The sequence below is a fragment of the Mirounga leonina genome, unplaced genomic scaffold (genome assembly GCF_011800145.1).
Source record: "Mirounga leonina isolate KUSES-001 unplaced genomic scaffold, KU_Mleo_1.0 Mir_201, whole genome shotgun sequence".
NCBI classification, from domain to species: Eukaryota; Metazoa; Chordata; class Mammalia; order Carnivora; family Phocidae; genus Mirounga; species Mirounga leonina.
Window position 1 is genome coordinate 24,309,050 of NW_023270504.1, and position 72,089 is coordinate 24,381,138.

Consider the following 72,089-nt stretch of genomic DNA (forward strand, 5'->3'; position numbering starts at 1 on the left):
TCACAGGAACAAGAAAAGGAGGTGAGGAAAGAGAAGGAAGGAAGAGAGTGAGCCTCTGCCTTTGAAAAAGCTATCACCACGCTCTCCCTTGGCTGTGGACTTCAGACAACTCCCAGGATATACCTGAGCTGGCAGGGAAGGAGGAGGGGGAAACAAGGAACTGGAAAAGAATGTTGAGGGAGGGGAAAACACTGTAAAATGCAAAAAAAGTAAGGAAGGGAGGGAGGGAGGGAGGCAGAAAGGAAGGAAGGAGAAAGAAACCAGGAGCAAAGCAACTGTTATCCTTATTTCAGAGTTCAAATATTTTAGCATGAGACATAGGTTTTCTAAGCTTATTGATTTGGGAGCTTCTATATCATTTGGCTTTAGTTTAATACTCCAGTTTTTTATAAACTCAACCATTTTCTCTAGAAATGAAGAAGACAATTGAAAAGAGTCCCCAGAAGTAATTTGACAATATCTATTAAAATTTATGTGTGTGTGTATTCTTTGATCTAATAATATCAACATTGAGAGTAATCCTACAGTAAAAAAACTCACCTGTATGTAGAAATACATGTACAAAAGGATTATTATGGAAGAGGGAGGAGAATCACCATGAGCTGCTCCAAGGGTAGGACTCTCACTGATGGATGAAGGGTTTAAGGAGGCAGGTTTATATTGTTTATAAAAAGGGAAAATCAAAACCAATCAGACTACCAATAAACAAGTAAATGGTTACATGAACTGGACTAGCAATCTCTGATGACTGGAATATTATACCACTGATTTACAAATGAGTTAGATCTACCTGGAGGAATAGCCATGATTTATTAAGCAATAGAAGCTAATATAACAATAATGTGTGTGATATAATCCCAATTTTGTACAATCAAATAACAAGATACCATCAACATAAACCCTTTAAGGATATATGAGTTTGGATATGTTTCAATGAAAATGGATGATTTTGGAAAACAGTACTTACCAGTCCATTAATCCTGTTTACAACAGAAGGGTACAAATAGACAAGGGGTCATGGGCTGTGATTCATTTCTCTTTCTACATTTTTTGTATATATTTGTTTTTGTAATTTAAGCGAACAAGAAAGGACCTGGTCTCTCTCTCTAAGCATAAAAGAAACTAGTGGAAAGAACACAATTTCCCTAGTGCCAAGCATGGTACAACCCCAGCAGGAGCAGATGTTACTGATTCAGGAAAGACACACAAAGATAGGCAAAAATGGATATAAGGGAAGGTGCTGTCCATCCCATTGTGACTCCAGTGTTCTATTACCTGACAGTATTGTTCATTCCCCGAGGGGCCATCACAAGGTGAGATACCTTTATGGACCCAAATCTGCCTCCTTGCAACCCCCATCCATCAGCTGGTGTCCTGTCCCCTGGATCAGCTACTTCATGGTGATTCTTCTCCCTCTTCCATGGTAAAGTCCTTCAAAGTTCAACAATCAAGTTACATTTATTCTGGCATTTCTGCTAACTAGCCTAATTACAGACTTCTTATGACATGGTTTCTGGTTGTTTCTGCACTGGAGACACATGCCCTCAGACAATGAAGTGTGCCTGTGTCACTTCTCAAAGTAGATCACCCTATTACACAACAACAAATTAATCCACTTGGCAATTAAAATAAATCTATTTCCAGCATTGGGCGCCTGGGTGGCTCAGTTGGTTAAGCGACTGCCTTCAGCTCAGGTCATGATCCTGGAGTCCCGGGATCGAGCCCCGCATCAGACTCCCTGCTCAGTGGGGAGTCTGCTTCTCCCTCTGATCCTACCCCCTCTTGTGCACTCTCACTCTGTCTCTCAAATAAATAAATAAAATCTTTTAAAAAATAAATAAATAAAAAATAGATCTATTTCCAGCATCGAATACTACACTTCAGCACCTTACTTCTCACTCTTTGCCCTTTACTGTTTCTCAAAAGTATTGTATACAATTCTAACCATCACCTTATTGATATTTTTATTTCTGGTTTCTACCCCACCTCAAAAATGTTCTCATTAAACAGTCAATAACATACAATGCCCAAAATCTATTGGGTACTTTTCAGCTCAAATGTTCTTGAAGCCTTAGTAGAATTTAATATATATCACCATCCCCCTTTCCTTGAAACTATTTTTTTAACCTGAGTTCCAGACACAGTATTTTCTGGGTTCTTCTCTCTCTGTCTGCTCTGCATCCGATTCCATGTCAGTTTATAGAGCGTACTAGCTTTTAAAAGTTAGTGTTCCTTGGAGCCTGTCTTAGGAGCGTTTATATTCCCAGTGATCCCAACCACTCCTATCTAACAATGAGGTGGAGTGACTGCCAAGAGAAAGCAAAATGAGAAGGAATGAGAAGTGAACCTGCTGAACACTGCTAAAAGTTCATGAATACTGAAGAGAGAAAAGTCTCTTACCTTACCAATTCAGAGGAATGGTGGACCCTAACACTTAACTGGATGAGTTCAGAATAGTGGAAGAGGGAAAATTGTGAAGACTGTGAGTGGTTACTGACCATAGTTTCAGAAACATGGCTAAGGAGGAGAGAGAAGGGGGATGGGCAGTAGCAAGGAAGTCAAGCAAAACTGTTTGTTCAGGTATTTTTCAAGATGTGAGACACACAAACCCATATATATATTTATGAGAATAAACCAAGAGACAGGGGGCAGTCAATGGTGCAAATCAGAGGGAATAGAAGTGAAGACTTGGACAAGTGCAGTTAGGATCCACAGCCTCAGCAGAAGAGCTGGCCTAATACTAGGACTGAGGTCACTGATCCAGGAGGCCAAGTGAGTACAGAGTATGTGCAGAGACCACAGATAAGTAGACTTGGTAAAAGGGAGATGAGGAGTTGGCAGCTGACTTTTCTAGTTTTTCAATGAGATAAGAGGCAGATCATGATTTGAGAATAGATGGTGGGGATCAGGTGTTGACAATGTGAGGAGAGCAGAAAATATGTAAAATATAATTTTAAAGACAGGGCAAGCACACACACACACACAAAGATAGGGCAAGCAAGCATATTGAAGGAGTACAGTAGTACTCAGAGACACTGTGGAACTCCCATTAGAGATTGTGTCAGTGAACTCAAAAGTAGGCTAGCAACTTGACTCTGTGTTGTTTTCCTGCCTTTGCCTTAGTCCAGGGCAGACAAGGAGTACTCAGGCAGTTGACGTTAACCAGGTGAAGTCTGCCAGGTGCAGTTGACAAAGAGGAGGCAAGGAAGTTGAATAAATTTAAGGAGAATGATCAGAATGTTGGATCATATTATCTAATCTGGCTACGAAAAAGATGTGCAGACATGAGGAAAGTAGAAAAGTAAGAAAAACTGATAGGGGAAAAGATTGGGTATCTCCATGGGGACAAGAAATTATTTGAAACAGAGCATTCTGGGTTAGGAGCCATAAGGATAGGAAGCATTGGTCAGATAATGGAATAAAGGAATCAAGATTTCAAGTTGTACAGTTATTGGTGGTCAGTGGTATATGCATAGGCAGAGATAGGATGGAAAGAAAGGTGCTTAGAAATGAGGAAGTCAATGAACTAAGAGGCCAGAATGCTGTCTCAGTTGTGTTTAAGGAGGTTGTAGTAAGTACCAATGGTTCCAGGAGTAAGACAGAGATGAGGAACCTGATGCGTCTGGTGCTGCAATCTTCAGTGGACAAGGGGAGTGACCAGAAGATTAGGATGATGACAGCAACAAGTACAAGTACTAGGCAGTATTGTTTCATGGCATGAATTTCAAGTAGCTGGATGTTGAGAAGAGAGACAGAAGGGGAATTGTTGAAAGTGACAACTGAGAGCGAGAAGTATACCTATTCCAAGTCTCGGCCCAGAGAAAAGTGTGTGGAGAGAAAAAAAGGAGCCTCCAGTTGACGGGGAAATCAGTGTTTTCAGGGAAAAGTCAGGTTTTGATCAGAATGTGAAAGTGAAGGGAACTTGGAGGGCATAAGAGTTTGAAGAGGATGGGCTCCAAATTCCAGCAGGTTCTGCAAAACATTTTGAGAGGGTGAGATGAGGGGGACAGATTAAGTACATGGTAGTTAATGAAAGGCCCAGAGGATACAGGATCAGCCCCCGAAAACTGTGAACCTGAGGGTCTCTTAGAAGAGACAAATTCAAGCAGAAAGTCATGGGGACATGAGGCCACTGACTTCTCAGCAGTTCTCCACGATGAGGCAGCCAAGAAGATAAATTCCTCTTTAACAGGAATGTCTTCCTGGGCCCTGACTCAAGAGAGGTCTCTGGCTCTGCTCATCATTCCAGGGGAACCCTGCAGCCCTTTCCCTCATCCTTTTCAGCTCTGGCCATGATGGGATTTTCTCAGTGCCTCAAAGACACCATGTTTCCTCCCACCTCAGTATGTACGCTGACCCAAGTGATCTCTCCACTTTCTTCCTCTGAGAAACTCTTACCCTTCAGCTTTCCATCTAAGTATTTCTTCTTTTACCCCAACTCCACACTTCCACAGCACTTTCTAACTCTTCATGAAATTTCTGCCTAATGAGAGTTTTCAACACTGGACTGTAAGCTCCGTGATAGTGGAGACTATATTTTCTTCTCTTCTCCATCCTCCTACCTGCAGCATAAATTTGTGCCTAGAAGGCACTCAGTTACTATGTACCAACAAACTGACTGAAGAACCAACCTGGTGCCAATTGGTGTCTGGCATTCCAGAGTAAAATACCATTAGTTTAAGAGACAAAATGATCAGGGTTGATTCCTCATTGACCCTTATTTACTTTAATGTGTTGGGATATCACTTAACTATTCCTAATTAATAGCAATTGCTTAGAAAGTTTATCCTTCTGGTATTTTTCATGAAACACAAGTTTCCTTATTTTTTACTGTGAAACAAGATTGGAAAATGTAAGTTAAATAATCATCTAAACTTCATTTGTAGTCTTATCTTAAACTCATCCCTTAGATTTGAAGATATAAATCTCACTAACAACATCCTACAGGACTGGGACAGACACATAGAAACAGTAAGTTACCTGCACACGAGATATAAGCTTCCTCTTTTGAAGAGCATGAGTTTCGTCTCCAGGAGTCAGAAGGACATTGCCAGAGAGAGGAATCAGTTTTCCGACACTGGATTTGATCCACCCACCGAAGTCTAGAACCTTCCCTGGGAACTATGGAAGAGTTGAGGGTCCCACTGTTTCCACAGCCAAGCTGTCTACAGATGATGGACAAGGTGATGTCTGCCATGTGGTTGTGGCAGACACTGCCCCACGTCCCATTGTAGAAAACTTCCAGCCACCCAGCACACTGCTGATCCTCACTCACCAGCCTGAGGTTCAGGAAGTCTAAATATGAAAGGGGAGAGAGGGGGAAACAGTCCACAGTAAACATTCCACTCAACGTTCTTGATTTTTTTCCTCCATGCCTGTGATTGTGAACACTCATCACTGACTCTTCTGAGGAAGCACCCACTAGGTGGCAAGACTGAAACTGATCTCCCTTTTAACTGATTTTGTGCGTTTGTGTCTGTGTTTCTATTTCCACCACAATGATGTAGTAGAATATGAACAGAGAGGCATACCCACCTGGGTACTCTACACAGAGGGAAAGCTGAATCCTGCTTCCTGACAAAACTTCTGACAGAGTATGTGAAAGGGAGTGTGGAAAGTGGGGTGGTAGGCAGAATAATGCCCCCCCACAAGGTGTTGTGCAAATATGTTACCTTACATGTCAAAGGAGACTTTACAGATGTGATTAAGGTAAGGACCTTGGGATGGTGAGATTAACCTGGAGTAGTGCAGGTTAAGCAGGTGAGCCCAAATCCAATCACATCCTTAGACCTAATATCCTTAAAAATGGGAAGTCTTTCCCAGCTTCAGTCGGGGAAACATGACTGTGGAAGAATGGTCAGAGGGAGGCAACGCTGTCAGCTTGAAAAGAAAGAAAGGGAGCTACCTACCAGCCAGTGAATGCACATGGCTTTAAGAAACTAGACAAGACAGGGAAAAGGAATCTCTCCCAGAGCCTCCAGAAAGAATGCAGCCCTGTTGACACCTTGATTTTAGCCCAGTGAGACCCTTGTTGGACTTCTAACATGCAAAACTATAAATTAATAAGTTTGTGTTGTTTCTACCACTAATTCGGTGGTAATGCGTTTCAACAGCAATAGGATCTCAAGACTGTACCACCATAGAGAACTGAAGATCGAGCCCTGCTTTCCAATGGGAACTGTAGGAAATGGCTCTGTCAGGAGCTCTTACTGAGAAAGAAGGACCTGAACATCAGCTGCCGCAGAAGGAAAAGAAAGCACCTAATCTTCATTTCTAGGAAGACAGGCAGTGTGGAAGGAAGTGTTCCTCTCCTCTGGCCCTTCAGCAACACCCCTCAGGGCTCAGACTCCCGTCCTCCATAGCCCCCACCTCCGGGCCCAGCCTGTGGGCAGCGTGCGGGCAGACCTGAGCAGATGACCCCTGCGTCCTCCTTGTGTCTGCAGTTGTGCTGCCCCCAGCCCTGGGAAGGGCACTTCCAAATGTGGGACTCCTTTCCTGTGCACTTCAGGTCGTCCAGCCAGATAGGGTCTGATCCCTCCCCGAAGTGAGCAGAGACCGTGGCATTGAGGGCTGCCCCGCAGCCCAGCTGTCTGCACACCACGTGGGCATCCCTCAGGTCCCAGCTGTCATCACAGATGGTGCCCCAGGAGCCCTGGTGAAGGATCTCCACTCTGCCGGCGCAGCGGCTGCCGCCATCCACCAGGCGGAGCTGTCTGCTATCTGAGGAGAGAATCAGGCCACTGGAGCATTTCACAGGAAAGGAGAAGGGCTTTCTGGTCCCCTGGGACCCCTCACCTGAGCAGGTGGCAGCACTCTCCCGTGAGGCTGCAGAGCCTGCGGGTTCAGACACAGAGTCGTTGCACTGGGGCAGCACCTGGGTCTGGTTTCCTGCAGAAACAGCATGGTCAGAGAGTTGGTAGGGTTGAGGAACAGGAAACTGAATTAAACTAAAGAGTAACCTAGGGCTGGGGTTTGAGATGAAAGCTGTAACATAACAGTAATGTTACCATAATTTTAGACTTCACCTCTTTATGGAAAGTTCTGCTTCTGACAATGCCAGATTAGTTTCAAGCCAAGTGCTTCACTAAGAATGAATTTTTGAAAGTAGGGCTATATCAGTATTGCTTGAAAGTGGTGAAGAGCTACCAAGACAGTGAGAATTTTTGGAGCCAAGCTCCGAGAGAAAAGTAAAGGGCAGACATGAGCCACTTGCCCCTTGAGTCCTTTGTCAATTCAAAGATTATAGCTAAGAGGCTGAAAAGTTCAGCAGAGGTTTTGCCAGACTCATGGGGCTCAGAGGGTACAATGTATAATTCAGGGTCAGCCAAGGAGGACGCACCCTGAAACCAGAGCCTTTGTACCATAGAAGGAAAAGTGAACTAAAAGTAGACTATTCTTCAGAGGGATAGATGCCCAGTGTCTAAGTGCTTCAATTCCCTTAAACAAAGTGATCTGTCCATAATCATTTGCCGGGAGGAAGGAAAATAAAATCCTTTCTGAAAGATTTCTATAATTTTTCATCTAAGATGTCTGTCAATCAAAAATACCCAGGCAAGGGGTGCCTGGCTGGCTCAGTCTGTAGAACATGCAACTCTTGATCTCAGGGTTGTGAATTCGATCCCCACAGGAGGGGTAGAGATTACATTTAAAATAAATTAAAATTTAAAAAAAAAATACTCAGCCATAAAAGAGAAGAGATTTGACAAAAATCCAGAAGGATAAAAGAGGCACTGGAAAGAAATTTACAGGGTATCCAGTTATTAGAGTAACCTGACAAGGAGTTTAAATTACCATGATTGAAATGTTCAGGGAATTAAAGATAGAATTTTGAAAGAGAAATATTAACAAAAAATCAAATAAAAATTCTAGAACTGAAAAAGTCAATATTTGAAATAACTCAAAGGGTGAGCATAATAGCCCATTAGATCAGGACAAGATAGAAATAGTAAAATGGAAAATCAGAAGGAAATACAACAAAAATGAGGCCCAGAAAGGCCAAAAAGTGGGAAATATAAGCAAGGACACAAAGTCATGCTGAAAAAGTCTAACATTCATATTTACTAAGTCCTAGATATATAAAGGCACAATGTACAGAACTAAAAGTAGAAATCTACGAATCCACAGTCACTTATTTCATATACCTTGGTGGTTTTTAAACATACCCCAAAATCTTTGATACTGCATCCTTGGAGAGGTGGGCATCTATGCTTCCTTCCCTTGAATTTTGGCTGGCCTTCACGAGTTGTTTGTAAGCAATGGAATGCAGTGAAAGTAATACTACTTGACTTTCAAAACTAGGTGAGAAAAGTCAGGCAGCCTCCCCTGAACTCACTTAGGACATTTGCTTCTGGGGAAATCTACCCTGAGGAGACTATCGTGCTGGAGAGACTATCATATGCAGGTGTTCAGGTCAACAACCCAACTGAACATTCCAGCTGCCAGACATGTCAATGCGCCATCCTGGATTCCCAGTTTGTATCCAGCAATGTTATAATTAGACTGTAACTTCTAATAATCTAACTATAGATTCTTTGGGGTTTTCTGCACTTAAGCAATTTTTGGAATCATGTTGTAAGTTTTATTTCTTCCTTTCTAGTTCTTATACTTTTAATTTTTTTTTTTGCTCTCTAAAATTGGTAGTAGATATTAATATCATCTCCATCATCCCAGGGAAAAAATATTTCAATATTTCACCATTAGTGTGAAATTTGCTCTGGATTTTTGTTATATGGCCTTTAACAGACTGAAGGAAATTCCTTCTATTTTCAATATGCTAAGAGATGTTATCATGCTTCTTGAATCTTTTCAAATGTCTTTCCACCTCTGATGAAAAGAGTATGTGGTTCCTTTTTTGTTTAGTTTTGTTAATTGGTATATCTTATACTAACTGCATTTCTGGGACAAACTCTATTTGGTTGTGGTGTATTAATTTTTGTACATCTTTAGATTCAATTTGCTAACATTTTCTTCATGAATACTGCATGCATATAGGAAAATTGCTCTGTAATTCACCTTTGTTCTAATGTCCCAGTCAGATTTTTATATTTATGGTCCTTTCTGATATTTACATGATTCTTGCAACTTTTCTGTAAGTTTGTGTTTATTTAAAAATAAAAAGTTTAGTACATAGGGGAAAAAAAAAGAATTAACACCCAATCTTCCAAAGAACTAAAAAGAGAGAATAATTCCTACCTCACTTATAAGAGTTGGAAAAGTGTGTCTGTAGGAGGTAGTAAACTCAGAAGCCTCTTATGTCACCATCTTGGATTAGATCATCAAGGTTTTTTTGGTGAAAAATGACAAGCTAATTCTAAAATTTATATGGAAAAGACCGAGAATGATCAACACAATTGAGAAGAGAGACAACAAAGTTTAGAGGTGTAACTTTACCACATATCAAGACATACTACAAAGTTATAATAATTTCTGAACTGGGGCATTCATGCCAGAATAGACAAGGAAACAATAGAACAGATTAGAGTCCAGAAGAAGACTCAGACATACTATAGACTCGTTATGACAAAGGTGGCACTGAAAGTGTCTTTTTACGGAAGCATTCTGAGTCTATTGGATATTCATAGAAAAATATGAAATTTGATGCCTATCACATATGAAAATCAATTCCAGGACTATACAATTATATGTGAAATAAAGATAACTAAACCATAGAGGAATATCTTCAGGATCTTAGGGTAGACAAAGTTCTCTTCAAAGGACATAAGAAGCTCTTTATGCAAAAAAAAAAAAATTGATAAACTGAACCTTGTTAAAGTGAGGAGCTTGGCTTATCAACAAACACCATTAAGAGAGTAAAAAGAAAGGCAAGAGTTAAAAACCCAAAATAAATACATACATATTTGTACCACAAGTCATTGTCACAACTATCTATAACATTACTACTTGTAATAATTAAGAACTGGAAATAAATCAAAACTCCACCATCAGTTGATGGATCAATACCTGGTCACATGGTCATTCAATGGGATACTTTACAATAATAAAAATGAGTGAGGCACTGCTATAAACAACTACATGCATGAATTGCACACATAGTATGGAACCAAAGAAGTTAGACGCAAAATGAAACATACTATATGATTTTATATGAAGTTCAAAATAGAAAAAACTATTCTATAGCATAGAAGTGAGGAGACTGGTTTTCTTCAGACAGGAGGGTGGGCATAGTGACTCATAGGGTATGAATGTGGCTTCTGGGGTCCTGCTAATGATCTCTTTGTTGATTTGGGTTGGGGTTACACAGTTACTTACTTACATACTTACATACTTACATACACTTACTACTTACATACTTTCTCTGTAAATAATACTCAGCTATATTTAAATAATAGTGTTAATTTTAAAAGATATCCCTCTTAATATGAAGAGAAATGAAATCAATGAAGAGATGTATCAATATGTATCAATCAATATGAAGAGAAATATCAGTGAAAAGAACCATATTTTATCATGGATTATCTCATTTTTAAAATAATTTTTCCACACTCTCTGCTCTTAGGGACATTTCACTCAAGGAGCAGCCTGAGTACCAGTTAGTCCTTTCCTCTCTCTTACCTGAACAGATCACCGAGGCTGTGTTTCCACGGGTACAAGCAGGAATGCCCAGGGCAGTCACAGGGCAAGTCCACAAAAAAGACTCAGCCCCTGAGCAGTGAAACCGAGCTTCCCAAATCTTATCACCTCCTTCCACAGAGTATGCTCCTTCTGGAGTAGAGACAGCGACTCCACAGCCAAGCTGTTGACAAACAACATTGGCATTGGCCATATTCCAGTGTGAGGCGCAAAGCATTTTCCAGTGTCCAGAAATATGCATCTCCACTTGTCCCTCACACTGAGAGATGCCATTTTTCATGAGCCGGACTTCTGTGTACACTAGTAGGAGAAGACAAGATTTCAGCCAAATCTCATGTCTTTTTTACCCTGGGAGAGTATTGTGGCAAGGTTGAAGTCCCACTCTGCATCTCACCTGAACAGAAAACTTGAACAGCCCCACGGTGGCAAGCACCTCCTGGACAGGACTCACTGTGGCAAAGCCAGAGCTCAGGTTCATGTCCCTTGCACTGGAATTCTTTAGGCCAGACTCTATCTGACTCTCTGAAGGACACATCCCCCAGGAAAGAAACAGCTTTGCCACACCCTAGCTCTGCACATATGACCTGGGCGGTGAGTAATGTAAAGTTCCCATCGGACAATGGAACCCAGTCTTTTCCAGAATGCACTTCTACCTGCCCTAAGCAGGGTCCATCCCCTCCAGCTAGACGCACAAATCCTAAAAGAAAAAAGAAAACCAAACCAATTAAGTGTTCATGATTCTTGCTTGGCAGTTAGAAGTGACATGTCAGGGACAATGATATATGACCATGACATGTCATAATAAAAGTTTTCTTTTCCCAGCCATTGGGAATGAGGAGAGGACTTAATAGTTGGTGTCAGAATGGGACCTCCATGAGTCAGTTTCTGAAGACAGATTATTTGGAGTAGCTGAATACTAGGAAAATATATTTTGGGGTTGGTTAGAGAAGTGAATTCCTCATCTGAGCCCAAGGAAACTGCATAATATGTAGGCATTCAAACTTGAGTACAGAAGTATGAAGAACAAAACCAAACCAGAGAGATATGGGCTATAAGATGGTAGAGATCTATCAGCCAGACAAGGTTAGAAAGTCACCCTGAGACTTGTGGGGCTCAAATTCTGGTCAGCTTTCTTTCCCAGGAGACAACCCTCAAGTGACTGAAGATAGGGAAAACCATGAGGTCTGTATCCATGAATGCATGACAGCCTATAGACAGACTCAATATTTGAAATATAGACATTATAACCAATCCATAATTGTGAGTACAAATTTTATCTGTCTGATAATTTTTTATGGCAAAATATTCCATGAACTTCTTATGTTACCTAAGTGGGAAAGAAGATGAATCTGGATGTTAAGAAAGCTCAGAGAGTCGGGAGAGGAAGGGCGTGGTTCGAGCTGTTTCTCTTGAAACCCTAGGATATGAAAATAGCCTCCTTCCAATCCATGAACACAAGATAACTTTTCCATTTATTTGTATATTCTTTCGTTTTCTTCATCAATGTTTTACTTTTTTTTAATTTTTAAAGAGTAAGCATTAAAAACATGCAGAAATTAGACAGATGATTGAATTAGCTGACAAAATCTTTAAACCGTTTATATAAATATACTCAATGAAACATAAAGCAGATTTTTAAAAACTAGAAAAAAGCTAAATGGAACTTCTAAAACTGAAAAATACAATATCTGGAATGAGAAATTATCTAGATTAACTTACAAGAGATTAGACATTGCAGAATAAAAGAATTATAAAGTTAAACAGAGAACAACAGAAGCTTTCTCTCTGAAGCACAAAGAGAGAAGATAGAAAAATCACCTGTGAAAATGCATTTCAAAACTGAATGAAGATAAAAATGTCTAAAAATAGTAACAGATGAAAACGTGGATTTACCCAAAGCTATAAAGACTACTGTAAATGATAAATCTGTGGGTAAATACAAAAAACTTTGTCTCATTTTTAAAATAATAGAATATTTCAGACAAATATAACAGCAATGTGTTATAAGATTTATAATATATTTATAAGTAAAATCTATGACAATAGCACAAATGACAAGAAGAGGGAAATGGAAGTATACCGTGCTAAGGTCTCCCATTATATATTGTGATATAATATTATTTGAAGTTAAAATACGATTAAAGAGTAATAATTTTAACATTATGGTAAATCTAAAAAACATTAGAATTACCACAAAGAATACATTAGATATGATATATCTAATAAACCAACAGAGTAAATAAAATAGAATACTAAAAATACTCAAAGATTAAAATAGGAACAAAGAATACATAAGACAAATAGCAAGTTAGTAGACTTAAACCCAAGCATATCAATAATGACATTAAATTGAAATAATTTAAATACTCCAAATAAAAGCAAGATAATCATACTGAATAGAAGTAGGACACCACTTCAATTATATCTCAATAAAACTAGGGAAAAGGAGTAAGACTCACCATATACTGTCCACAAAAACATATATACATTAAATATAAACACAGAAACAGGGGTGCCTGGGTGGCTCAGTCAGTTAAGCATTTGAGTCTTGATTTTAGCTCACGTCATGATCTCAGGGTCGTGAGATCAAGCCCTGCATCTGGCTCCACACTGAGCATGGGGCCTGCTTGAGATTTTCTCTCCCTCTCCCTCTACCCTTCCCCCCTCTCTTTAAAATAAAATTAATATTAAAAAAATAAATACAGAAACATATTAAAAGTGTCAGAAAAGATAGACCATGCAAGTACTAATCAAAGAAAGCTGTTGTTTTCTATGTTAATATCAGACAAACTAAGACTATAGGGCAAGGAATATATTTAAAAATAAAGAAGAAATATTTCATAATGATAAAATACAAAAGAAATCATGTAATATCAAACTTAGTGGGATACTGCTAAAGCAGTGCTTAGAAGAAAATCTAGAGCCTTGACACTTCCTTAATGCATATATTAGAATACAAAACCCTCTTACACTGTTGGTGGGAATGCAAACTGGTACAGCCATGCTGGAAAACAGTATGGAGGTTCCTCAAAAAGTTAAATATAGAGCTACCTTACGACCCAGCAATTGCACTACTAGGTATTTATCCCAAAGATACAGATGTAGTGAAAAGAAGGGGCACATGCACCCAAATGTTCATAACAGCAATGTCCACAATAGCCAAACTGTGGAAGGAGCTGAGATGCCCTTCAACAGATGAATGGATAAAAAAGATGTGGTTCACATGAGAGACGATGGACTCTGAAAAACAAACTGAGGGTTCTAGAGGGGAGGGGGGTGGGAGGATGGGTTAGCCTGGTGATGGGTATTAAAGAGGGCACACTCTGCATGGAGCACCAGCTGTTATACACAAACAATGAATCATGGAACACTACACCAAAAACTAATGATGTAATGTATGGTGATTAACATAACAATAAAAAATCAACTGCCAAAAAAAAGAAAAAAGAAGATGTGGTTCATATATACAATGGAATATTATTCAGTCATCAGAAAGGATGAATAACTACCATTTGCATCAACATGGATGGAACTGGAGGGGATTATGCTAAGTGAAGTAAGTCAAGCAGAGAAAGACAATTATCATATGGTTTCACTCATATGTGGAACATAAGCAATAGCACGGAGGAGGGGAAGGGAAGGAAAATCAGAAGGTGGAGAAATCAGAGAGGGAGATGAACCATGAGAGACTATGGACCCCAGGAAACAAACTGAGGGTTTCAGAGGGGAGGGGGTTGGGGGGGTGACAGGGTGATGGGTATTAAAGAGGGCATGTGTTGTGATGAGCAGTGGATGTTATACATAACTAATGAATCATTGAACACTACATCAAAAACTATGATGTACTATACAGTGGCTAACAACATAATAAAAAAAGAGGATAGTTTAGCTAAGAAAGTTTAAATAGGGCCACACATAAAAAAATAGAATACAAAAGAAAAATTAAATATAAATATCTAAGATTCCAACTCAAGAATCTACAAAAATAACAGCAAATCATAACCTAAAGAGAAGAATATAAACTAAGAATTCAAATTAATGAAATAGAAAACAATTACAATAAAGAAAATCAACAGGGTTCACTGGTAATTCTTATTTATTTATTTATTTATTTATTTATTTATTTATTTATTTTTAATTTATTTTTTTAAATTTTTTATTCTTATGTTAATCCCCATACATTACATCATTAGTTTTAGATGAAGTGTTCCATGATTCATTGTTTGTGCATAACACCCAGTGCTCCATGCAGAATGTGCCCTCCTCAATACCCACCACCAGGCTAACCCATCCTCCCACTCCCCTCCCCTCTAGAACCCTGTTTGTTTTTCAGAGTCCATCGTCTCTCATGGTTCGTCTACCCCTCCGATTTCCCCCGCTTCATTCTTCCCCTCCCGCTACCTTCTTCTTCTTCTTTTTTTTTTCTTAACATATATTGCATTATTTGTTTCAGAGGTACAGATCTGAGATTCAACAGTCTTGCACAATTCACAGCGCTTCACTGGTGATTCTTTTTAAAAGAATAATAAAACTGATAATGTTCTAGTAGATCTGATCAAGAAAAAATGAGAAAATACACAAATTAACAATATCAGGGATGAAAAGGGGGTTATCATTATGGATCCTATCAATATGTAAAAGATAATAAGATATGAAGAAGTTTTGTTCTAATTTGAAAATTTTATTTATAATAGGATGAGTCCTTGAAAACTAATTACTTAAAAAACACAATTTACCAAAAACTGGTACAAAAAGAAATGGAAAATCTAAGTATTCCTTTATTTGTTAAAGAAATAGAACTCATATTATATTGGGGCACTGGGTGGCTCTGTCAGTTAAGCATCTGCCTTCAGCTCAGGGCTCAGATTGTGGTCCAGGGTCCAGGGATCAAGACCCTTGTGGGGCTCCCTGCTCAGCAGGGAGCCTGCTTCTCCCTCTCCCTCTGCCCTTTCCCCCCTGGCTTCTGCTCGCTCTCTCTCTCATACTCTCTCTCTCTCTCTCTCTCAAATAAATAAATAAAATCTTAAAAAAAAAGAAATAGAACTCATACTATAAAAATTTCCCACAAAGAAAATTGCAAGCTTCAAATACCTGCACTTCCTCGGAGCTCAAAAACAACTCCTGCATCAACACAGAGGAAGAGAGGGAGAGAGGAAATGAGAACAAGAAGTCTAAAACAGAAGCTGTAGTGAATATATGAATTAACATGGATCTTCAGTCCCCAACCTCCCCTCCTGAAGTTAATTGCGTCTTCATCCCCTTCTCATTCTGTACCTCAGTGATGTAGCCCTTCTCAATTTGTGAAGCCCCTCCCCAATCTTCCCCCTCCCCCGAACCCTCTGAAATCCCCTTTTTATTTCAAACAAGCTCCTCTATACTCTTCACAGATCATTTTTTCTACCTCTGGATTTCTGCTAAACACAACACTTTATTTCTAACAATTCTACTAGGAGGCTGAAATTTCTCTTTCATACCCCTTTCCTAAAATCGACAAAAGGAATTCCAAGAATTCAATTTAAATTTAAAATTTTGCAAAAATATGGTTTCCTATTCTTATCAATGTTACATCACCACCACTTTGACTTCCCTTTACATCATTAAAACATGTTCTGGAAAATATAGAACCAGATGGAGAGTAGAAACTGATGACAAAGAGATTAGTCAAAGAAAACTGAAACAGTTCATTAAAATATGAGAATTTAAATTAAAGCAATGGCAATCAGGGAGTAAAAGCCAAAATTAAAGTTTAGATGCCATTCCACTCTCAAACTCTTTCTATCTTTATGTGTACCTTAACTGGAATTAATATCAAAAGCATCAATTTTCTTAAGATAGTAATAGAAGTTCCAACATCACACACTCTATTTTTACTCAGATGCTGATTTATCAAAATAAGGCAGGTCCCCTGTAGTGTTTCCACAAGTTTATCTGCAGTTGATACCATGATTAGGACATTGTGACATTAAGGAATGTTACCTGAAATGCCAGAAAACAAGTTTTCTTAAAAAAAATCCTAACTGAAGGTAGTAAACTCAAATGCCCCTTGAAAATATTTTTTTAAATAATAATAAAGAGGATGGGAGGAAACTTTTGAGATTATAGATAGCTTTATGGCACAGATTGTGCTAATACTTTCACAGATGTATACTTGCCTCCAAACTCATCAAGTTGTATACATTCAATAAATACAGGTATTTTTTTTTGCATCAATCATACCTCAAAAAAATAAATAATTATACTTTTAAGGACCTGAATTAGTATCATCAAAGATCCACTTAAGTTACAATTTGAAAAAATCACTTTTCCAGTGATCTTCATGCAGATCACAAAAATGCTGACTGGCTATACGATCATGCTGTTAGGTTGCTATAGACCTAGTCAAATGTACTCATATCTCCACATTTCTCACCACTCCATCAGATGGGATGGCCCTTTTTTAAGACCCAACAACCTATCTTAGGGAATTCACTGTGATATCTGATAATATCTTCCTCAAGTCAAGCTGTTCTGATGGCATTGGTGACGGACCTTTTCATCAATCATTGTGATAACTACTGAAAACATCTCTGGCAAATACCAACTCCACCCATTCACACTCTAGTTTCATTGTTGTCTCTACTGCCTCCACTTTGGCATATGCCAAATACACTTAGGCAGAATGGAGCACTTCTTATGTGCCCCCTCAGGTTCTCTTGGCCTCACTGCCCTTAGTATTTCCTTTGCTCCTGCTACTATATTGTAAATTTTAAAACTGAATATTTTCCTACTGCCTCAATGTCCTCACGAACAGGCTGTGAGCACACCACCCAGGTGACCAGGTGCACCAATGAGATAAGGCTGACACCTTGCCACCAATGCCCCTTCTTTCCCTGCCCTGACTGTGACCTAGTGACATTCAAATGTTTTTGAATTGTTCAAATGTTTTGTTTGTGTACTCCACCTTGACCCCCAAAATGGTCATTTACCCAAAGGTCTTTCCTCTCTTTCTTGGCTCTCCACCTGCTTGGTTGAGCCTGCTCCCTTGGCACTTCTTCCATGTGACCCCCTTGCAATGTTAATGACTCCATCTCTCTAGGACTTGCAAGTAAAATAAGCTTTGTTTCCCTGAATCTCTCCCATGTCCCCTCTAGTGGTTCTACCTGACTGACCATCTCATGAAAGAAAACAAAATAGTTACCATGATGAAACTTATTTCAGACAGGGACAACCCAGCAGTTGTCCCTGTATGAAACATTTGACCCCACCTTCCTACCTTTTATGACACACCACAGAGATCTGAAGGACCCAGTGATCCATAGGTCTCGAGCCTTCACTGTCCAGGGCCAAGCAAGTCCTTATGCTTCCTTGAGCACCTAATACTCTAGGAGTCACTGTGTGACTGGGGTCTTCACCCAAGTATGTGATCCTGTTAGTTATTCTAGGAATGAAACCAAGGCTATTCCTACAGGGCATCCCCTTGACAGATCAGACAGGCCTTACCTGAGCAGACTACTCCAGCATCATAATTATGGGAAAAGTATCGCTTACGGTAGTCTTGAATAGGAGAATGATGACAGTCATTGAGAGTTAATTCTGTCCCTTCACAAACAGTATTAAAAAGCCAAATAGGCCCATTCCCTGATCCAAAATGAGCCCCTCTGGGAGCATTAACAGCATGTCCACATTCCAGCTGTCTGCACACCACATCTGCAGCCTTCATATACCACCTGTAATCATCCACCGTGCCCCAATGTCCTTGGTATTTCACTTCCACTCTCCCCTCACAGCGGTGGCCCCCATTCATCAGCCTTAGCTCCGTAACTGTAAGAGAAACAAAAATACAGAACACAGGACACAGGAAAGATTTTAGGATATTAGTGGTATGCTGGTAAGTATTAAAAAATGAGCTCTCCAGGGGAGGGAAAAAAAAACCTCTCATGTATAGCATTTGTTGATTTCTGTGGTATAAATATTCCCACTGTGGTCAATTTTAAGCTACCAATGTGGCATCACTGAACATGGAGTTAGGAAGAAATGCACACAATTATTTCTCACAAGCAAGTAAGATTCAGCTCCATGAATACCAATGAGGACAAGCCTTCAGATGACTCTAACTGCTGCCTTCCCAGTACACATAAGGCTGGTAGGGGCCCAAATTCTCCCATCTCATTTACAGTTCATGGCCCATGAAGTCAGTGGAGGACTATTCCCATTCCTTCTCTGTCCCATAGGGAACATTCTCATCTAGCTTTGGAAGAAAGGACTGTGGTAAGCAGCCTCTAAAATGTCCTGATTATTCCTACCTCCTGATATTCACACTTTTACATAACCCTCCTAGCACTTGAATGTGGCCTAAACCTAGCAACATTCATCTAACAATGGAATTTGGTAAAAGTGATGCGATGTCACTTAAAAAAATCAAGTTTCAAGATAATTCTGGTTTCTCCTGTTGACCTGTCTTGCTCTCTCACTTGCTTGCTCTGATGAAGCAAGCTGCCATATGGTGAGCTGCATGTGGAGAGACCAACATGACAAGAGCCTGAGGGAGGCCTCTAGTCAAGAGCCAGCAAGGGACTGAGGCTCTCAGTTTAGATAGTCCTCCAGGGGATCAATGCTGCCAATAACCAGGTAAATAAGCTTGGATGGTATTCAGTCCCATTTGAACCTTAAGATAATTGCAATCTTGTGAGAGATCATGAATCAGGGGACCCAGATAAGCCATGCCCAGATTCCTGGTCCCCAGAAACTATGAGATACTAGATAGTTGTTTTAAGCTGCTGAGTTTGGCAGTAATTTGTTGTACAGAGATCTATTACTAATTTAGGGGTTCTCTGTGTAGTCAGAAAACAGCAAGTTGGACAAGCTAGAGATTTATATAAGGGGCTTAAGTGCTTCATCCAAATAAGACTTCTTCCTAAGTGGCCAATTCTGTGACCTTGGTCCTACTTGGAACTGGGACCTAAATTACCTCTTTCTTGTCATATCAGTTTTTATCCAATGAAATAGGTTCCTGCTCTCCCATCAGGAACAGAGAAGTGGATTTCCTAAGGTCCTAGAACCATCTCCATTAGCTTTGCATTGGGGTTAGCAAAATGAGATTTTTTTTTTCTTATACTATAATCAAAACGTGGTCCCTGGGGTACCTTTCACACCACTCAGGTCTGTACCTGGTTCCATATGCTTCCACTCTGGAAATCAGATGTGGTGCATCAAAAAGATGGGAATGAGGCGCCTGGGTGGCTCAGTTGGTTAAGCGACTGCCTTCAGCTCAGGTCATGATCCCGGGGTCCCAGGATCGAGTCCCGCATCGGGCTCCCTGCTCTGCAGAGAGCCTGCTTCTCCCTCTCCCACTCCCCCTGCTTGTGTTCCCTCTCTCGCTGTGTCTCTCTCTGTCAAATAAATAAATAAAATCTTTAAAAAAAAAAAAAAGATGGGAATGTATCGAACTTGGAAACAATCCTAGTGTGCTAGTCTGCTCAGGCAGGCTGCCATAACAAAATACCATAGACTAGGTGACTTAAACAGAAATTTATTTTCTCACAGTTCTGGAAACTGGAAAGTCCAAGATCAAGGTGCTGGTATGTCAGTTTTCATTCTGAGACCTCTTCTCCTGGCTTGTAAGCCACTGCTGTCTCACTGTGTGTGCTCACGTGGCTTTTACACAGTACGTGTACACAGGGAAAGATGGAGAGAGATCACTCTCTTTCTTTCTCCTCTTATAAGGCCACCAATCCTATTGGATTAGGGCCCCACCATTATGACCTCATTTAGCCTTAATTACCTCCTAAAGACCCTATCTCCAAAGATAGTAAAAATGGGAGCTAGGGCTTCAACATATGAATTTTGAAGGGACACAATTCAATCCATAGCACCTGAAGAGCTACATTCTAGGAAGGAAATAAAGATAAATGGGAAGAAGGTAAAGGAGATAGTAGAAGAAGGGAGACATCCTGTGAAGCTTACTCAGTTTTTTTTTAAAGTCTAAAATTGAGATGAGAGTAAAAGATTGAAATGGGATCCTAAAAGTGCATAAGAAACTATTATTAATAGTCAAATCATCAAAATAATAATAGTAATAATAAAATCATCAAGGGACACCTAGGTGGCTCAGTCAATTGAGCATTCGACTTGAGAGATCAAGCTCCACATCGGGCTCTGTGCTGGGCGTGGAGCCTGCCTAAGAGTCTCTCTCTCCCTCTATCTCTGCCCCTCCCCCCTCAAATAAATAAATCTTTTTAAAATAATAATAATAAAATAATGGATTAAGAGGCAGATCCTGTGCTAAATGCTGTAAACACAGAAATAATTAGACAATATTCTTGTCTTCAGGTAGCTTGTATCTAGTTGGTGACACAAGCAAGCAGATGATTTCATTACTGTGAAAAGTTCCAGGAGACTTTCTTAGGAATAGTAAGCTTGGTTATTTGAATTTATCTTTTCTGCTGAAAATAAATAAAATAAAAAGTGGAATAAAACATACTAAAAATGATCTTAAAAGATTAAATACCTGATAAGATAGGAAGAAAAAATCAGGTCAAATCTGAAGGGAAAATGGGAATTCGTTGGGACACAGGAGCATGGAATGTGCTTTTACCTGACAGCATTAGCTTATTCAAGAAAATGTGTTTAATTTATGGCCTTTGATGGTGAGGAGGCACAAATCAAATCCCAAACCCATACCCACATGAGAACTCTAACAGCAGACAGACTCCACAATAGCTGGGATAATAGTTGAAATAGACGTGCCCTTGTATAAAATTACATTTAAAGTTTGAACCTCTAGATTATCTAGATAATATCAATGTTGCACTTGTATTAAGGTAGCCTACTATTAAAAGTGCCATAAAATCATGGAAAAATTAAAATAAGATCCTCACAGAAGAAACTGCCTTCATGCCAGGCCTCAAATTACTTCTATAAAGAATTTTCATAAATAAAATACTCAGTACATTGTCCAGAATAGACAAATACACAAAGAAACAAAGGTCCATTAACAATAACCAAGAGGGGACGCCTGGGTGGCTCAGTCATTAAGCATCTGCCTTCAGCTCAGGTCATGATCCCAGGGTCCTGGGATCGAGCCCCACATCAGGCTCCCTGCTCAGCGAAGAGTCTGCTTCTCCCTCTGCCTGCAGCTCCCACTGCTTGTGTGCTCTCTCTATCAAATAAATAAATAAAATACTTAAAAAAAAAAAACAATAACCAGGAGAAACTACTGAAACAGGTAGACACTTCTGATATTAGATATATTAGATGTTGGTTATATAAAAAACACATATACTATATTCAAAGAAATAAAAATACACTCTTAAGGATTCTTCAAGGAACTAAAAAAAAAAAAATGCATAGAAAAAACTGTAAAACTCAAAAGAACTTCCATGAATGAAAAATATATTTGTTGAAATTAAAATTTTTTCATCAGATTAAATTCAGGTAAAGAGAATTATTGAAGTGAACAATAAGTTAGAAGAAATTATCTAGAGTGGTGCACAGAGAAACAAAAGAATAAAAAATACAGAAAAGAGGATCAGAGACATAAAGTGGAGCAACTTAAATTAAAATATGAGAAGAAAGAGAGGAGACAGCAACACACACATAGAAAGAAATAAAATTGAGCAGAAGCAATATTTGAAAAATATTGGTTAAGAAATTTCCAGAACTCATGAAAGACACTAATCCTTAAAGTGAATAAACCCAACAAAACTCAAGCAAGCCATATAAAAAGGAATTTATTTATAGACACATCATGGATGTGATAGATATGACTAGTGTTCAGCAATATTTCAAGTTTTCTCTGGGGCACATGGAAATATCAATACTTCCTTGCTTGTTTGAAATTAAGCATGAGTTTGTGATCTGTTTTACTGAACAAAGTATGAGAACAAACGAGTGTAGCACTTTCAGAAAGAAATACATAAAAGCCACTATATGCATCTACCACAGTAAATCTTACAGCCTCATGTTAAAGTAGTGGCATAAGAGAGGGAGGCAGTCAACAACTTAAGAAGTTGAATAATCATAAGCAGAGGCCCTGCCAAACTGAAGAGAATGTGTAGTGTAAGAATAATAAATGTTGTTTATTTAATCTTCTGAAATGTGGATTATTTGTTACTACAATATAACCTAATTATTCTTGTTAAAATGATGAGAAACAGCAGAAAACTGACAAAGAAAAAAATTTTAAGACAGAATTGGTACACATTACCTCCAACTGAGCAACATCTATACTAACATTTAAGTCCCCAAAACAACAAGAGATGCCAGTACAGAGTAGAGAAGCCTTAGATGATCCAAAGGAGAAACAAATTGTCAATCTAAATTTCTATACTCAAGAACACTCTATTTAAGTGACATCACCAAAATGGCAAAGTAGGAGACACCAGACTCCATCCCCCCACCCCACAAAATGATCAATAATTAGATAGCTTTCCATGAACAAAGGCACTCTGGGAAAGCTTGGGAGTCCATCTGAGAAATTTTGGCAACACAAAGACTGCACAATTTGCCAGCATCATCCTATCCCTCAAGCCAATATTGCTCAGTACAAAGAAGAAACTTCTTAGCTAGAAAGAATTTCCTTCCAGGCTTACCTCTGCCTACCCTGGTCCCCAGCCCCCAGCCCCAGAGTCACTCCTGAGGCCCCCAACAGCTCTTGCAGCCACCACAGATGCCCTACAGTTCTTGCCAAGGTCCACATAGTTGTCAAAGCTGTGGACCTCAGCAACCTGACCTGAAGAGACATCATGCTCCCCAGACCCAGTGCTGCCACACACCCCTGCACTTGGCACCCTCCATCACCACACCCAAGTCACAGCATGCTACAGTGTGCCCTCACTCACAGGTGAAGATCTGCTACTTAAAAATCAGTCTATAAAATCTAGAAGAAGTCACTGCTCCTACAAATGCACAGACACCTATGCAGGGCTACAGGGATCAAGAAGAATCAAGGTGAAATGACTCCACCAAAGGAATGCAGTAAACCTCCAGTACATGGTCCAAAAGAAATGGAGATATAGGAATTACCCTACAAAAAATTCAAAATAAGTGTTCTAAAGATGCTCAGAGAACTACAAGAAAACATATATAAACAATATAATAATATTAGGAAAACAATACACAAACAAAATGAGAATTTCAACAAAGAGGTAGAAAACATAAAAAGGAACCAAATGGAGCTGAAGAATACAATTACTGATATGAAGAATTCAATAAAGAGCTTCAATAGCAGAATCAGTGAGTGAAAAGACAAATCAATGGAAATTATCCAATCAGATGAGCAACAGAAAAAGAATAAAAGGAATGAAGAAAGCCTATCAGATTTATAGGACAGCAACAAAAGAAACTATGTACTAATCACCAGAGCCACAGAAGAAGAGAGAAGAGAATGGGTAGAAAGCTTATTTAAAGAAATAATGCCTGAGAAGTTTCCAAAGTAAGGAAGAGATTTAGACATCCAAGTTCATAAAGCTAATAGGTCACCGCAAAATTTCAACCCCAAATCATCTCATCCAAGACAAACTATAATAAAACTTCCTAAAATCAAATATAAGGAGAGAATTTTAAAAGCATCAACATAAAAAAAATTCAATACAAGGAAATCCACATAAGACAATCAGTAGATTTCTTAGCAGAGACCTTGCAAGCCAGGAGAGAATGATATGATATATTCAAAGTGCTAAAAATCAAAAACTTCCAATCAAGAATACTTTACCCAGCATGTTGTCCTTCAGAAATGATGGAAAAATAAAGACTTTTGCTAACAAATAGAAGCTAAGAAAATTCATCACCACTAGACCTGCATTACAAAAAATACACAAAATTAGTTCTTCAAACTGAAATATTTAATTAGTAACATGAGAACATATGAAAATACATAACACACTGGTAAGTATATAGTCAGATTCAGAATACTCTAACACTATAATATGGCAATGTATTAACTACTTAACTCTAGCATAAAGGTTAAAGGATACAACTATTAAAAATAACTATAGCTAAGGGATGCCTGGGTGGCTCAGTCAGTTAAGTGTCTGACTCCTGATTTCAGCTCAAGTCATGATCTGAGGGTTGTGAGATCGAGCCCTACATCAGGCTCTGTGCTGGGTGTGCAGCCTGCTTAAGATTCTCTCTCTTTCTCTCTCTCCCTCACCCCCTTCCCAACTCATGATTGCATGCACTCTGTGTGTGTGTATGTGTGTGTGTCTCTAAAAAAAAAAAGGCAACAAAAAAAATTTTAGCTAAAACAATTTGCTAATGGGTACACGATATAAAATGATGTAAGTTGTAACATCAAAAACATAAAAGGAGAAACTTAAAAGGGTAGAGTTTTTATATGAGATAGAAGTTAAATTGCTATCAGTGTAAAGTAGACTGCTTTACATGAAGGTGTTTTATGTAAGCCTCATGGTAACCACAAAGAGAAAACCTATAGTAGATTCACAAAAGATAAAGAGTCAAGGCATACCACCATGAAAAATCATCAAATTACAAAGGAGGGCAGCAAGAGGAAGAAAGGAACAAGAGAACTATACAACAGCCAGAAAGCAACTAATAAGATGGCATTAATTAAGCCCTACAGATCAATAATTTCTCTAAATGTAAATGGACTGCACTCTCCAATCAAAAGACACAGAGTAGCTGAAAAGATAAAAACAAAAAGACCAGATATATGCTGCCTGCAAGATACTCATCTCAGCTTTAAGTACACACACAGAATGAAAGGGAAAGGATTTAAAAAGATAGTCCATGGAAATGGAAACCAAAAGAAAGCAGGGGTAGCCATACTTGTACAGACAAAATAGACTTTAGTCAAGAGCTGTAAAAGAGACAAATAAGGCCATTATATAATGACAAAGTGGTCAATTCATCAACAATTGTAAATATATGCTTCCAACATTGGAGTACTAAATATATGAAGCAAATACTAACAGATCCAGAGGGAGAAATAGACAACAATAAAATAATAAGTAGAGTTCTGCAATATACCATTCCAAAAACGGGTGGACTATCCATGCAGAAAATCTACAAGGAAACATGGGACTTGAATCATACTTTAAACCAAATGAACCAAAGAGACCGATACAGAAAATTCCATCCAACAGAAGTAGAACATATTCTTCCCAAGCACACATGGAAAATTCTCCAGAATAAATCACATGTTAGGCAACAAAACAACTCAACAAATTTAAGAAGACTAAAATCATAGCAACTATCTCTTTCAATCACAATTGTATATAACTAAAAATCAACAAAAGAAAGCAAGCTGGAAAATTTACAATAATGTGGACATTAAGCAACACAGTTTTAAATAACTAATGAGTCAAAGAAGAACTCAAAAGGAATTCAAAAAAATATCTTGAAACAAATAAAAATGGAAACACAACATATTAAAACCTATGGAATACTAAAGCAGTTCTAGGAAAGACGTTTATAGCAATAAATGCTTATGTTACAAAAAATAAAGATCTCAAATTGAAAACCTAACCTTATACCTCAAGTAACTAAGCCAAAGTTAGCAGCAGAAGGAAGGAAATAACAAAGATCAGAGCAAAAATAAATGAAATACAGATCAGATAAATGAGAAAAAATTAAGTAAAATAAGTAAAATAAGACCTTTATCTTTACCTGAAAAGATAAAACTGACAAAACTTTAACTAAGAAAACAGAAGACATGAATAAATAAAATTATAAATGAAAGAGGAGACATTACAACTGAAACCATATTTAGACTTATGTTCTGGGAACATAAAAAGAATGCTTGCTTTGGTGAAATGTTCTTGCAACCTAAGTTACTACTGAAGAAATTCCCTATAGTTTTCCTAGTAAGCAGAGGGGGCCTTATATGAGAACACTCATTGTCTCTCACCTTCATGGGACCAAAACCTCTATCTGCACCTCAGTCATCAAGACTCTTCACTAGCATCTGGCCAACACTCATGGAGCAGAAACTTGGAGGGATGGGTCTTCCTGAGGAGAATCATGGAAGGACAGAGACTGAGCTCTAGGAGGAAGACAATGAGCACTGACAGCACTCCAAGCTGTAAGCAATCTCAGCCTGGACTGGCACCCAAATCTGAAAGAGCTGCCTCCTCTAGGCTTAAGGCAAGGGTTTTTGCAGCCTATCCCTGATGCCTGCAGTCCTCTGAATCCAAGCCTCAGTGGAAACCAACTTTCAGAGAGGGATAGAAGAATGCAGGAGAGAGAAAATGTACCCTCCAGAATTCAGAACGGACCAGTCCAGGACCCCGGTAAGTCAGGAAATGATTCACAAGGACTTAATATAACTATGCTGGGCATCAGTTAATCTCTATTAGCAAAGGGCCTCCTGTCATGGCTGCAGGTGCCTCTGCTCTACAACAGACACTTGGTAGGAATAGGCGAGGCCTGGAGGCAAAGCCTCTCCCACAACCCAGTGCGGGGCAAACACCACAGTCAAGCAGAGAGAAGGCCGTGGGACTGAAGGAGAGGAGCCAGAGAGGAGAGGCAGGTGTGAGATTATCTACGATCTGGTAACATACGGGACATGGCACTCCCAACACTGTGGGCACCGTGTGCTTCACAGAGCAACCGACTCAGTCACTTCTCAGCAGCCCTGTTCCTCCCGCACAGACAGCTCTCACACGCTCCTCATACTCCCCTCATACTCACTCTACACGCACACACACAAGCACATAGCCTACGGTCACATAAACATATAAAACATAGAAACCCTGAGGGGTGGTCCTCTGCAAAGTGGACAGTCGCAGTGTGCAAGGAGCAGCCCAGGGACACAGCTGAGGTCTATCACTGGTCCTTCCCACACACAGGGAGCCACCGGGACTAACCAAACACTCCCTGAAAACAAGGAAGACTTTGAATCGGACTGTCACTGACCCATCTCAGTCTGGGTTCAATATCATCGCTCTGCAAAATCTGCCACTATGACCAGTTGACACCCCAGAGGAGAAGACCCAGTATTCACAGTCAGTGTGGTTCCTTTTTGGTCAAAAACACATGGTTTACACTGAGGCTTTGGTTCCCTGTCTCCAGAAAACTTTCCCTTCACCCCTTACTGTTGATCCCAGGAAACTCACTTTGAGCAGCCACCATGGTGCTGAGGAGGAAACAGAGTCCCTGAAGAGAAAGATTCAAAGTCATCCTGACTCCCATGTCTTCAAGGTCCCAGTCCCAGCTGCAAAATAACCCTGCAAGGAGGTATCAGGACATCAGCAAAGGTCTACAGTAATGGGAGGGGAGAATATAAACACATCCTCTGACATCTCCCTACTGAGAGCCAATAGAGACACACTTTACCATCTAAGATGCGATCGGAGACTTCATCCGCCACTTTCTGAAGCTCAAACACCAATTAGATTCTGAATCTCAAAAATCTCCTTATATGAACAACATGGCCTTTTGACATCATGTTTCCTTAGGTCTCTGAGAACCAGGACCGCATCATGGGGGCTGAAGTAGAAACGTTACATCAAAAAGCATGAGTGGCTTTCTCTCCCCTAAGGGTCCTGGCAGCTGGTGGCAGACTGAGATCTTTGAGGGTCAGGTTGCTGCGATCAGTCACCATTTGGCCCGGGAGAGGAAATTTTTGGTGCAATCGAGCATTGTTCTTCCCTGTGACTTAGCTCATGGCTGCAACAGAGAACCACAAGGAGGTTTGACGCACAAGAATAATTATCAGATAAGCCATCAGAAAATGAGGACCAGCAGCATAGAAATTCACAGGTGAATGTGGAGGGGTGAGGTAGGAATCAAGTGGAGCAGGTGTGATTATTGGCCTTTCTTCCCTTCTCAGAACGATCTGGAGACGGGGGACCTGGAGTACGAGGGCTTCAAAATAACAAGGAGCTTTGATAGAATCTAACTTTTCGCCTTCAGGGATCTTTGTTAGCCTTTAAAACCACTCATGCCTACACATGTCAGCTGGGGCTAAATTCTCCTTTACCGGGATGAGAAGGGGCTATAATCTACAGTTTATTTACATACCCAAATTTCTAGAGAGCCGGGCTAGTGCCCAGGGCTCAGAGCCCATGGCCTCTCTGTCCCCTGCAACCCCTTCCTCATTCCAAACCAGTCCTTGGGCATCCCTCACTTCCCATCCGCTCTAGCCAAATGACTGATTCACTTGCACCAGTTTTCTTCCTGCATTCCCAGCCCCAACCCCCACCCCCACCCCGCCACCACCATCGCAACTCTTTTGGAATCTCTCTAAATTCCTAGTTTGCTGTAGCGTGAAGTTGAACCCTGAATCCATCTTATCCTTGCTATCCCTAATACACAGATTCACTCTTTTCATTTTTAATGGTTTTACTGTTAGTCACACCAGAAAAAGAAACAAGGGGAGACAGAACCAACAAGCACTCAGAAGGTATGAGTGCTCCCTGAGGTAAAATTTGTGAGTTACTGGGCATCATGCATAACACACCATTAGCATTTATTAACATCCTCTCTACATCATCACATATAAACACTGTGCCACAGGCTCGAAATAAAACAATGAGCAGGTCAGACACTATCCCTGCGCTCATGGGGTTCACGGTCTAGCTGGTGGCCGAAGATGTTAAACAGACTAAGCACGTATGAAACTGTTTCACAATAGATATGAAAAGTCTATAATGAAAAAATCCTGTGAGTAAGGAGAGGTTACAACATGGAGGCTGTGGGGGAAGCCGACTCTCGCCAGGGGAAGTTTCTCTTTGGAAGCGATATTTCAGCTGATACAAATGAAGGAGCTGGAGTTTGCCGGGAAAGTAAAGTCCCCCAACTCAAGCCTCATGACCCCTCCCTAGACCCTGCCATTGCTGGTAACCACTCCCTTCCAGATTCAAATTGTTTGCATACCGAAATTCTGTTCTTCTAGTTCTTGGTCTTAGTTCAACCACACGTCCTTCACCTCAACCCCTCTCCTCCCTTCAATCTCTTGCTCTACCTGAGATAAAATGAACTAAGAGTTTGAGAAAGAATTAAAAATTAGATCACCAAGAGGTGTATTTGAATTGACTGGGGCATAAAGATGTAGAGCCAGGCCCCAGGGGGCTCAGAGTTTGAAAGAACTAACCTGATATTATTGAATTTGTGGGGAACGGTGAACCAGAGCAAGAGGGACAATGACACTACCATTTTCTTCAAATGTGTAAAATGCCACAAGCAGCGAGGCTACTTAACTGGCCCTGCTATGTTCATGTTCTTATTGTGAAACATGACTTCCCATAGAGCAATGCTTCGGTGCAGTCACAGGAGTGAAGAATCAGGAAGCTCCAGCCAGTAGGAGCCTAAAGTTTGGGAGAAAAACATGAAACTCTCAGGTTGAGGCAGAAACTACTAGAGAGGACAAAGACAGCTGTAAAATCTGTACAGTCTCTCTAGAATAAAAAAATAGATAACCGATGGGAATCTGTCTGATGGAAGAAGAATTGCAAACTAGTCTCTACAACGTGCAGATTCACAGCAGAATGAACTCAGTCAAGCTGACCTACAGATATTACTTATTGTCAATAGGTACCACTATTTTTTTTAAAGATTTTATTTATTTATTTGAGAGAGAAAGAGAGAAACAGCATGAGAGGGGAGAGGGTCAGAGGGAGAAGCAGGCTCCCCGCTGAGCCGGGAGCCCGATGTGGGACTCGATCCCAGGACCCTGGGATCATGACCCGAGCCGAAGGCAGATGCTTAACCATCTGAGCCACCCAGGCGCCCAATAGGTACCACTATTAAGAGAATCCATGCCTTCATCCACCTGGCAGGCATCAAAGCAAAAGAAAAGGAAGCTTCCGATCAAGCAGGGTTTCAAATTCACTGCTTCTCTTCCCTTCGGCATTATTTGATGTGAGTTCAAAATCACACAGGATCCTTGCACCCCAGCCAACATGTTGACAACTCCACCCTCTTGCTCCAGCTCACACTCCATTGATAATTTTGTCCTCCCTGTCACCCACAGAGCATGAGTGGCACCCTAATACTGTACCGACTCTGTTCAAAGAGTCCTCTTAACATCAGACCCAAGGTTCATCAGCTCAGTACCCCCGACACAAGCAGCTGCGAACCTCGGGCCCATTGCTGGTTCTCTCATGTGTCAGTATCTGGCGGTGAACGCAGGGGTCAGCCTACATCCTCTGGGATTAAACAGTTACTTCCTGTGCCACCGGTTCTAGCTGGATCCCTCCTCAACACTCCGCTGCTCCCCACAGGGGCCTCCCAATCCTTACTAATTGGTGTTAACCGCTATTAATCCAGAAGCCACTGAGCCAGGCCTGCAGGGGCTCATGGTCAAGCCTGGATCAAAGGCAGAAAGACCCATGGGCAGTCAGGCAGCAGTCCTAGCCTTTCCTCTCCTGCTGGCCCACTGAGTTAGGGTGGGCCCTAACACCTTCACTGCCACTGAGCATAGAAACTCCCAATTACTCACTTCCATGTTCAACCATTTTTCCTTGGCAGCCATTTTCTCTACAGTCAATCAGGAGAGGAATACAGTAAGGCTACGACATCAGGTTTAGTGGTAAATGTGAAACTTCTCAGGACTTTGTAAATATTCCTGTTCAGGGTCAGTTCACATCCTGACCACATCCAGATGGGATATGGATGGTCCACACGGCCCTCAGAACATTCTGCTCCTCACCTACTTCTGTCGAGTAGATGGCACCGGGTTAGGCGCATTTCCCATTTGGTTCTTGAAGGGATTGAGTTCTAGAACAGGAGCAGAGAGGCCTTGAGCTGAGAGGAAATGATTCTGGTCTTGGGGACAAGAGGGATGAATAAGCACTGCTGCTGCTAACACTTGTAGCGAAGGGAGAAGATAATGTATTAAATCATTGTCTGATTACTCCTCTCAGTGAAATAGAAGACAAAACTACTAGAAGGAAGGAAGTGGTTTGTAAAAGGTTTAGAGAGAGAAGCAAGTTTTCAATTGCACCTGATGAGCATTGCATTATTATTATTATTCAAATTGCATTATTTCATTTATCTGTTAGAACACTGAGCTTCCAGAGTTCGAAACCCAGAAACCCACCTGTTGACAAAACAAATACAAAATTTATTGAAAAAGGCCTGAAGCAGTTCACTGAGCTATTGAACCAAACGAAGAACCTCTGGGTATGGAAGCTGGGACCAGCCACTGCCCGGAGTCTCAGCATTGACCTCTCAGCTGTCCTGTTCTTGCCTCGTTCCATTCTTTTCTACTGCAGACCAACTCTATCCCGTTCTTACCCCAAGAGGCAAAGGGGTCTCTCCTTCTAGCTGCAGTTTGACAAACCCAAAAGAGGACACTGGATGGCCTGGCTTAGTCTTATGCCCATCCTGGACCAGGAGCTATGTTCAGAAGGATGAGCTACTGTCTCTGGCTCAGCCTGCATCAGGTGCTCAGGGTTTGGTGTGTTTCCAAAAGTTAAGAGGAGTAAGAAAAGACAAAGGGATGGATGGGGGCATGCTGTGCACAATAAAATGCCAAAGTTCCTCTTTTGGGTTCTTGGACTCAATTCTAACAGGGGGTTGTGGAGGGGAGGGCTTCCCACATAACACCAAGCAATTCTCCAACACAAGCAGGGTGTCTAAGAATTCAACTCAATTCTGACACTATCTACAGGTTAAGTAAGGGTTCTGTCCTACAAGACTGTCCCCGACACACACACACACACACACACACACACACCACTCAGGTGCTGGTCCCAAGCCTAGGATGTTACCTGTGCTCCTGACAGACCAGCTACAGATGGGAGGTTTGCAGGACCTCCTCCCCAGGTTTGTTTAATTAGCTAGAGCAGCTCACAGAACTCAGAGAAACATTTTACTTACTAGACCAGTTTATTACAAAAGCATACAACTCAGGAACAGCCAGGTGGAAGAGAGGCATGGGGCAAGCTATGGGGGAGGGAGGCAGAGCTTCCAGGCCTTCTCCAGATAGGCCACTCTCCATGTGTTCACCAGCCCAGAAGCTCTCTGAACCCCCAGTCCTTTTGAGTTTGTAAAACTGGGTTCTCAAAATATGGTCCATCCATGGTCCATCCATGGAGTTTGAGTAAGGGAAAACTTACTAAAATGCACTTGGGAGATTCAGCAGGCGGAGCGTTCATGCCCTACCACTAGTCGTCAACTGTAGACCCAACAGGAAGAACAGCCCTTACACTTGGATATTACTTTACTATCCCAACAGGAAGAAGGAAAGTTTCCTCCTCCCCCAGCAACAGCCCAGCCAATGAGAGACGGTCACAGTTCAGCCAATGAAAAGCCACTATACTTAGAACGCCCAGTTTACTTCAGTGGACCTTTTGTTAATAACACCCTCCCAACGTCCCACTTCCCTCTGTAAAAGAGCATTCCTCTTCTTTGTTTGGCAAACTTGCCTATGGTTTTGCCTTAGATTCCTTGTCCCAGATTACAAGTCACTGTTATTCCTGAATAAACCATCTTTTGCTAGTAAGATAACTGGAAGTTTTGTTTCTTTAAGGTTAACAGGTTCTATGGAGACTTCATTACATAGTCATGATTGATTATATCATTGGCCATTGGTGATTGATTCAACCTCCAGCTCCTCTCCTCCCCAGATGTCAGGGGATGGAACTGAAAGTTCCAACCTTCTAAACATAATGGTTGTCTCCACTGGAAACCAGCTCCCATCCTTAGGTGCTCTTCCAAACTCACCTCCTTAACATAACAAAAGATGCCTTTATCACTTTATATCACTTATCCCAAGGGTTGTGGGAGCTGTGAGCCTGAAACTGTAGATGAAAAACAAATATATATGAAAACTATATATTTGGTCATCTGAATGATGAAATATGTATTTCTTATAAATCAAATCTAATGGAATAAATCAGTTACCTAATGGAAATGTTGAATGAATCCTGGTAAAGACCATGTTGTTAAGAAAGATTAGTCAGCCATGAACATAAATGGAACATCGAGCAAACACAACTGATGAAGAAATGAAAATTTTTTTACTTGACTCATTTCTTTTTTTTTATTATTCTTATGTTAATCCCCATACATTACATCATTAGTTTTAGATGTAGTGTCCCATGATTCATTGCTTGTGCATAACACCCAGTGCTCCATGCAGAAGGTGCCCTCCTCAATACCCACCACCAGGCTAACCCATCCTCCCACCCCCCTCCCCTCTAGAACCCTCAGTTTGTTTTTCAGAGTCCATCGTCTCTCATGGTTCGTCTACCCCTCCGATTTCCCCGGCTTCATTCTTCCCCTCCTGCTACCTTCTTCTTCTTCTTCCTTTTTTTTTTCTTAACATATTTTGCATTATTTGTTTCAGAGGTACAGATCTGAGAGTCAACAGTCTTGCACAATTCACAGTGCTTACCAGAGCACATACCCTCCCCAGTGTCTATCACCCAGTCACCCCATCCCTCCCACCCCAACCCCCACTCCAGCAACCCTACTTGACTCATTTCTTAAAATTAATTCAGAAGGAAAGTTTTCCCAGCTCCCATGGCCGATCCCAGGAATTCTCACTACTAAATAATGGACAGTCCAAGGTCACTTTAAGTCACAAAACACAGGCTCAGAGCAGTAATTAGACCGTATCCAGGCATAACTCCCCTTAGACTCAATCCAGAGGATCTTGCACTTTATAGAACACTGCTCTGGCTGTACCCTAGCCAGCCCCTTTCTGCAGGGAGGAGTGTCCAGGGGCTAAGTGAATATCCCCACCAAGACAGAGTCCATGCCATCCCCTACTAGACCACCTCTGGGTTCTCAGAACCAGGAATTCCCTGCATCAACCTCTTCCCAACACATCCGCCCAAGAGTGGACAAAGAGTAAGCAACCCTGGCCCTGAGAAGGCCTGGTGTTTGCAGTGGAAGTAGGGGAGCAATTTAGACCAGGGCTCCTCAAAATATGGTCCATCCATGGGCTTTATCAGTATCACCTGGGAGTTGGTTAGAAATGAAAATTCACAGGCCACACCCAGACCTACTAAATCAGAATCTGGTTGTCACAAACTTTCCAGGTTATTCTTATGCACATCAAGATTTGAGAAGCCCCAGGTTATATGGAGCAAGACATACAGGCTGGACTGAACATACTTGCTCACAAGCCAGGCCCCTTGCTGTGTGGACATGTGGGAATTAGAAGAGCAGGAGGACAGGCCTCAGGCTGGCTCTCCGCACAAGGCCATGTTCTAAACCTAGCTTTCCAGCCTCAGACTTCTCTGAGGGTTTAGGAAACCCCAGTACATTTTGGGCAAAAGATGCCTGCCCTGGACTGAGGAAAAATATCTAGCTTCAGCACTGAGGCACAAATGGTGTCCAAATCCTCCTTCAAAAAATCCTCCTCTCTTGACACTGTGATCTCTTTCATATCCATAATCTGCTTAATGGGGCCAAATGCCATGGAACCAAATCTAATATATTACCTTTGCAAAGTCTGTATTACCTGTCTGACTTCAGAATTTCAGATCTATTATATTTTGATGTCTTGGTGGCAATTTCAGTTTTAACATTCTACTCCAGAAGCATAAGAAAGCTGTCAAAAACAGAGAGTGGCTATGCCTATGCAGGGTTTATTGAAGCCAGAGGATGCCCTTAATGGCCAATATGATGGTCTGGTCTCCTGAAAGGCATCTGACACTGTCTTGTTGGAATGGAAGTGCCACCCATCTTTGTTGAAAAGATGGGTTTGTCAGCTTGCAGAGCTTGAGGCCATTAAAGCTTCCAACTAAATATCTACCTTCCCCTGTTCATTAACCAGGTTTTTCAATTTTCTCGTACCAACCCCTCTCCCACCCCGGGGTTACAGTCAGAAGATGCTTTGGTCATATTCAGGTAACATCAGGCCAATCTGACAGTTGCATTTCCCAGTGTAAATTAATAAAAATTGTATTCTGACTTAAATTTAAATTTTTTTCTGAAAACTCACAGTCAGTAGACATATAACAGTTAGCTCTCTTAATGGTAATAATTTATCAATAATTACCAGCAAGGAAAAGGAAGAAAAGAACAAGGATAAGGAGGAAGGTGGAAAAGAAAATTCCACATATTCATTTTCGTCTAATTAATGTTATCATAAAAATCTTCTCACATAAATTTGTCCATATCCCAGGTTATTTACCTGTAATAATACCCAGAAAGGGAATTATTATTATTATTATTATTATTATTATTATATTTGTAGAAAAGCAATTTATTATTAGTTAAATGATAAAAATATTGTTTCTTACCATATTGCCATTGAAGTACTGGAAATCCTTCCATTCTCCTCTAAATCACCCAACCTTCTTGAAGGAGGAGAAAGAAAAAGATAAATTCATCTCCTTCATCCCACTCCACGTCTAAGTCACTATCTCTTCTAAGAGTGGCTGGAATGGGGAGTATTTCAGGCACAGGAAATGTATTGATGACTCCACCAGCCCCCACCCAAGCCCCAAGGCTCACTGCCTGCCCTCCCTACACCTAGACATGAAATCTTTACATAGCCTTCGTTGGGTTCTAGGCTTCTGAGTTGCAAATACTTAAATGATTAATTTTTACAAAGAAATGTTCAAGTCAAACTGTAATCCACCCCCTGTATCAGTGTACTTGTCCAACATGTGAGACCAGCTTCTGCGCAGGTGCCCAGGTTCCTGGTTGCAAGTGTTCTGGTTACAGGATCGCCACAAGATGGCAGAGCTGGAAATGACAAGTTCCTGGAAGCAGATGGAGCCAAGTCAAATGTCATCACTTGCTTTTCAAAAAGATCACAATATCTATTTCATATTCAAATGTCCTAGAATGATCTACCGACTGAGATTTCAAAGTTCCATTGTTTGAACTCTGAAAGGAATTAACGAAGATAGAAACATAGACACTAAAGAAATGCATTGGTTATTTGGTATGATTGATGATGGTGGTAATGGTGATAGATGATGATAGATAGATAGATGATTGATAGATAAATAGATACATACCTACATACATACATACATACATAGACAGTTGATAGCCAGATGGATACAATATCTAGACATAAGGGACTTTTTAATTATGCTACCCTTTTCTTTTATTGCATCTCATTTTATGTCTTTCAGCTAGTCACCAAATGATCTTCAGGTGAGAAAGAGACAGTTATTACAGCAAATAGAGAAAGAAGGAGTGAATGTTCAACTCTAGCCCTCCAAAATAAGATTTTTAGGTCCCAAAAAGAAAATAAATAGTTTTGAAAGACTATGGTTTTCTAAACTTCAAATGTTTCCCCTTTGTATATTAAGATTTTGTTTGGTAGGACTCAGAACACAGTTATTATAAACCACAGCTAAAGAAGACATAAAATATAATTTAAGAGAACTGCCCCAGACAGAAAGGGAAAAGAGAAAGTCCTTTGCCAGGGGGTGGCTGCCAAGGGGAAGGGTCGAAGGAGAGGCATGTGAAACAGAAAAGAGAAGGGGGCAGATGTTGTCTGAAAGCACCAGTGACCCCCTCACCTCCTTAGACCTAAGATCAAGAGGAAAGGTGGGGGCAAGAATGAAAGCCCAAACAGGTTGAGGGGAAAGCCAAAAGCAGATGGGGCTTGTGCCCAATTTAGCCATTGCTGCCTTACTCTGGTTCCCATTGATCAGAGATGTTCCCAGATGTTCCCCCAGAGAGTAGCCCTAGGGTAGGTAGAGAGTGAGAAGGGCAGTAAGTAAATGTAAGAGACAGCCTCCCACTTCAAAATTCAACCTTGGTAGCACATACTACCACCCCATTCTTCACGCCCCCCCAAGCTCAGGGTTCCCATAATGCACCCCGGCCGTCCACACAAACCCACTGGAAGGAAGCATTCTGTGACATCCCCATCATCCCCATCCCTGGAGTGACCCCCGCCCCCGCCTCCCCCAGAGCTCAGAGACAGCTTCGTGCCCCGCCCCATCCTACACAGGAAGTTCTCAGTGGGACAAACACTGTTAATCAGTCCACAGCCTTGTCACATTCTCCACTTGAAGGACCCATCTCATCCAGGTCAGCCAATATAGGTTCTTTGTCCCTGCCATGCCCATTCTTTGTCCTCGAGGCTTAGGTAAATTAAAAGGAAGAAAAAACAATTGAACACATGCACTTCTTCTCCTAAATATTCTAATAGTTACTTATTAATTTCCCAAACATCACTTACTTATCATCTGTTTCTGCCACTCCTAGTCCCATGGCTACACGTGAGCCCTGTCTCCTCCCATGCCTGTCATCTTAACATTGTAATGATAATAACTGATTATAAATCTCAGAAACAGGATTTGATCTCAGGTGCCACAGCTAGGATGAGGATCTGGTCACTCACAGTCGATGCTATCTTCCGTCTGGGACCCAGATTTACCATTCCTTCCCCAGTTTGAGACTCTACATCCTCACCAGAAACCATTCACCCAGACACCAGGAACACAGGATATGCTTGCTGGAGTCCAGCCATCCCTTCCCACAGGATGACATAGGCATGCATTTAGTGTAACCAGTTTCACAGGGTCTCACTTCCCTCAGCACTGAGATCTCATAGAAAAGGCACTGTTCTGGGCTCCAGGCCGTGTTCGAGGGAATGATGGGCTGGAAAGGAGGAGCTCAACTCAGGGCTGGCGTGCCATCTCCACATAGCACCCTGTACTCCAGAGCTTAAGGTACAGGGTCAACATGAGCCTACTTGCCATCCGATAAAGATAAGATCTTTGACACATGAGGAAATATCATTGTCCAATCTCATCAAAGATGAAAAGGAGGAAAATTTGAGAGGCTACTGACCCAGCTGGGTCCCACAATGAACTTGGCAGAGTACAACGCAGTTGTCAAGGGAACAGATTCCGGAGCCAGACTGGCAGATCTTGACTCACAAGGGAACAGACTCCAGAGCCAGACTGGCAGATCTTGACTCACTGCTCTGCCACATATTTGATGTGTGACCTGTGTTAAAAAGAAAACCACAGGGGGGCGCCTGGGTGCGTCAGTCAGTTAAGCCTCTGCCTTCTGCTCAAGTCAAGATCCCAGAGTCCTGGGATCAAGCCCTGCATCAGGCTCCCTGCTTAGCCAGGAGTCTGCTTCACCCTCTCCCTCTGCCCCTCCCCCCATCTCTTGCTCTCTCTATCGCTCTCACTCTGCTCTCTCTCTCAAATAAATAAAATCTTAAAAAACAAAACAAAACGAAACAAAAAACAAACCACAGGCCCAAAATGGCATCCCTTAGGCCAAGTCCCCAAACTGGGGCTTAATAGCTAATCTAATTGCAGTCTCAACCTCCCTCAGAAATGTAGTCTTAACCGGTCAGTCAGGAATTTTCTGATCAGGCCAATGAGTCTGCCACAGGGGCCCTCTCCAGGCCAGAAAGGAAGATGAGGAAATCGCATAAAGCCCCCTGCTCCTCCCCATAAGGGAAAGCTACCTTGCCTGGAACAACTCTTTTCTTTTGCTAGTAACTTTCTTACCCCAACCCTCCTTCCCAAAAAAACCTTCCATTTTTACAACTCCTCTGAGCTCCTCTCTGCTTGCTAAGTGGGATGCTGCCCAATTCATGAATCATCTAACAAAGCCAATTCAATATTCAAATTTGCTAGGTTTCGTAACACCTTGAATGGATTTCTTAAACTCTCTGTGCCTCGGTTGCCCAATTTATGAAATGAGGGTGACCACTGTGCCTGGAGAATAGAGTTTTGGTGAGGATGAAATGAGTCAGCATTAGTAAATGATATTATAAGTGCTAGCTTGTAGTACATGGGAGTAGTAGAGAAGTAGTATTAGGGCATCTTTCTCCCCCCATCCCAGGAATCACAGGACTTTAGAATGTGCAATTAAATTCTTTTGCCCCTAGCCTGTCAAATCCATCATGGAACCACATTGGTGGCTCGATGGTGTACTGAGAATTGGTGCCATTCAGATTCGTGCACCTTCTGCAGTTGACCCCCTCCCCTCTTTTGTGCTCCCGTTCAACTGATCATGAAATTGTACCTTAGCATCTACAACTCTTTCTTCTTTTTTTAAGATTTTATTTATTTATTTGAGAGAAAGAGAGAGAGCAAGCACGAGTGGGGGGCAGAGGGAGAGGGAGAAGCAGACTCTGCACTGAGCAAGGAGCCCAATGCAGGACTCAATCCCAGGATCACAAGATCATGACCTGAGCCAAAGGCAGACTGACTAAGCCACCAAGGCGCCCAGCATCTACAATCCTTTTATTAACTCATTTATTTACCTGCCCACTTTACCTCATAAGTTCCAATGTTCTGGGTAAAATTTCTGGTGTCTAATGTACCTCTATATCCTCAATGCCTGGCTATTTAAAAATCCAAATTATATCTATCAAATGAATGAATAAATAAAATGGCACTCAGGCAGATGTTTTACACAAACCATCTCAACTAAAAAGAACTGTTTTGAGACTATCATTCAACTCGATGTCATGAGAGCTTCACATCACAATGCAAATTATATCACTTGAGAGAATGATAATCCAGTAGCACTGAGTGTTAGTCTATTAATATATTTCATACAATGCCATTAAATGATATGAGTGGTCAAAACAACGCAATGTTTCTGCAATGAATACAGTCAATTCCAAATTCCAGAAACCAATGTAGCCCCATTCCCAGAGCAGTGATGAGACCACCAGTTTCAAAATATAGATGCTACAGGTTTCTCTGTGTACCCCAAGATACAGAAGACAAACCACAACATATTGACAGGTGAAGGCCCTGAAGCCTCTTACTCTAGTCTTAATCAGATAGGGCTAAGTTGGCAGGATGTTACATATTTATCATTTGACACATTTCCAATTAAAACCACACATGACTGTAACAGGAAGAAAATTCTGTTATAAAAAATATTAATTCAGCATCTTCTATATTGAATACAAAATATAGAGGTAAAGAGTGGAAAGAATTTTGTTTTTTTACTTAGGATACCTGTTTGATTGGCCTTATAGATTGTAAAATAATGCAGTATGTTACAACAGTATTGTACCATACTGTTATTATTCCCAATTTGCCCGTGAGAAAGTGGCTTAAGAGGTTAAGTAATCTCTTTTCTGGAAAGTTAATAATTAAACATTTTTGCATAAGGGACAGTTTGTCAAGAGCTATCAGAAATAGAGTGACCAAGATGCAAAATAGTCCCATAAAATATTCCTTATGAAAAAAATAAAATATTCCTTATGAATTAAAAAAAGATTTATGCAACATTAAAAAGAAATTATTAATTGACTTCTTTTACTCAAGCATTGGAGATCTGCCTCACCAACCTGTGTTCTTTATGTGGATGGTGCCAGGGATAGGAAAGGCTCCTTTAGCAAAGCCCATTTGGTTTCAAGGGACCAGAGGCATGAGTGGGCTCAGGTTCAGCCCATGATTATTCAGCCTGTTGCAGTCTATGGCTGGCAACATCTAGCATAGAGCTTAGCACTGAGTAGGCCTCATTCATTTCTCCACAAATCCAGTGCGTGATGCCCAGGAACCAGATCAGATCAAACCTATTAAATCGAAGACAAGGAGACACTAAGTGGAGAACAAGGACCTTTTCTCCACTGCCATTAGGGTAATAAAAAATCCCCTGGTCCAGACACCACCTTTGGAAGGAGAAACAGAGGAAATTCTTCCCGGAAAAAAAGAAACTCCAATCAAGAGTTTCGATCTAGAATTGCACTGAATCTGAGCGAACTTAAAGAACACATTTTAAATGGGAGAGTATGAGTTAACTTTATGGAAATTTTTAATCCACACAAACACCCCTTGCCAGTGAGCAAGATGAAATCAGTTATAAAAATAGAAAACACTGCGTTTGCGCATATTTGAGTTCTAGAGGACATTCTCAAGTGCACTAAAAATAGATAATTCCCAAATCTTCCCAAATTTTTTTGCATTTCATTTTTTTTCATCATGATAAGTGTACTCTTTAATCCCCATCTCCTAATTCCCCTGTTCCCCCACACACACACCTCCCCTCTGGTAACCAGCAGTGTGTTCTCTATAGTTAAGAGTCTGTTTCTTGGTTTCTCTCTCTCTCTCTCTTCTTTTTCCCTTTGCTCACTTGTTTTGTTCCTGAAAATCCAAATTTCCAGTGAGATCATGTGGTATTTACCTGGAGTTCTCTGACTGACACATTACACTTAGCAATATACTCTCCAGTTCTATCTATATTGTTGCAAATGGCAAGATTTCATTGTTTTTATGGCTGAGTAATATTCCATTGTGTATATATACCACACCTTCTTTATCCATTCATCTATCCATGGACACTTGAGCTGCTTCCATAATTTGACTGTTGTAAATAATGCTATCAACGTAGGGATGCATGTATCCCTTTCAATTAGTATTTTTGTATTTTTTGGGTAAATACCCAGTACTGTGATACCTGGATCATAGGCTAGCTCTATTTTTAATTTTTTGAGGAACCTCCATCCTGTTTTCCACAGTGGCTGCACCAGTCTGCATTCCCACCAACAGTGCACCAGGATTCCTTTTTCTCCACATCCTCACCAATACTTGTTGTTTCTTGTGTTTTTTATTTTAGCCATTCTGATAGGTAGGAGGTGATATCTCATTGTAGTTTTTGTTTTGTTCAGTTTTTTTTTTTTAAGTAAGTTCTATACCCAACTTGGGGCTTGAACTCACAACCCCAACACCAAGAGTCACATGATATACCTACCCACTGAGCCAGCCAGGTGCCCCTCTCACTGCAGTTTTGATTTGCATTTCCCTGAGGATGAGTGATGTTGAGCATCTTTTCACATATCTGCTGGCCATATGTACGTCTTCTTTGGAGAAATTTCTCTTCATGTCTTCTGCCCTTTTTAATTGGATTATTTTTTGGGGGGTTATTGAGTTGTATCAGTTCTTTATATATTTTGGATACTAATCCTTTATGTGATATATCATTTACAAATATCCTCCCATTCAGTGGTTGTCTTTCAGTTTTGTTGATTGTTTCCTTTGCTGTGCAGAAACTTTTTATTTTGATGTAATCCCAACAGTTTGTTTTTGCTTTTATTTCCCTTGACTCAGAAGACATATGTTGCTATGGTATGGCTGATGTCAGAGAGATTACTGCCTGTGCTCTCTTCAAGGATTTTTATGGTTTCAGGACTCACATTTAGGTCTTTCCTGAATTTATAAGTACTCTGAGCTATTATCTCGTGAAGCATTTTCTTCCAGTCAGAATTCACTGTTGTGTCTACTTAATCTGTACAAATGTGCTACTGTCTCCAAATTGGAAACTTTTTGAGAGCAGGGACTGTGTCTTATTCTTCAAAGTCCCTTTAGGGCCAAGTAGAGGCCCATAGTAAGAGCTTAATAAATATTGGAAAAAGAAATGGGGTGGCACCTGGGTACTCAGTTAAGCATCTGCCTTCGGCTCAGGTCATGATCCCAGGGTCCTGGGACGGAGCCCCACATCCAGCTCCCTGCTCAGAAGGAAGTCTCCTTCTCCATCTCCCTCTGTTGCTCCCCCTGCTTGTGAGCTCTCTCTCTTCCTAACTCAAATAAATAAATAATAAAACCTTAAAAAAAAAAAAAAGAAATGGATGCATGAACAAAGGATGAAAAAAAAAACCCTGCAGTTCATAACTACCGGGGTTCATGGAAGCTAAGAAACAGAAGATACAAATCTGACTAATCACATTCATCATGGACTAAAGTGGAGGTAGGGAGTCAGAGATCCCACCAATCAGAGGAATCAGATATAAAATATCTTCAACACCCACTCTGGGGAAGTTCAAATGGTATTCAATTTCTACACAAAGCTGTACCTCACAAGCTTCTCCAAGAAAAAAACTGGCAGCATCGCTATCAAAAGTTTGATTGAAGGGTGTGCCGTAGGCAGTAACATACCCATCAAATGTTCCCTTTCCTAGGTGCTAATGACTAATTCTGGCCAATGAAATGCAGGTAGGTATCACATGTGTCCCTTCCCAGTGGAGGCAGTGAGAAGCCCAAGTGTGACTCTCTAGTCTCTCACATTCTTGCCCCAGAAGCTGCATGTTCCAGATGGGACATCGACAAGATGGCAGAGCCTTCAGTTAGCCTAGGTCCCTGAGTTAGTAAGGAGAGCAGAGCCCTCCACTGACCACAGTAGATCTGTAGCACAGTGATAAATAAATCTGTGTGTGTGTGTGAACTACTGAGCTTTTTGTGTTAACTTGTTCCAGGGTATAATGTAGTCTATTCTAACTGATGTCAAGGAGAAAGAAGACTTGGAAAGAAGATGGAATCTGCCACATGGAGAAGATGCTTCTTCATAGTTTCCTGGGTCCAGGCTTCATCCTGGGTATTCATTCCAAGCTGCTCTCTCAGATATCAGCGTGCTTCCTCTGTTGGACTCTGTTGGTTCCCAGTTACCTTTTCTGATTTACTGACAACTAGATCGGAAACCCTTTTAAGAGCAACTGGGCCTGGCAACATCTCCTTTCTCCTTTTATCTCAGTCTGTGCTAATAGCCACACCCCCATTTCCCTGCTTTCTTCTTTCAGCATCTTGACATTAATCCTTAACCATCTCTCCTTTCCTCTAGGTTAGTCAATTTATCACCTTTGGATTTATTTTTATCCTTCCACATTCCCATACTAATGAAAAGGCAGTGTGTCCTTTAAACCTCTTCCATTGCTTCTTGGTTTCCTGAGCGAACCTGATTCCTGGATTTAGTGCTCCATGCTCAGGCTTTAATTACCTTCGTGGCCTTTGGGTAAGAAATAACTTCCCTGAATTGCTTCTTTTCCTCAACCCAAGAAAATGGCACATTCAAAACACATGTCCTTGTGAGCACAGGGTTGGGGCCCCTACCCCTTGGAAGGGCCCATACAGTGTGAGACCCTGAAGTTAAGCTTTATTAGCTTTGTGATTAATCCACCTCTGGTCAGAGCTTAGGGAATTAACAGTCCAGAGCACTTTGAGTTCTTATGGGTAGTGATTCTTAAGCCGCTTAAATCCAAGGTTAGTGCTAACACAGTTTGCTCTCCAACCCAGAAGACAGCTCAAAGTCAAAGAAAAGAAGAGCAGAATCTGGGCCTCTGAGCCATCTATAACTGACACTCAGCCCTCAAAGCTAGATGCTCCCACGTGGGTGCTCTGCTGCACGTGGAGCTTTGGTGCAGCTTAAAGTCCTGCCTGCAGACCTGCTTGACAACACTGAAAATGCAGCAAAATTTCTTCTTCCTTTTAACATCTAAAAGGCCTGTAAACAGGCTCTCTTTTCTTTATCTTTGAATCTTTCCCCATCTGGGCATGCCAGCTGAGTCCCCTGCAGGCTACAGACATCTCCTGAGTTCCTGCAGGTCCAAAGGTTGGGGTAAAGCCTATATTCCCTATTTTACCTCCCAGGTGCTGCTACCAGAGTGAATAAATTTTCAACTCATTTATTTATGTGCCACTTAATCTCCTAGACTAGATTTGGAGGGGAGTGACTCTGTATCTCCAATGTCTATAACTTACTAGATGCTCAACTAATGTTTATCGAATGAATAACCCTGTGCTGGACACTTAGGAGAAATGATCTGGTGTAAAAAGAATGATTTTTGAGACTATTACTTAGGTAATTGATATTTTAGCTTCAGTGGCATAAGATTTTAGCAGTTAACAAATTCCAGTTTTTAAGAACAGAAGCAGCTTATCACCCATGAATGTATAATTAGCAGCAAATGCTGCCAATCTCTCTGTCTCCAAAGATACACAGGACAAACCACAACATACGAGCAGGTGGAAACTTATTACATCTTAATCAGACACCACGGAAGAAACAGGGTATTTACATATGTAGTTAACATTTGGCTGCTTTTCAAGTAAAACCACACAGGAATATAACAGGAAGAAAAGAATATTACTACAAAGGTTCTGCGATACTGTTTATATGATATAAGGTAGAGATGAGGTACAGAAAGAATTCTTTTGCTTATGAAAACAGCTTAATTAGTCTTTCACATCTTGAAAGGAGAGTCCTCTTGAGCTGATCTTAAAGGATACTGTAAAGACCAAGACAACTAAATTGTTCTGCACAATAAAGTAAATTGCCAGTTGGAGTAACAACAGAGAGAAGAGGAGCCGGAGGTCAGAATGCAGGAGTAGGAGATGTGTGTGCCTCACAGATTTCTATGAGGATTTTCCCAGGAGGTTCACCAGCTCAAGAAGTTTGATCCTCCCTGACCTGAAACTTACAGATGCTGACCTGAAGTGAAAAGTAATTAGTCATTCAAAAATGAATGGTATCCACAAACCCATTCCTACATATTACCCCATCAGCTCCAGTAACGTGGCAGGATGTCGCCTGAACAGTAAGAAGGGAAGAAAAGGAATCAAAGGAAAGTATGGAAGAAAACCAAGGAATAGGGACTTATATGCACCCATCTGAGTAAGACTCTGTAGAGAAAGGGACAACAGTATAGAATAGTTAATAGAAAAGTTAATAGATGATCTGTTCCATCCTCTGGATGTCACAGATGCTGATGATCAACTGTAAGAAGTTCGGGTCCTTTTTGAAAATGAAGTTTGCATAGCTTTCCAAATGTTAGAGGCATGGTGGCTTTTCCATGTTGGCTTTTCCAAGATGGATAAACAGTAATATAGCAACAAGAAACCAGCTTACCCGGTCAAAGCACTCAATAGAAACTACCAAAGAGGGGCGCCTGGGTGGCTCAGTCATTAAGCGTCTGCCTTTGGCTCAGGTCATGATCCCAGGGTCCTGGGATCGAGCCCCACGTCGGGCTCCCTGCTCCGCGGAAGCCTGCTGCTCCCTTTCCCTCTCCCCCTGCTTGTGTTCCCTCTCTCGCTGTGTCTCTCTCTGTCAAATAAATAAATAAAATCTTTAAAAAAAAAAAAAGAAAGAAAAAGAAACTACCAAAGAATACAACATCATGTCACCCAAATTGTTAGCAAAATGGTACTTGGTGGGGAGGGAGGAGTGTCAAGGAGATTCTGTACAAACAAGTATGGTGCTAACAACAAATTCTCAGAGAAAAAGAAATTGCATGGGTGAGGAAATGATTAAGATATTGGCACACAGAAGAGAGTAGTCTAGAATCCAACTAGAAATCCAGAGCCATTTATTATATCAATTTATTAGAATGATTCCTGCAGCATTTTTCCCATTAGAAATAGTAGAGGAGAAAAAAAAAAGAAAAGAAATAGTAGAGGAGAAAGCCCATCAAAATGCTCACATCAAACAACATACATTTTTTAAAGAAAGTTGTATTCCTCAAAGGAGAAAGAAGGAAGATCCCTGAATGATATGGTTAAGATCATGGGCAGTCCTTTGGCACCCCCTGCTGTTGGTCCAGTGTTGGCAATACCAAATGGTTTGGATTCCTTCTTAGACTGGAACATCTGCGTATGATGTTTTCTTCTTCTGTTGGGTCATTTATTCAAAGAGACTGAGGTTATTTGGTTCTTTTTTTTTTTTTTAAGATTTTATTTATTTATTTATTTGAGAGAAAGAGAGAGAGACAGAAACAGCATGAGAGGAGAGAGGGTCAGAGGGAGAAACAGGCTCCCTGCTGAGCCGGGAGCCCGATGTGGGACTCGATCCCAGGACTCCGGGATCATGACCTGAGCCGAAGGCAGTTGCTTAACCAACTGAGCCACCCAGGTGCCCTATTTGGTTCTTTTTTAGACAAACAAAAAAAGTGGTGCCTTGAACTAGCTGTTTAAACTGAGAAGAAGCAAAACGCAAAGAATGAGGACTCCAGGATGAGTTTACCTCCCTTCGAATCTTGGGTATGACTTGGGCTTTCTTCTAATGTGATCCAAACAACTTAGGGTAACTTGAGCTGAGAACCAGAAGAATGTCAGAGAATTTCAGATATGTAGTAATGGTAGTAATAGTTTTTGCTGCATAGTAGTAGCTGCCAGGTGTTGTTAGTGGAGTCAGCACAGGAATTTTTTTAACTGATAAAGCCTGTGTAGTCCAACTTAAAGGAAAAGTGGTTTAAACTCTGTCCTCTGGGGAGCACCTGAGTGGCTCAGTTGGTTAAGCGTCTGATTCTTGATTTCCTTCCGGTCATGGCTTCAGGGTCATGAGATCAAGTCCTGCAACAGGCTCCACACTCAGTGGGGAGTCTGTTGGAGATTCCTTCTCCCTTTCTGTCTCTGACTCTCCCTCCACTCTAATAAATAAATAAACCTTTAAACTCTGTCCTCTTGGAAATTTTGGCAATTATTTGAAAATTTTATCGATTTAGATAGATATTAACCCAACTGGAGACAAACAAGTTTTTTCTTTATGACGTTTGAGATTAAGCAATTCAGCAGGGATCAAGGGATAAGAGTTCCCAGGCTCCCAGAAAACTTTGGCAAGAGTAGAGCTTAGAGGAGAACAAAAAGGGCCCCAGTGGCAGCCCTTCATCAAAACAAGGAACCAACTGCCTAAGGGGATAGAATAAATGTGTGGTTTGCTGGAAATCCTTGAACAAGCTGTTTTAGATGTTTTATTCTGAGATTGTGGGTGGGGTTTTCCACCAATTCAGTTATTTCTTTTCTTTTCCTTTCTTTGAAATACAAGACTATCTTGAATATCTAGAGTGACTGAACTTCAGTAATTGTCATCTTTGGTTTGAACAAGTGAAGGTTTGCTTTCCCAAATGAGTGCCCAAGAAAACTGAAAGATGGTGAGTAAAGAACCCAAGATGATTTCAGGACCCCAAGGGAACCCCAGCCTTTTGATTCGGAAGCAGTGTCTGCTGTATATTTTTGGAGAAAAGAAATAGGTAAATTGAATAAAACCAGCCAGAAGAAACTTTGGAGATGCCAGGGCTAAATTCCTTTCAAATATATTATCACAAATTGAAAGATATTTTATTGAAAACCTTCTTGTTGGGAGCCTAAGATCTTAAAACCCAAAAATAGAAGTTATGATGGCAAAAATAAATATGAGAATTAAATTTTAATACAAGTTCCCTTGGATTAAAGTAACTGATGTGTGAATTTCAGATATACAAGATTTCTATATACATTCCTCCAATTTTTCCCACAGTATAAAATAAAACAGCAAATGTGGCATTATAGTTTATGTTAAGACTTTGGAATTTTCTTTCTAAAAGGCTAGATTAAATGAAACCTACTAAATTACGTATACTTCCCTTAGAGAGAAAGTAAGTTGTTACCTTTGCCATTATTTAACAGCTTGTAAATGTATATATATATGTGCAAATCGGTGTTTAAATAATTTTATGTAACTAATATTTAAATTTAATAATATTTAAATTTAATAATTAAATTTAATTGAAATAATTATTATCTTTATAAAAGGGTTTACTTAAATCTTAGTCGTTAATACAAATTATGTAGACTGCAAAGTTACCTTACATCCACAATGTGAGTAAAATTTTAAGCTGTCACATAAAGCTCTGATAAATTCAGATTATCGACGGTAATTATATTGTTCATTGAAGCTAGCTTCAATATAATTCCTAAAATCCCAAAATGACTTTAGAACTTTAGAATAATACAATACGGTAATTATTAGTTAAGAGTCTGTATTTATTTGAAGATTTCAAAAGTCATTAAATTCAATACCTATTCACGTTTTTTAAATGTAACATTCACAATTTTTTTAAAAATCTCTTAGCAAATGAGGAAGTTTCCGTAAACTGACAAGTTGTTTTTACCAAAAAAATTACAGCAAAATCATTCTTACTTGTGAAAAATAGGAAGCATTGAATGTACAAGCAAGAAAAAAACACTTTTATAAAGATTTTGTTTTTTTAAAGATTTTATATATTTATTTGAGTGAGAGAGACAGCACGCACAAGCAGTGGAGGGGGGGCAGTGGAGGAGGGGCAGAGGGAGAGGGAGAAGCAGACTCTCCGCTGAGCAGGGAGCTGGGAGGACTCAGGGTTCAGTCCCAGGACCCTAGGATCATGACCTGAGCTGAAGGCAGATACTTAAATGACTGAGCCACCCAGGTGCCCCTTTAAGGTTTTATTTTTAAGTAATCTCTAACCCAATGTGGGGCTTGAACTTACAACCATAAAATCAGGAGTCACATGTTCTACTGACTGAACCTGCCAGGTGCCCCAAGAATGAACTCTTTTATTCAGTATTCTACTGGAGGCTCTAGGTAGTACAGTATGATAAGAAAGTAATTACAAGATTGAAGAGGAAGAAATAAAAAGGTCATTGATTTTATATGGTAAGATTGTCTATGATCTAAAAGAATATACTGTCAGATTAATTAAATCTACTGAATTCATAAAAGAATTTGACAACTGGATATAAATTCACTATACAAAAAAAAAATCAACTGCATTCTCATACCCCAGAAATAAAAAATTTTAACACATAATTTAATAAAGACAATATATATAGCCATAATAATCACAAGTACCTAGAAATAAATCTAACAATTCTAAAACCTTACATTAAAACAATAACAAAGATCTAGGGGTGCCTGGGTGGCTCAGTCGTTAAGGGTCTGCCTTTGGCTCAGGTCATGATCCCAGGGTGCTAGGATCGAGCCCCGCGTCGGGCTCTCTGCTCTGCGGGAAGCCTGCTTCTCCCTCTCCCACCCACCCCCCGCTTGTGTTCCTTCTCTTGCTGTGTCTCTCTCTGTCAAATAAATAAATAAAATCTTTAAAAATTTCAAATAAAGCAAAACATTTCAAAAAAAACATCTAAGTAAGATCAAAAAAAAGATCTAAGTAAAACTGAAAGTTTTCATTCTGTAAGTTTCACAAAAGAATCATTGTAAAGATGTCAGCTCTCCCAAAACTGATCTACAAATTAAATGCAATCCCAATTAAAATCTCAATAGGCTTTTTTGTGGAACTTTATAAACTCTTCACATATATATTATATAATAAATATACATATAACATATAATATTATGTAATATATAAATAAATATATAATAAATATATATAAAATACATATATGAGCAAAGTCTCAAGAATTTGTGTTTGAAAACTTAAAATGAATAAACTGAGAGAAGAGACTTTCTCTGAAAGAAACAAAGACTATGACAAAGTTAGATAATGAAGGCAAGCAGTCTTGGCATAGGGATAAATAAAAAGATAAATGAAACTGAATAAAAAGGCAGAAATAGATCTACATGTATATGGGCTCTGGAGAGATGACTAGAGGAAACACTGTAAATCACTAGAAAAAAGAAGTTGTTCAATGTATGGTTCTGGAGTGCTGGAATAATTAATTATCCAAATGGGAAAAAATTAATTGGGTCTTTACCTCACACAATATGTGAAAAAATCAATTTGAGATGGGTTAAAATTTCAAATGTAAAAATCAAAGCATTAACATTTACAGAATAATATATAGGATATTTCTAGTCCTTGAGGTAGGCAAGGACTTTTTTTATTTACACACAGAAAGCACTACTCATTTTTCTAAAAGAGTAAGAAATTCAAATACATTAAAGTTAAGAACTTCTGTTAATCAAAAAATACCAGAAAGTTAGTGAAAAGACAAGGCACAGACTGGGAGAAGTTTTTTGTAATACATATGAATTAGTCTCCAGAATATATAAAGATCTTCTTTAAAATCAGAAATAAAAAGATAACCCAATGGGAAAATGCAATGAACATAAATTGGGCAATTCACAGAAGGGGAAATATGAATGGCCAATAAACATGGAAGGATGCTCAATCTCTTTATTAGAGAAATGTAAACTAAAATCACAATGCAATACCATTTTGAAATCACTGTAATGTAAAAACTAGTGTCTAACAATACCATGTTAGAGAACAAGTTGGAATCCAACAGTAAGTGTGGGAATGATATAGATCAATAGGAATTCTTACACACACTGACAGGTGTATATGATGGAATGGAAATTGGCACACTCACTTTTGAAACAATTCAGCATTACCTTATGAATTAAACACTCACAATTCTACTCCTTGGCATATACCCAAAAATTGTTTGCACATGTGCATGAGGAGACAGCTACAAGAATACTTAAGCAATGATTTGTTCATTATAGCCAAAAGTAGAAACAATCGAAGTATTAATCAACAAAAGAATGAACAAATAATTTGTGGTATACTTGTAAACTGCAGCTGTATACTGAAATATGAATGGTAATTATGCCCACCTTCCTCTCATGCTTCAGTGCTTCCCTACAGCCTCGGCTGTTCTAGAATCCTATCGTTTTACTGACACAAGGGAACTGAGGCTTATACGGGACTCAGTATAGCTTTTCAATCAAGTCTTGAGCCCAGGGACATTTTCTATTACTCATTTATTTTATTGAATTTATTCTTCTTTTGGAAGTCATCTAAATTCTGTACATTAGATTTCCTAGATCTGTCCTCCTAATCCCGTCTTTCCCTCATTTTTATTTTTATGGGTTTTTTTATTTATTATTTTTATTTCTATATAGGTATCTATAGTTTTTGTATTTTTCAGAACATTAATTTAGTCCTCAGCTGTAATCATCCTCTGTTTCTGTTTCCCTATTGCATTTTTACTTAGAAAATCATGTCTATTGGTTCTAGGAAGTCCTTTTGTGCTCTTTTGGCATTTTCTTGAGAATTCCCGTGTGTGTGTGTGTGTGTGTGTGTGTGTGTGTGTGTTGTTTGCTGAGGTTCTCTTCTGATTCTCTTATCATCTGGCCATGGGCTATGGTTGAGTTCCACCCAATACTTTCATCAGCCCTACCCTGTGTAAATGAAAGCAGGACCATCAGAGGTGCAGTACCCCAGGCACCAGAAAGCAGTGCATCCAGATCCGGTGGCCTCTGCCATGCCACTCGTGGTCAAGGCTATCACTGCTCAGTCATAGTCACTGCGGTTCCCTGCCGCCGTCACTGTCTCTATGGTGCTGCTCTCTTCTGACACAAAGCATCAGGGGCCCCTCACTAATGACTCATAAGCTCTGTTGCCAAGCTGCAGCTTGCAAAGAGCTTTTTCCCACACCACACAGCTGCCGACACCGAGCCCTGCCACTGAAGAGCCTCCGTGCAGGACACACCCCATCGCCTGCAGAGGTCCCTCTCTAGGAGCTGTGTTCTCCCTTCCGTAACGAAAGCAGCTGAGGGGAGCCTGGGTGGCTCAGCTGTTAAGCCTCTGCCTTTGGCTCACGTCATGATCCCAGGGTCCTGGGATCAAGCCCCACATCGGGCTCCCTGCTCCACGGGGAGCTTGCTTCTCCCTCTCCCACTCCCCCTGCTTGTGTTCCCTCTCTCGCTGTGTCTCTCTGTCAAATAAATAAAATCTTTAAAAAAAAAAGCAGCTGAACGAGGTCTCCGGCTCACTCACTCCATGGCTTTGTTCTGAAAGAGAGTGTACCCTTCAGAGTCGCTCCTTAAGGGGCGCCTGGGTGGCTTAGTTGGTTGAGCATCCGACTCTTGATTTCATGATCTCAGGGTTGTGAGATCAAGCTCCGTATCAGGCTCTGCGTTGGGCTCTGTGCTCGGCGTGGAGCCTACTTGGGATTCTCTCTCTCTCTCCCTCTCCCTCTGCCCCTCCCACCCCCACTCGCAATAAATAGATAGATAGATAGATGATAGATAGATAGTACATTTGTTTCCATGATGAGGGGTTGCAAACGAATGAAATGAGAAACACACACAAACACGAAGCTATTGCAGTAATCCAAGAGATACGCTATGCCCCTAAACAAAAATAATAGCAAAAATAAAGAGACCAGAGGAAACTTGTGAGCTATATTGAGGAGGGAGACCCTATGGGACTGAGTAGGTGACTGAAGAAGTATTACAGGACAATAAGGAGTCATCCAGATCCATCATTTTTTTCTCCCATGATGTTGCCAAGAGTATACAATACGAGGAGCAATTTTTAGATGGAAATTCCTGTTCTGAACGTGTTGAGCTTAAGGTAGCTGGGGGACATCCAAATGGAGGAGATAGAACATAAGTGTGCAATGTATGTAAGGCCCAGGATGAGATCTAGGTTAAATTATCATCAACATTTAAATGGTAGTCACAACCAAAGGGGTAGATGAAGCCAACAAAGAATCCTGTAAAGCAAGGAAAGCAGGTAAAGAACATTTAGGGAGCAGACAGACACAGAGATACAAAAAGGAGACCGAAAAGAAGTAGACTCTTAGAAGAGAAAAAAAGCTAAGAGAAACAGGAGAAGATTTAAAAGAGTCATCATCAATGCAGGCCAGTGAGTACAGCCATATAGATTGTGCACTGCACAACACTGGCTAGTGTCATTCACATGGACCACATTAATGGCGCCCCCAAGAGATGCAGTGTCCTGTCTGCACAACCAGGTGTGGCAGAGCTGCCTTAGGATCAAATGCCACAGTTAGGTCAAGTAAGATCAGAAATGTCCATTGGCTTTGACAATGAATGGAAGTCATTGGTGACCTGAGCAAAGCAGTTTCAGTGGTGTGGTGACGGCAGCTAAGAGTACAGAGAGAGACCAACTCCCTGAAGAAGTTTGGTTGTGAGGAAGGAGGAAGACACTAGTGGGGGTGGGTTTGTGGCTAAGAAAGGGTTATTTTGTTTGGTTAATCCATCAGTGGATCAGTTAGATTTTTATTTGGTTTAGGATGGGAAATAGTTGAGCATGATTACTTAATGAAGAGAAAGGGCCAGTAGGAAGGGAGAAATTAAAGATAACAGCTAGATAAGCAATTCTGCCAAGACCGAAAGGTGAAAACCAGAATAAGGATAATCCTTGAAGAGGAAGATGGCAGTTGTTCCCCTGAAATGCAGCAGGGAAGAAGGAAGGACCCAACGGACCCAAATGGAGATAAACTTGTAGGGGGCAGGTGAGAACATTTATACAGTGTTTTCCTGATGACCTTGCAGGATCTCTGCTGAGAGAAAAGAGAGGGAGTTGCCAAGTAGAAAGCTGCCAAGTAAGGTCTCTGAGTACAAAGAGGGAATTTAATAGCTCCTACGCAGAAAGAACAACCTAAAACTCAGTTCAAGGTATTAAAGAAAGTGTCTAGGAGCACCCGGCTGGCTCCATCAGTAGATTGTGCAACTCTTGATCTTGGGATTGTGAGTTCAAGCCCCACATTGGGTGTAGAGATTACTTAGAAATAAAAAAGTCTTGGGCGCCTGGGTGGCGCGGTTGGTTAAGCGACTGCCTTCAGCTCAGGTCATGATCCCAGGGTCCTGGGATCAAGTCCCGCATCGGGCTCCCTGCTCTGCGGGGAGCCTGCTTCTCCCTCTCCCACTCCCCCTGCTTGTGTTCCCTCTCTCGCTGTGTCTCTCTCTGTCAAATAAATAAATAAAATCTTTTTTAAAAAAAAAAAGAAAGAAAGAAAAAAGTCTAAAAAGAAAAGTGTCTAAAGGACACTCATTAGGAAGAGAGACTGTAGTCAAGAAAGCGGAGAGGGGCTCCCTGCTCCTTGGGAGCCTGCTTCTCCCTCTGCCTCTCTCTCTCTGTCTCTCATGAATAAATAAATAAAAAAATCTTAAAAAAAAAAAGAAAGAAAGCGGAGAGTACACCTCACCCAAGGAGATATACAGATGGCAAATAAGCATACGAAAAGGTGTTACACATCATCTGTCATTGGGGAAATGCCAATTAAAACAATGAGATACCACCACACACCTATTACAATGGCCAAAATTTGAGACACTAACAACACCAAATGCCAGTGAGGATGTGGAGAAATAGGAACTCTCACTCACTGCTGGTGGGAATGCAAAACGGTCCGGCCACTATGGAAGTCAGTTTGGAAGTTCCTTACATAAAGGAACACACTCAGGGTGCCCGGGTGGCTCAGTCGGTTCAAGGTCTGCCTTCAGCTCAGATCATGTTCCCAGGGTCCTGGGACTGAGCCCTGCATCAGGCTTCCTGCTCAGTGGGGAGCTTGCTTCTACCTCTCCCTTTGCCCCTCCCCCTGCTTGTGCTCACTTGCTCTCTCTTTCTGTCAAATAAATAAATAAAATCTTTAAAGAAAAAAAAAAAACATACTCTTACCATATGATTCAGCAATCATGCTACTTGGTATTTACCCAAAGGACATGAAAACTTTTGTCCAAACAAAACCCTGCACATGAATGTTTATAGCAGCTTTATTCGTAATTGCCAAAACTTGGGAGCAACCAAGATGCCCTTCAGTAGTGAATGGATAAACAAACTGAGATACATCCAGACAGTGGAATATTATTCAGCGCTTAAAAAAAAAAAAATGACCTTGGGGCACCTGGGTGGCTCAGTCGTTGAGCGTCTGCCTTCAGCTCAGGTCATGATCCCAGGGTCCTGGGATCGAGCCCCACATTGGGCTCCCTCCTCGGGGGGAGGCCTGCTTCTCCCTCTCCCGCTCCCCCTGCTTGTGTTCCCTCTCTCGCTGTCTTTCTGTCAAATAAAAGAAATTAAAAAAATAAAAAAATAAAAATAAAAATAAATTTTAAAAATGACCTTATCAAGCCATGAAAAGAGATGGAGGAAACTTAAATGCATATTGCTAAGTGAAAGAAGCCAATCTGAAAAGGCTGCATATGGTATGATTCCAACTCTATGACATTCTGGAAAAGGCAAAATTATGGAGACAATGAAAAGGTCAGACTTGGGGGTGGAGGAGACATAAATGAGCAGAGCACAGAGGATTTTTAGGGCAGTGAAAATACTCTGTGTGATACAACAATGATGGATATAGTCATTATGCATTTATCTAAACCCATAGCCTGCATAACACCAAGAGTGAACCCCTAAGGTAAACTATGGACTTTGGATGATTATGGTGTGTCAACATAGGTTCATCCTTGGTAAAAAAAAGAAAAGAAAGTCCCACTCTGGTGGGTGATGCTGTGAACGGGGAGGCCATGCCTGTGGGGGAGCAGAAGGCATGTGGGAAATCTCTGCACCTTTCTATCAATTTCGTTGTAAATCTAAAACTGCTCTAAAATTTTTTAAATTTAATTTAAATTAACAATTAAAAGTAATTTTTTTAATTAAAAAAAAAAGACAAAATACAGAGGAGCCTCAAGGAGGACCCGTGCAAGCTCCAGTTAGAGAAGAGGGTGCCTGGTGTGCTTCCCTGCTTGTCTGCTTTGTTGATAGGATTGTGGAGTCAGCGACAAGGTTCTGAGGCCATTAACTCAATTTCCCTCACTCACCAAGAAGGCTTTTTTTTTTTTATCATCTGAAAACATTTTTTTTATTATGTTATGTTAATCACCATACATTACATCATTAGTTTTTGATGTAGTGTTCTATGATTCATTGTTTGCATATAACACCCAGTGCTCCTGCAGAGCGTGCCCTCCTTAACACCCATCACCAGGCTAACCCATCCTCCCACCCACCCCCAAGAAGGCTTTTAATCATTCAGCTCCCATCAGTTTACCTATGGGGGGAGAATGCCCTGGTCTTACTGAAATGAACACACAGATCATCTGCCAGTTACACTTCCTCCTGGAAAAAGAAACACTTGGGTTAAAAGTTAAATTGTTTCTTTAAAGTTGCAGACCTCCAAGTCATTTTTTTGTTTTTGTGTTTTAGCAAGGTCGCCCTTAACAGATTTGTATCCTACAGAGCAAACAGCCTGGTAATCAATCAGCGCCTCTCCACACCCTTTATTTACATTCTCCCTTTAGGCCAACCTGCCCAGTCCCAGGGCTTCAAATGCCATCTCTATAAACGAGACTCAAATTTAGGCATCTATCCCCGACTTCTCCCCCTGAGACTTATATATCCACCTTATCTACTTGATACCTATTTTTTGAGATCTCAACCTCCAATCTAATGTGTTCAGTATAGAGCTTCATACTTGCTTTCCCAAACCTGCTCTGCCCACTGTTTCCCCTTCTCAGTTAAGGGCATCACTGTTCTTGCAATTGCTCACGCCAAAAACCTAGGAGTCATCCTTCATCTCTTTCCCTCACCCTCTACATCCATCCAATCCAGCGGCAAGTCTTACAGTTGTACCTACAAAATATATACTCAGTTTGTGCAACTTCCTCCATCTACATGCTATCCATCCATCCCTCCCCTGCACTCCATCTCCACCCTAGACTAAGCCACCAACATCTCTCAGTGGGCTTCCTGCCCAACTGGTCTGCCTGCTTCAGCTCCAACCCACCCCAGCCTGCTACCCCATCATCCATTCTTTACCCTGCAGCTGGAATGGTCTTTTAACACGTAATCACATCACATCACTTTTCTGTTTAAACTCTGCAGTGATTTCCTGGGGAACTTAGAATAAAATTCAGACTCTTCACCATAATCGAAAAGAGCGTTCCTGCCAGCCTCCTGACCACCCCTCTACCCACTGCCCTACTACTGCTCCTCTCCTCTACACTGCAGCCTTCTTCCTGTTAGGGTGCACAGACAGCTCTTTTACCCTCAGATCACAGGCTTCATATTTGCCCCCGGGACCCGGGCCAGGATTCCACCTGAACCTCCGTGGCGCTGGCTCCTCCCAGACACTGAGCTCACCTCATGAGAAAGGCCTTTCCGGACCGCACAGTGTTGCCTCGCAAGCCCTCCCCTTTACTCTCTAGTGCAATGTGCCATTTTGATTTCTTCATAATACGTAAACTAACTGGCATTTCCTTTTTTTTTTTTTTAAGATTTTATTTATTTACTTGACAGAGAGAGAGAGACAGTGAGAGAGGGAACACAAGCAGGGGGGAGTGGGAGAGGGTGAAGCAGGCCTCCCGAGGAGCAGGGAGCCTGATGCGGGGCTCGATCCCAGGACCCTGGGATCATGACCTGAGCCAAAGGCAGACGCTTAACGACTGAGGCACCCAGGCGCCCCGGCATTTTCTTTTTAACTTGTATATTCTGTCTCTCAGTCAACTCATATGTAAACCATGAGAACAGGGACCTTGTCTGCCTTGAGAATGGTATCCCTGGTGCCCAACAGCACCTGGCACATGATAGGGGCTCAATAACCATCAGCTGGATTTGATTTGGGTTCAAGAGCTGCCTAGCCCTGGCCATGCAAGAAAAGCATCCTCTTGGACAACTTCATGCCACCAAAGGCAGGCAAAGCAGGTAAACCTGGAGACTTCAGTGAAACCAGAAGTTAGCTCGACTCTCAAGCCATTGTAGAAATTGCTGCCTCAGCCTGCCTCACCCACAGCCAGGCCTGTGGCTTTGCCTGTCTGCCCTTCAGAACCTAGGACACAGCTGTCCCAAGATCACCCAGGTGGCAACAACAGATGCCCCTCTCTTCGCCCCCATGGTGGTTTTTTTTTTTTTTTTTTGAAGATTTTATTTATTTATTTGACAGAGACCAGTGAGAGAGGGAACACAAGCAAGGGGAGTAGGAGAGGGAGAAGCAGGCTTCCCGAGGAGCAGGGAGCCCGATGCGGGGCTCGATCCCAGGACCCTGGGATCATGACCTGAGCGGAAGGCAGACGCTTAACGACTGAGCCACCCAGGCGCCCCCGCCCCCATGGTGTTTTGTTGGGTTTTTCTATGAAACTATTACCCATGCACTAAGAAAAATTGAAAATTACAGAGAAATATAACAAAGCAGGAGAAAAAAATCACTCATGATCACACTTTTAGCATACTGGGGTATTTCCCTAGTCTCTTTTCATTGCATGTTTTTCTTGAGACAACCTGTAAATAGTTTGCCAACCTTTTCTTTCTCATTGTTAGCATTTATTGTCATTAAAAATTGTCCTATAAATGGAATAGCTAAATATTTCACTATCTGGATAATTTACTAATTCCCTTTTAGACATTTTTTTTAATTCAATTCTAACATGGCCATGGACATTTATCTCCAAATATAAGTACTTGTTTATATTTTAAAATTTTTCCCCAGGATAGGGGCACCTGGTGGCTCAGTGGGCTAAGCATCCAACTCTTGGTTTCGGCTCAGGTCATGATCTCAGGGTTATGAGATCAAGCCCCACGTCAGACTCCATGCTGAGCGTGGAGCCTGCTTACGATTCTCTCTCCCTCTCCCTCCGCCCCTCCCTCCTGCTTGCACTCTCTCTCTAAAAAAAAAAAATTCCCCGGGATCAATACCCATCTTTATATGACTCTTGATACGGTTCCTAATAAAACCAGGGAGAGCCAGATGAAAACTTTTAGAAAGCACAAGCATTGGAAAAACTACCGTAATTCAGAATGAAAACAATACCAATTATATCACACACCATTATTTCCCTTTATAGTATTATCACAAGTATGAAAAATACATGATTTTGACCAGTGGTCTCTCCTGCTAAACTTTTAAGTTCCAAGAACACAGGGACCTTGTCCATCTTATTCACAGTCCCAGGCATATATTAGGTGCTCAATGTTACTGGATGGATGGATGGGTAATCAATATACCAAATGTGAGAAATGAAGAGAGAAGAGGAAAACCGTTAAATACCAATCCTCCAAACACCAACCCACCTCCTACACCCCAACTTCACACCTGACAGAACTCACACCCATGTCAGTTCCATTGATTCTTCATACAAACTTTATTCATACAGTTTTATTTTTAAATCATTTACACATATTCATACAAAGAAAAATAAATTTCAGGATGGAACCTTGGGACCATGGTAGTTTAAAAAAAATTTCTCTGATCATTAGCTACTGAAGACAAGGCAAGAGGCTTAGCAGTCATTTCTGGGGGTTGGTGTATCTCCCCATGCACGGGACAGTTGAGAAGAATCCAAGCTGCTCCCTCAATCTTCACTTTGTGGAGGTAATATGGGGGAAGGGGATTTTTCAATGCTTTCCCCTAGAAACATTTCAAGAAGTACAACAAAAGGCTTATGGTAACACTGAACTGCCTCTTTGCTAGGAATTTGGCAAGACTGTCATTTCTGAACCAACTTTCTAGAAGAGTTAACTCAATTCCTACTCGCAGGCCTTTCTAAGAGGAGGGCTGGCTGCACTCACCACACCCCCAGCCCACCTGCTCTGTCCTCCCACCAAAGGCCCCAAAACAGAGCCCTTAATCTGACCCTATCTAGTCCCTTCTAGGTTCATTCCACAAATATGCCATCCTCCTACCCCCCACACAAGCACTCTGTACAACTGACCCCAGCAACTCCTAAGGACCCCTCAATAATGATGCCAGCAATAGCGCATGCAGCATTGTACCCAAAGACTCTGAGCTACAACCAGGATGGGTCCAGGAGCAAGAGAACTATGAGGACCCCTATCAAAACTCAGCTCTGCTGAGCCAAAGCAACATTTCAACCCAACAGGCCAACTCCTAACATCCCATCCCAGACACAGTCATCACAGAGGTGCACGTTAGAAGAACCTGCCACACACAATGCCCAAGAAAGCTGTACTATCATCAGTTCCCAGTAAGTGGGAGAGGGACAGACATTACAAATGTGGTAGACCCTATCAGAAATGGCAGCTGATGACAACAGTTACCCTATATCTTTGGGTCCTACCCAAAAAGCAGCACCAAGAAAGGGCATGATGAGCAGAGAGATCTGTAGCTGGCTGTCCAACCCTTGAATTACCAAGGGACTCAGAGACAACACAGCTCATTTTCCTACAGTGATGTAGGAAGAACACAGACCACCCACCCCTATGTTGAGGCAGCTCCTGAGAGGCCATGCTGCTTGTGATCATCAGCCCACCCCCTTAGTAGGCCCATTTGGGGAGAGGGAGTCACATCCAGAGCAGGGACCCCTCCAAGCAGACACTCACAGGGCAGCCCATCCCACTGTCACTGGGGCAGGCCAAACATAGCTAGGAGGGTGGGCAGATCCCGGGCATCGGCTGCCCCATAGGCATCACTCTGGCCTAACATGGACAATGCCAAACGCAGGGTGCTCCAGATATTCTCCGACATGGCGCCCCCTTCACCCCGAGGGCCCCGGCTTTTCCTCTGCATGTTCAGGGCCTCCAAAAAGTGCTCCACAGCCTCCCTGTTGGGAAGAAGAATGAGAGCTGGTGAGCAGAACATTACTGGAAGGAGGCAGGTCAGCTGGCATGGGGAGATAGCTGGGGCCAGTTAGTCAAAGAGAGGATCAGAGAATGAGGAGCTAGGGTCAAAGGCAGGGAGAAAGAGTTCATTCGTTAATTACTCAATAGACGCTCTCACCGGTGAGCTCCGAGATTGATGCAGCTGATGCCCAAGTTATAGCGGGACCGTATATAGCCAGGCTGTAGCTCGAGGGCCCGACGGTACGCAGCTACTGCTTCTTCACTCTGGTTTCCGTTGGCCAGGGTGGCCCCTAGCTTATTCCACAGCAAATAGTCCTGGAACAGAGATGAAGAAGGGTTAGAGACAAGAGCCAGGCTCCGATCCAATTCCACCCATTCCTCCCCGGGTCACCACTCTGTTGAGCTAATACATGTTACTATCCCTTCCTTTCTCCTCAGCTGTTCATTGCGTGACACAGTGTAACTGCTCTCGTGTCATGCAGACTCCCCGCCGTCCAGTCCAGGTGACCCTGTACTCCCAGCCTTCTTTGCCCAATTCTCCCAAGGCAATCAGTATATGGAACGGAAGCTCCCAGGACCCCGAAGGTCCCAACAAATGATCCTTCAATAAGATGCAATCACGTCCTATTTCTGTTCCTCCCCTGAGGCTCACATTGGGACGAACGCTGAGGGCAGCTGTGAAACAGTCCACCGCCTTGTCATACTCCCCGCTCAGGTTGAAAAGGACTCCCAAGCCACACTGCACATCCGGGTCAATGGATGTGGGGTCCAGGCGTACAGCAGCCAGGAAGAGCTCTTTCACTTCAAGAAATAGGGAGCTGCATAAATAGGAAAGAAAAAACATGCAAAAATAGGTGGATGGATGTGTCTGTATTCCTACCCTTCCAAAACAAATCCTTAATTAGTCACTCATATCCCCAAGATTCATCAATCTATCAGTCATCCTCCTACTCTCAAATTTCACTTTAGAAACGTGTTTTTTCTATTTCATCCCAGCACTGCACCATAGAATGCAGACCTCCTTCACATGCATCCTGGGTTTCCCATCCCACTCTGAGGTCCTTGAGTCTCAATCCATCCAAGCTTCCAAAATCAAGGCCCTCCGCCTACTGGAACTCAGGTTACCATCTATCATCCCAGGAATCCTTCACTCACTCGGACAACAGAGACCCCAGGATGCGTTTGCTGGGGCCCTGTCCTGGCCCCCCAGCCCCTTCTTCACCGCGCGCGACCAGATGGGCATAGGCCGGTGTGTAGCGCAGCCAGTCTCGCAGGGTTTCACAGGCCTGTCGCTGCAGGGACTCATTGGTGAAGCTCACAGCCAGCGCCATCAGTGCCGTCCGGTTATCAGGCTTTAGCTCCAGACACCTGTTTGGACAGAGGTGGGCAGAGCTGGTATGGAATGCAGAGTCACAACGGCCTCACCTGTCAAATCCCTCAGATTAAAGATACAGAGGAATCCTCTACATGGAAGTTATTGAAAAAAATTACAGATATGAGAAGGGGAATGTTTTAGCAGCCAAGGAATCAGTGAGGGTCCCACATATAAAATTAAAAGCTGATGAGGAATGGAACCAGATATCTCCAATTCACTCCAAACCTTAAGAGCTTCACCACAAGAAAACACTCTTGCTAGTGATCAGAAAGAAGACAAGGATCTGGGTTTAGAATCCTATCATTCTAAAGGCTATTTAGAGGGGCGCCTGGGTGGCTCAGTCGTTAAGTGTCTGCCTTTGGCTCGGGTCGTGATCCCAGGGTCCTGGGATCGAGCCCCGCATCGGGCTCCCTGCTCCGTGGGAGGTCTGCTTCTCCCTCTCCCACTCCCCCTGCTTGTGTTCCCTCTCTCGCTGAGTCTCTCTCTGTCAAATGGATAAATAAAATCTTAAAAAAAAAAAAAAAGGCTATTTAGAGAGCCCGGGAACCACCTCACCCCACCTTTCATGTACTCACTTCCGCAGTGCACTGATGGCTAATAGTTCTTGTTCATTCTCTGCTTGGGTGGTACCCAGATACTGCCAAGCCTAGAGAGAAGGTGTCAGATTCCATTACTCCTGCCTTCACCTTTCCAACCTCCCTTCCTCTGGCTTCTTCCACTCACCATCTCACTCTTACTCCCCCACCCCAGGCCATCACCCAGGCCCTAATCTATCTGCACTACTCTGTGGGGCTTCCCTCAAAACTGATGGAAGCCGTCTCTAATATGAAGTCAGAGTAATGAGTCACTCACTTCCATGTGCTTAGGATCCTGCTGCACAGCTGCCTCAAAGAGCAGCACAGCATTTGGCAGGTCCCCCTCCTGAAGTCGCCGGAGCCCCTCCTCATAAGGCTGGGGGTGGTCACGCAGGGGGTTCTCCTCCTCAAACTGGTACCCCTAGAAGGAAAGGAAGCCAAGTGAAAACCTGTCTAAGAAAGAGCCATCACAGTCAAAGCAGCAGGAATGGGAGATGACAACCAAGACAGAGGTGGAGAAGTTGAAGACCTCCAAAAAGGTATCTGAATTAAACGCTGGCAAGTTTTCCATATTAGAAAGGAGATCATCTATGACTACAGTAAATCCATTCAGTATCATGCTCATGCTGCTATCTCCTGAAAAGCTAAGCAAGTCTACAAACTCTGATCCATGCTGAGAATAAGCTAATTTTAGGAAGTCCTTAAAGGCCTGTATTTCCACATCCTTGATTCTCACCACTGGACGGAACACATTTCTTACAGGATCTGCTTAAGATAAGCAGATCTTATGAGATCTTATCTTATGAGATAAGCTCTCCTTAGCTATTCAAAGGGCACTTATTTTTCTACAACAGTGTGAAAATGAATAATGGAAATGCCATTTGGAGTCAGAGGCCCTACCACTCAGATGCCACTCTTACCTAGCTCACAGAATCATTGTGTGCATTGACTGGATAACATGTGTTGAAGCACTTTGAAAATCTTAGTTGTTCCCTAATTGCACTCTTAAAAGTTACTAATATTAATCTCTATCTGATAGTAAATGAAAGCTAGATCCCAAAATCCTGATGGCAGAATATGTTTCAGAAAAACACCATTCTCTTCTCGCTGAGGATTTCTCATTTAAGGAAAGAATTATGATGCTACGTGCAAAGCTTTGCCTACTGCTATTTCATGTTAGGCAAAGAGGTAATAAGGTAAAATGGGAGTCACTAGGACAAGCAAATAAAATGTTCTTTTTGGGGAGTAAATGGTTACCAACACAAACAATATACCAGAATGAAAACAAGATGCAAAATACCAGGCAGAGCCCTTCTAAATAGAGCTAAGGACACATAAGAATGAAACCACACATAATACAGACATGAGCGAGGCCCTTTTTCATTATTACTGTGGACCTGCTAAAAAACTGGAAACACTTAAATCTAAACAGCCAAGTTCTAAACCATGATAAGTCATCAGATATAAATTATCTGTGATGAACAGAAATTAGATAATTACAATGGAAGTCTAAAAAGCAAGACATATAATAGGAGATGGATTAAAAATAAATGTATTAAAAGTATATTCATGTTGAGAATAGGTAAGGTGCCTGGGATATCTCTGTACAATATGAAAACTTAGAAGATAGAAAATGACCCTAGACCAGGAATCAGCAAGCCTTTTCTGTAAAGGGCCAGATAATAAATAAATAAATATTTTGTCACAACTACTCACCTCCACCTTTGGAGAGAGAAAGGAACCACAGATAGGTAAGCAAATAAGTATGACTGTGTTCCAATAAAACTTTATTTATGGACACTGAAACTTGAATTTTATATAATTTGCACATGTCACAGTACTTTTCTCTTTTTTTCAACCATTTAAAAATGTTAAAACCACTATCAGTTCACAGGCCAGGCAAAAACAGGTGGCAGGCCAGATTTACCTGCGGGCCATAGTTTGCTGACCCCTACCCTAGATTATCAGTTTCCAGGAAATAAATCCCCCTGCATTCAATCTCAACTACTATCTATTATCAATCCATGTTTTAAGCCACCCTGTAGGAAAGAGAGATCACTGTCATCCGTAACACAATTTCCTAATGAAATTAATTCCTGCTTCTCAGAGCTACTGAGAGCATCAAATGAGAATATTCACCCAAGTCTTATTACCAAAAAGCATAAAATACTCTTCATAAAATGGGTATTATCCTGAAAAGACAATGTAACACATCAAGGCCATCAGGTTGCAATCACAATGTTCTCTAAGTGCCCTCTCGTCTGTGCTGTCTAGCCTCCTTGCTGTTTTATCAATTGCTGATCAGAGAGGAATTTTTCACAATCAGAGTACCTGCAGAAATAGGAACAAGAATATGCTGGAGGAAGCTTCAACAGCCCACCAAAGAATGGGGCACGAGCTTATGATCGCTGTTGCAACCTAAAAAGTCTCATCTGAGCCGGTCATTAGGTCTGATCCACTGTCTGGTCTACTCCAAAATCTCACAGGATCACACAGCAAAAACAGGATCACTACTAAGAGTCTGCCCATCACAGAAACTTCTCCTTTATGCTAAAAGGATACACTATCTGCTTGAGCTACACATGTTAAGTTGTCTTGAAAATTTAAGGACCATCCAGTAAAAAATAGCGTTTTCAGAGACCCATGAATTTATAGGACAATCAGGGTCAGATTCACATTTAAAAACAAAAAAAGCACTATTGACATATAATTCAGTAATAGTTAGCACAAAGCCAGATAAAATCTGTATTGTTCATTATTAGTGAGCAACAAAGTATAGCACATTTCTGTGGAACATTAATACAAATATTTCTAGTTCTAAATCTGCAATATCTCAAGGTATCAATGAGATCAAATAGGGTTCAAGAATCTAAAAACATTAAGTTTTGAATTAAAAACTTTATTCAAGGGAGATGAACCATGAGAAACAAACTGAGGGTTCTAGAGGGGAAGGGGTTGGGGGGATGGGTTATCCTGGTGTTGGGTATTAAAGAGGGCATGTATTGCATGGAGCACTGGGTGTTATACACAAATTATGAATCATGGAACACTACATCAAAAACTAACGATGTAATGTATGGTGATTAACATAATAAAATAAAATTTAAAAAAAACTTTATTCAAAAAAATTTTATTCCACCTAGCAAGTCATTAACATAAGAGTAAAAAATGCTACTCATATAAAATCAGTGCTATGTCTATATTTATCAAAAGCACAGAAATTTTCATCTAAAATTTATAATTTGCCATTTGTAAGTTGATAGAACCTATGCAACTTACCAAATTGCTAATACAAATTAATAAATGTATTATCTCCAGGTATTTCCTTGAGTTCTTCCTCCTCAGAATTCTACAGAAGAAACTCTTATTATGGCAAAACACAGGGCAGGATCAAGTAAGCTGTTTTCTATTACATGTAATAGGATAACTCATAAAAAATCAGATTGTAATAGTAAACAAAATCCTATTTTTCCCAGTACTAAGTTTTTCATTGGCTTTCAAATGCTAGACTTTTTCAAAGTTTTCTTGAATTTTACTCTTCCTTATCTTTGCACACACAGCTCCCTGATGTCAAGATCTACCTCCAGCATCCTGCTTTACATCTCAGGTGCTGGTTTTAGCCCCAGAAACCTTTCCCAACCAGATCTGAGCTGAGAAGAGGTATCACTACTCACCTCCCCAATTCCTGTTTTGCTTCTTTCAAAACCCAACAATTCTCTCCCTTCCACCTGATGCTTCAACTCAGAAGCTCAATTATTAACCACATCCCTAAATACCCTACAACTTCCAAGTAGATTTTTTTCTACAGTGATACCTCTGAAATAGCATATGCTTCAAAGTCTATGCTATATACAAAATTAGATCATCTTTGACCAATGACTATTGGGAAATTTTCCTAACACTTTAATGTAATTCTTTGCAAACACCCTAAATTGGCACAAGTGGTCAGTACTTAGAGAAACAGATCCAAATTTAAAATAAATTTGTGAGTTAAAAAAGGTAAATAGATATTAAGATATGGAGACAGAGAGATAGTCTACCAATTACCACTCTCTAGGAGTTACCGATCTCAAAAATGTTCTCAAATCAACCTCCAAAGCAGAGCTCCTTCATCTGTGTTCTGAATGCATCATGTGCAAATCTATGTCACAGGTATTATGTCACCATCTTATCGTTATTTGACAAGGACAGTCTATTATTATTAATCTGCATGTCCTAAGAATAAGGCATACCTTCAATTACTGAAGAACAGTGGGATAAGGGAATGATTCAGACTTTCTTTCATAGAAAGGGGCTCAAAGAAGTCATTACTTGAAAGTAAGTACCCTTCAAATTCAGGATTAGAGGAGAAACAACAAAACAAGGAAACCCTGCCATCTGAGAACTGGGTTCTTACCTTATCGTAGGAAGCAGACGTGAGGTCATCATAGTCAGAAAGCCAGGGGTGAGCCTCAGCGTCCCGTTTCGCCATCTCCTCCAACTCTGCCTGCAACTTGTCCCAGAAATCGACATCAGACTGTAAGGAAGGGAAGGCAGGTAGAAAAAGGAGATCCATCATGACCGCCCCACCCCACCCTCAGCGCCACTCAGATGGACCCCTTAAGGCAGTAAATCTTAAATTTCAAAGGGTCCAAGAGCCCCTGAAGAGCTTTTTTTAAATGCAGATTCCTAGATCCTACCCCCAGATTCTGATTCTGCAGTGGAAGGTGATGTCCTGGGATTTGCATTTTTGGTAGTTACCCATCCTACCCCCAGCAGTTCTGACACAGAGGGTCCAGGAACACTATGGCATACAATGTTCATCATCTGTGATGTTCCAACACCAACTCTCCAATGGAGTGTGTTCCCTTGAGGTGTCTCCTGTGCTACCTGCTCTCACCTCTATAGCTGACTTGGCTCGTTCAAACTCCATATCAAGGGCAGCTGTGTTTCCTGGTCTTGTGAACTGGTCAACCCAGGCCTCTGATGTACCCTGTGACAAAGAGGGATGGTCATACCACCGCCAACTTTCTACTGACTGAACACCCACTAAACACCAGCAACCTGGACACTTCTGAGAACAGTCTCAGAATCTCTTTCCCACCCACTCAGGACCTGGATGCTACCAAGACAAGCTGGCAATAAAATCCCTTCCCCATCTGGGACCACTGAACACTGAACCCAAGGCCTGGGGCACCAGCCAGCTCTGAAGTGGGACTGGGAAGTGACAATGTCCTACCTGCTGCTGTATAAACTCTGCTGCCCACTGTTCTGCCTGAGCTCGGCCCGACCCTGCACCGGACTCCAGGGACACCTGCCCCTCGCCAATCTGCCGCACGAATTTCAGGAACTGGGGCACAGAGACACACATAGGCCACTTGGGAGAGGACTTCCAGGTGTGCACTCTCAACCATGCCCAAGAGAAGCCTGCACTTACCCCTCCCCCTGACCATCTCTAGCTGCAGACAAGATTTGCTAAAGACCCTGAAAAACGTCGAGAGCAAAAAGAAAGGGATTTCTGGCCTTAAAGATTTGAGAAGACACAGAAAAGCGAAAGGGTTAGTATGCAAGGAAATGAGGGAAAGAATGTTGGAAGGAAGAAGGAGGATCCTAAGTCTCTGTTCTCCAGACAGGAAGGAACGGACTTCGGATCTTATTTCCTTCTCTTTAAACTGGGGTAAGAGTATTTGATTTCCAAGACCAGCTCTGCTGGGCAAAGCAGCAGTGGGATGTGGCTCACCTCAGAGTTAGCCAATTTGGGGTCATCCACCTTGGCCACAAAGTCACTGGCTGTGTGCTGCAGATCCTCCTCAGGATGATACTCATCGTACCTGGAACAGGTAAGGACAAACTAGCTCCACCCACTAGTCTGCCACCACCTTCCCACACTATTCCCTACTCCCAGCCCATGGCAATCACAGTTGGTGGGGGGGAGGGGGGGTGACACGACTCTACTCTCTCATTGAAGACCTACAATTCCAATTTACATTAAAAAAGGACACTTGGGCAGAAGTGGCAAAGCACTAGCTACATTCTTTTATCCTTCCCATTCCCAAGCACCTGTTTGTAGAGAGAAGGAATACAGTAGCAGCCTCCAAAGTAAAGAGGGAGGGGGTGCAGACGGTAAAGTTAGGAACTTCTGATTAGGACACTTAGGATTCTTAACTCAATTGTATCTGAGACAAATTTCTAGGGGTAATAATACAAGTGGGAACCTTAACATAGAAAATGAGGGGACTGCAAGTGGGTTTGAGAATGTAGTTGGAGGAGGTGAGGGAGGCTGGAAAAACTATCTAGTACTCCTTTCACAGGGATCCATCCAGGAAGAAGTAGCTGGACTCACCAGCGATCCGTGGCTGCTGTTCCCTCAGGCTCTCCCAGCCACAGCTTCTCCTCTGACTGTTCCAAATATTCCTCAGCCCAGCGGGCAGGGGACACAGACAAAGGATCTGCAAGGAGCAGAGGTGGAGAAATCACACAGGGCTCAGTGAGGGATCAGGGAAAGGAAGAGTATGACACATACTCAACTGACCCTCGTACCTAAGCCAAAGCAGAGCAGATCCTACTGAATCCCTCAGAGACTCCTGGTCAAAAGAAAACACTACTGAATTCTCAATATGCAACCCACTTCCAGGGGCCTGGGGTGGAAGTTTACGGAGCTGGAAACGAGAACAAATGAGGAGACTCAGGAAAGGAGTATAGACCAAACCCTTTTGCTTGAAGTGCCAGAGACTTCAATAAGAAATAGCAGGCACTTAGGGCCTCCAACTTCCGCAAAGGTACTGCAGACAACTGGTAAGGAGCTAAGGGAGAACAGAAGAGGTCCTGCTCCTTAACCAAACCTCTGGTCCGTTCTCCATTGGGAGAGTTCACCCTCTCCCAAGAAAACAAGCCTCATATTTCATCTTAATATAACTACCTAGAGAATCTGAGAAGCAGAATGCTGGGCTAGAATTTAAAAATACATTGGTCCACTCCTCTCATTGGATGTCTGTTCCATTTTTTTAGCTGAGCTGTAACATGCAAACATGAAAGTACATACAGTGTACCAAACATAAATGTACTGCTTTATTAACTCCTACACATGAATACACTCAGATCACCACCACCCCGATCACGACACAGAAGGTTTACAGGCTCCCTCAGACCGCACCCCCACCCCAGGAAGAAACACTAGTCTGACTTGTCACTTTTGATTCATTTTGAGGGCTATGTTTTTAAGTGTAATTCTAGAAATTGTCTCAGAAGCTCTAGTGACAAAGGGTGCCACTGCAACATCATAATAAACATACCAAGGCAACAGATGGAATGAGGGCGCCAAACCCTTTCTCAACCTCCAGGGCTTTGTCCTGTACTATTTTGGGGCCGGAAACAAACCCAAACTAAAACAAAACAAAAGCATTAAGACATTGTTCAAAGGTGCCCTCAAGAATGAGTAAACACAGAGAAGGCAGGAGCCTGCGGTATGCTTTCCTTCTGCTCTGCATCCATACCTTTCCACATCAACACTGAAGTGGTCATCCTATCTTTGTCCCCAGTTTAAAGATCTGTCATTGCTTTTAACATGAGAAGGCAGATTCATCCCCTTAGTATTAAATATGTAACAGAACTGTCTATTCTATTTACCAAGACTTTGCCTGAACAATTTCAACAAAGTAAACACAACATCTGAGAAAGTAATGTCAAAATCTGAAAAAAAAAAAAAAAAGGATCCCCAGACTCTCAAAATACACCTAATTATAATTAATAAAAATTACTAATATAATAAAAGATGTAGTTGATGATTTTTTTTGATCATACAATCCCTTAACTTCAAGGACTCTCAATATTTTTACACAGATTCCCTCACTAGTTCTTATAGACAACATTTCTCTTTCCTTTGCCCCAACTAGACTGTTGGCTCAAGAGTGGAGACCTAGTAAGGAGATACTTAATACTTAAGTAGACATTACAATGCCTCCTGGTCCCTTTGCCCCGTTCTGTTGAAAACTAGCCACCCCTCCTCCTTACTCTCCAGTCACTCCTTCCTTTCAACTAGAGGATTTTGCAGAAGCATACTCTGGCCACAAGTGCTCCTCAGATTATAGAGAATACTGTTTCTGTGAAATGCTCCTTTCAAGGACAAGAAACAATGGAAAAAATACAAAGCATCTGGACTTTAAAAGAGACATGAGGCAGATTAGACAAAAATCCCAGAGGTGAGAAAACTCATCCTCAAATATCTGAAATCTGGTATTTGGCCATATTAGCCACAAACCTCAATTTTCTGGCATTGGGAACCTGCTCCGACAAAGGAGTCAAAATGAAATGACCAAAAGAATTCTATTTAGCCTTCATGCTATTTTTTGAGAAATTCTTACAGAAAATCAGATCCACTTGGGTACCTGAGATTGAAACAATTAAGACCTACAGACGGGAAGGGGCTATCCCGGGTCACATAAATTAGTAGAGTTAGAACCAACAACCTAGATACCAAATACCCAATTCAGAATGTTGTCTTACTTAGTTTCTCATTGTGTGTTCCTTGGCACATCTAGCCCAAGCTCCAAAGTCAAAAACTCAGAATTTCCCACCCTTACCTAACATAAAGGTTTCTGAGTTTGCTAAATAGCCCAATGGTAAAGAATGTAGGTTCCAGATCAGCCTACCGGGCACTCAAATCCCAACAACACCACTTATTCACTGTGCAAGGTACTTCACCAATAAGTTTCCCTTTCCTTATCTGTAGAATAGAGATAATAATAGCTACCTCGTAGGGATTCTTGCAAAGACCAAGTGAGATAATGCATACATAAAGCACAGAGTAACAAATGTTAGTTATTATTATCAGTACTGTCTGCTCACAGCAAACCCATACCGAAAGTAGAAAACATCGCAATGAGATGGTTACTCGTTTTCTTCCACAGCCTCTTCTGCTGCCATTGGGGGAGATCTATTG

At 41.4% G+C, this 72,089-nt stretch overlaps 2 protein-coding genes across 8 annotated transcripts in view; both read right to left on the reverse strand.

Annotated features, from left to right (window-relative positions):
- Positions 1 to 10,437: 10,437 nt before the first annotated feature.
- On the reverse strand, positions 10,438 to 18,521 carry LOC118025492 (antigen WC1.1-like). The gene is made up of 2 exons (XM_035027891.1): positions 18,070 to 18,521; positions 10,438 to 11,287 (listed from the first exon to the last, which is right to left on the reverse strand). Exons 1-2 carry the CDS (start codon positions 18,515 to 18,517, stop codon positions 10,923 to 10,925), a joined length of 813 nt encoding a protein of 270 aa, XP_034883782.1. The 5' UTR covers positions 18,518 to 18,521; the 3' UTR covers positions 10,438 to 10,922.
- A 41,244-nt stretch (positions 18,522 to 59,765) lies between these two features.
- The window catches only part of PEX5 (peroxisomal biogenesis factor 5), a 36,284-nt gene continuing 23,960 nt past the window's right edge, over positions 59,766 to 72,089 (reverse strand). For 4 of the 7 annotated variants that reach the window (XM_035028313.1, XM_035028312.1, XM_035028311.1 and 1 more), the window contains exons 6-16: positions 69,495 to 69,600; positions 68,892 to 68,982; positions 68,391 to 68,501; positions 68,052 to 68,144; positions 67,569 to 67,688; positions 63,450 to 63,593; positions 63,173 to 63,243; positions 62,378 to 62,590; positions 61,875 to 62,040; positions 61,380 to 61,537; positions 59,766 to 61,203 (exon numbers count right to left, since the gene is read on the reverse strand). In XM_035028313.1, coding sequence (XP_034884204.1) covers positions 61,002 to 61,203; positions 61,380 to 61,537; positions 61,875 to 62,040; positions 62,378 to 62,590; positions 63,173 to 63,243; positions 63,450 to 63,593; positions 67,569 to 67,688; positions 68,052 to 68,144; positions 68,391 to 68,501; positions 68,892 to 68,982; positions 69,495 to 69,600 — 1,475 coding nt within the window. In that variant the 3' untranslated portion in view covers positions 59,766 to 61,001. The remainder of the gene's footprint in view (positions 61,204 to 61,379; positions 61,538 to 61,874; positions 62,041 to 62,377; positions 62,591 to 63,172; positions 63,244 to 63,449; positions 63,594 to 67,568; positions 67,689 to 68,051; positions 68,145 to 68,390; positions 68,502 to 68,891; positions 68,983 to 69,494; positions 69,601 to 72,089) is intronic. The other 3 variants (XM_035028315.1, XM_035028318.1, XM_035028317.1) reach the window with 3 other exon arrangements.

Coding starts and splice junctions, on each gene's coding strand:
- LOC118025492 (XM_035027891.1), bottom strand. CDS start 18,517: ATGCTATACATGAGAGGTTTTTTTTTCCCTCCCCTGGAGAGCTCATTT. Junction 11,288..18,069: donor TGCTGGAGTAGTCTGCTCAG/GTAAGGCCTGTC, acceptor TTTTTCTTTTAG/GATTTGTGCGTCTAGCTGGA.